The 72,089-nt window shown below is 40.2% G+C and overlaps 1 protein-coding gene and 1 long non-coding RNA gene across 2 annotated transcripts; one reads left to right on the top strand and one right to left on the bottom strand.

The window, feature by feature from the left end:
• The first annotated feature begins 4,669 nt into the window (after positions 1–4,669).
• On the top strand, positions 4,670–5,155 carry LOC142149683 (uncharacterized). Its single transcript, XR_012690869.1, has 3 exons — positions 4,670–4,741; positions 4,829–4,906; positions 5,078–5,155. It is a non-coding gene; the product is annotated as an uncharacterized LOC142149683 (long non-coding RNA).
• Positions 5,156–25,668: 20,513 nt separating this feature from the next.
• Positions 25,669–40,442, bottom strand: LOC142149544 (alpha-2,8-sialyltransferase 8E-like). The gene is made up of 5 exons (XM_075204874.1): positions 40,420–40,442; positions 40,171–40,312; positions 34,447–34,556; positions 30,678–30,764; positions 25,669–26,128 (listed from the first exon to the last, which is right to left on the bottom strand). The coding sequence occupies exons 1-5, from the start codon at positions 40,440–40,442 to the stop codon at positions 25,669–25,671; spliced, it is 822 nt and encodes a 273-aa protein (XP_075060975.1).
• Between the last annotated feature and the right edge of the window lie 31,647 nt (positions 40,443–72,089).

The following is a 72,089-nucleotide window of genomic DNA, read 5'->3' as shown; positions in this document are numbered from 1 at the left end:
ACATAGAATTCCTATAAACATAAAAAATAGATACAATGCATAGCAACATGATACATTTTGAAATGTTAATAAAGAAGACATACATAAAAATCGCAAAACTTATTATTCCTACAATACAACTACATAGACATTAAAAATTTAGACAATCCAAAAAAACCTACATATGTTTGAAACCAACATACAAACATTCCCGACACCAAGTATTCTGGGGAAAAAAAAATATAGACACTTAAATTGCCTACAAATATTAAAACCGACAAACATGTAAAGATGACATAATAGAAATGGTGAAATGTAAAATTACAAAACAGTTAAACCATGTACACTGAAAATGTAAACATCTACACTGATAATGTAATGTATATATTTGTTTTCACTAGCATGTATCCCCATATTGCGCCCCAATTTCTAATATGTCCCCCCCAGTAAAAGTTCTTTATTTAATCCATATCTTTCCAATTCTCATGGTTTCACAGTATACAGATGTGTCACCGAATAATAACATCACGGCCATTTTTTTTAATAGAAAACCCTCATATTTATTAATGATATCAACTGAATTAGATGTAATTATTAGAAAACTCGCTTACAAATTTGAAGGTATAAAAATAAATATTATCAAAAATGTTAATATCCTTAGGGGCGTATTCAATTGTCAGCATTAACGCTGAAAAATGAGCGCTCAAAAAATATTACCGTTTATACGGTAATATTGCCCGCGAAAACCGTTAATACGGTAGTTTACTCTCGGAATTTCAGCGGCGAGCTGAAATTCCGCGAGTAATTGCCGTATTAACGGTAAGATTTTTTGAGCGCTCGTTTTTCAGCGTTAACGCTGACAATTGAATACGCCCCATAAAATGTATAAATACATTATAATTATATATTTTTTCTAGAACACTTTATAGAACTGTTATTGTAATACAGTCAGAAAAAAATTACCAGATAGTTGTGGTCCAAACAAATTTATGACGTAAGTGAATTATGAATATTTTAATACTATTCTATTAGGTAATGAAGAATAGCCTAATATTAATACATTTCGCACCTCATTACAGCTCCTATGAAAATGTTAGGAGCGAATTTGCCCACTGCCATTTCAACGATTTTGCCGGTCTTATGGTGGGTCTGGCTTTGCTGACCCTGTTCCTGGTCCCTGAATTTGACTTCCCCTGGTCCTGAGTCGTTATTTGAATTCTCCTTCAATCGCGACTGCATTATCTGTACATACAACTGATTTTTTCAAAGCAGCAATTGCATTTTTTTTACATTAACTGTTTAATATAAAGTATGTCTAGGGAGTGCAGGCGGTTTGTTTCTCCAAAGGACTCAACTGAGGAAGAGCGACAAGTTCAACATTCCAGTGAGGAAGAAGAGGTTGTCCCCAGGTTTGAAGTCGTTCCAGCCAGGGCCATCTTTTCCATTGGGCACGATGGGCAGGTGCCCTGGGGCCCCACGGGCAAGGGGGCCCCATAGGCAGGGCTCTTAATTAGAATAAATAATCCTGCAAAAGAAAAAACCTGCAAAAAAAACCTTCAAGGGTCACTGAGCAAATACATCTATCTATCTCTATCTCTATATATCTATATCTATATCTCTATATATCTATATATATATATATATATATATATATATATATGTGTAGGGGCCCCGGTGCACTGCTTTGCCCGGGGGCCCATAATGTTGTTAAGATGGCCCTGGTTCCAGCTGCCGCAACAGCCACCAATCCCGAGGAAAAAGAGGAACAGGACCTAGTTGTCCAGGATTTCACCAAAAACGATGCTGACGAGGGAACAAGTGCATCCAATTTTGGGCCTATGTTTAAACTAAAGTGTTGGTTTCACAGGTAATTATTTCAAACTTATTTTACAATCATTCATTAACATTGTTTATAGGAAAACTTAATTTTACTTAAAAATTATCATTTCCAAACCCATACTTGAAGTCACTAATACTAGTGACTTAATAAATTTTTTTATTTAAGGCAAGCAAATTTATTTTATACATTTAATACTTTCGTTCACACATTTTCTATACCAATCATGAAATAATTTTTAGCCCTTTCAACATTCTAATTTTCTTAATCACTAATTTACTTATTTGAATCAGCTTTTTATGTCACGATAGTTAAACATTAAATGTAATTCAGACCTGTCATATACTTGCTTATCTAATGTTTTATTTAAATCTGTTAAAGCAGTGGTTCCCAAACTTTCTCAGTTCGAGGCACCCTTAGGGTCACCATGATCTTTGCAAGGCACCCCTAAGCCAAAATAATTACCGGGTAGTCCCATTTTTTAAGTAGTTGGGTTAAAATGACGTAAGATGTATTTAGGCCCCTTCACCATCACATTGTGCCCCTTCATCTTATCACTGCGCCCCTTCACAGTATTACTCTGCCCCCCTCTTCGCCATCTCACACTCTGGGGGGTATTCAATTGTCCGCGTATTCGCGTAATATATCGCGAATAAGCGGAACCGCGGACATCGCAAAAAATCAACTTCCCGGAAATGACGGTATTCAATTGTAATACCTAACCCAGCCCCTTATCGCGTAATATCCGACTTGTACGAAGTGCTTTTTTTTTTTACCCTTTTCCCGCCGTTCGCGATTTCCCACCCACATTTCTGTAAAAAAAAACAACTTTGTTTTGCAAAGTGCCATTTTGCAGAGATTTCGATGCTGGTGGCTGATTCCTGAGACCCTCTGGTTTTGTGAGCTTCTGGGAAGTGAGGCTGTCTGAGGTCCTGGATCCTGTACTCGTGGAAGGTGTGGAAGGTACTGTGGACACAGAGGAACCTTCAACATATTTATCAGAAGGTATGTATATATGTTTATATCTATGATGAAGTGTAAATTATTTTTTTTTTATTTTTTATTAATTTTTTAAATAATTTTAATTTTAACACTATTAAATTTAATTGTAGAGCCAACTTGTAAGCGGCCATCTAAGAAAAGCTCAAAAGGACGTCCTGACACAGCTGCCAGCCAAGTTGGTAAGTGTTTTTTGTTTGAATATATTTTACCAGTCACACACATGTACACACTCACACACACACACACACACATACAAACACACACACACACACACACACACACACACACACACACACACACACATATCTCATGTCTAAAATATATTCTCAAACAAAAATCATATGTTATCATTGCCCATGGTTATTGTTACTGTACATTTGTGTTGTTTGTATACAAAATTTATTTTACAATGTACACACAGCTGTCAATTGAAATTTGTATACATACAAAGCAATATGTAGATGAACCCCACCTTGACAATAATAACATAGGATTTTGGTATGTGTATACCATGCAGCCCAAACTTTTTTTCAATGTAAATCACATTCTCAATCACCACTGTTTTATGTATACTCATTTCTCTTTATCTAAAATATACCCATTTTAGTTATATTTTTGATATAGATGAATGAATAAACATTAAACAGGTGGTTGTGAATGTGTGCATATGATTATATAAAGATATCTTTATTTTTTAGGTGTGTGTGTACATATATTAAAATATATACACATACATACTATGGTGTAAGAGACAAGAAAACAAACACACACATACACCAAATCATGTGAATGTTTTAGAACATAAAAAAAGTATATTAAAGCTAGACATGTATATATAAGCGTGTTTATTAACATATAAATGGATAAATATAGCCATAGCGGTTAAATTGTAGATATTGATCCATTTTTATCGTAATAAACACTCTTATAGATACACGTCTATCTTTAATATACTGTTCTTATGGTCTAAAACGTGCACTTTTTTTGTGTATGTGTGTGTTTGTTTTCTTGTCTCTTACACCATAGTATGTATGTGTATATATTTTTATATATGTACACACATATGTGTGTTTTTATCGATGTATGTGTTAAGTCAGTTTTGTGTGTGTGTGTATATATATATATATATATATATATATACATATATATATATATATATATATATATATATATGATCCTGTGAAAGAAGGCATATAAAGGAGGAGTTTGGTCTTGAACCCTATATTTTTTTATAATTTAATTCTAATCTATTTAATGACATGGCCCATGATTCATTAAGGATCATAAGTTTAGAAACGTTATTTAAGTATCCTGGACAAAAACATGCAACAATGCAAGGTGTGCAAGTCAGTATTCTGTTTTGCACATAAGTTAAATACTGCCTGTTTTTATCTGTTGCACTAATTTTTGAGAGCTTATTTGTACACAGATGATATTTGTGTGTTACGTGAAAAAACAGTCAGTATTTTATTTTTTTGGAAAACATAATAATATTTTGCAGCTCTTTCATTGTAACATTATTTTGGCCGAGTGACCAAAATTAGCAGTTTATATAGTTAAATGGTTAATGAATCAGGCATTATTTTTTGGGGGGGAAACATTAGTCATGGGGCAATTTTGAAGAGTGTCGGGGGCAATTTTTGTTTTAAAAATATGTGTATGTCATCAATCAATATCTAAAAACCATTTAAATTTTGTTGTTTGTGTAGTTCAAACACACAAAGACATCCTACTCTCTAAGAAAAAAGGATCGCGTGCGACAACAGGTATTTATGAAAATATTTTTTTAATTTTTTTAAAAAAAATATATCTATGTCTTGTAATAATCTAAAACAAAGCAATTTCAAACAGAAATCCCAAGGAAACGAATGAGTGTATCATCAGTTTCTACGGTGACTAACATCACTGAAAAAAGAAGAAGAGGTTGGTTTTAAAAAAAAAAAAAAAAAAATATTAAATTTATTAAAATCGGATTTTTGGCCAAATTTTTAACATTGTTTTATGTTTCAGAGACTGCATTTGAAGAGCAACCATGTAGTTCAAGGACAGAATTGGCGTCATTACAGAACATTTCGGAATCCGTTGCAGGTGAATGATAGTCCAATATACATTCTACATTCAACATTGCAAAGCCTTTTTTTTTTTTGTTTATTTGTTAAATATTTCAAATTGTCATTAGGTTAAAATAATCTGTTGATGAGGAAATAAATCATTTACAATTAGATAATAATAGCAACATGTTTTATTGTTTATCCTTAGAAAACCTGAGAGAGAAGCAACAAGAGGCAAGAGCTGCAGACAGTGATGTAACCCCTATTGAGGATACAGAAACATGTGATTTTGCTAGAAATGGTAAGTAAAAATTTTCTTTGGACAAAAATTTCAACTTAGCTGCTATTTATAAATTTCATCATAGGCCACTGATTAAAGGTATATAGGTTAGTCGTTTACAGGGGCTTCTTTCACATTGGCACAATGGGCAGGTGGCTGGGGGCCCTGCAGGCCAGGTAAGTCTTTCCGAAGCAGTACAAGAAAAATATTTTTAACTTTAGGACAGCTGGCGATCTGGCTCCCTCCCTGTTGTCCTCCTCCGTGTGGCGCTGGCAGTGCATTTTGGGTGACACGTCATAACGCCCACCAGTCAAGCATTGCGGAATGTGAAGGAGGAGGAGAACAGGGAGGTAGCTGCATCGCCAGCTGTCCTAAAGGTAAGTTTGTGGGTTTTTTTCTCTGTTTTTATTATTATTTTTTTTTTTGTCTTGCGCTGCCTCAGACGTATATGGGCCCAGGTGCATGTCTAAACCCGGGGGCCCAAATAGTTGATAAGAGGGCCCTGGTCATTTAGGATATAAATCAAACGTTTTGTGTATCTACCAGTAAATTTCCATCATTAATACAAAGTGCCAAGTTCATACTGACCTTATTATACATACAAATGTAACTAACGTCATAAAAAAATGTAATAATGTTTTATTTTTTCCAGAATAAGAAAACTCCCATCAGTCTGGTTCTTTATCATTTTCACCAGAAATTCCCGTGGTTCAGCGTAAGTGTAGAGTCATTATTATTATTATTATTAATTTTTATTTATAGGGCGCCACTAGGTATCCGTAGCGCCGTACAGGGACAGACAGAAACACGATACAGGGTGAGACAGCACAGTACAGTTAACAGAAATCACAGTAACTCAGAAGCTCAATGAACAGCTAGATTAGAGGTGAGAGCCCCCAGCGGGGTAGAGACAGGGGCCGGAGGACCTCGCGGAGGAGACAAGGAGCTGGAGAGCAGAGTTAAGGTGGTGGAGAACAGAAGGAGAGGAGGCCCTGCTCGGAGGAGCGTACAATCTAAGGGGAGGGTAGGACGGACAGAGACACAATGGTAGGAGGAGGGAATGGGGATGACGGAGGCAGGGACGGAGGGGCGGGGAGAGGAGAATGAAAAGGAGGGAAGTAGGAGGGGGACAGGAGAGGGAGGGGGGTAGGGGGAGACTGGGAGGAGGTCAATGGGTGGGGGACTGAAGGGCTTTAAGGAAGAGGTGGGTTTTTAAGGCCCGTTTGAAGCTGGACAAGTTGGGGGAAGTTCTGATGAAGCGGGGGAGCTGGTTCCAGTGGAGGGGGGCAGCGCGGGAGAAGTCTTGGATGTGAGCATGGGAGGATGTAACCAGGGGGGAAGAGAGGCGGCGGTCATTAGCCGAACGAAGAGGGCGGGATGGAGCGTGAATGGAGATGAGGTTGGAGATGTAGGGAGCAGTGGAGTTGGAGAGGGCCTTAAAAGTAAGAGTGAGGAGCTTGAACACGATTCTGTAGGGGATGGGGAGCCAGTGGAGGGATTGGTATAGGGGGGAGACAGAAGAGGAGCGGCGAGAAAGGAAAATGAGCCGAGCGGCTGCATTGAGTACGGAGCGAAGGGGAGCGAGATGAGAGCGGGGGAGGCCAGTAAGAAGGAGGTTACAGTAGTCCAAGCGGGAGATAATAAGAGAGTGGACAAGGGCTTTGGTGGCATCTTGGGAGAGGAAGGGCCGAATGCGTGCGATGTTGCGCAGCTGGAAGCGGCAGGATTTGGCGAGAGAGAGGATGTGAGGGACAAAGGAGAGAGAGGAGTCCAGGGTGACGCCGAGGCAGCGAAGTTGAGAAACAGGGGAAATAGAGGGGTTGAGAGCGGTGATAGAAAGGTCGGAAGGGCAGGGGGAGTGAGTGGGGGGAAAGACAATAAGTTCGGTTTTTGTGAGATTGAGTTTAAGGAATCTAGAGGACATCCAGGAGGTGATGGCGGAGAGGCAGGCGGACACCCTGGAGAGGAGGGAGGGAGAGAGATCGGGAGAGGAAAGGTAGAGTTGGGTGTCATCCGCATAGAGGTGGTACTTGAGACCAAAGGGGCTGATGAGTTCACCGAGGGAAGAGGTGTAAAGGGAGAACAGTAGGGGTCCGAGAACAGAGCCTTGGGGAACCCCTCCTGGAAGAGAGGAGGGGGGGGGAGATAGATCCGGAGGTGGAGACGGAGAAGGTACGGCCAGCAAGGTAAGAGGTGAACCAGGACAGGATGGAGCCGGAGAGGCCAAAGGATTGAAGGGTGTGGAGCAAGAGCGGGTGGTCAACGGTGTCGAAGGCCGCTGAGAGATCCAAGAGAATGAGAAGGGAGAAGTGGCCCCTAGCTTTGGCGGAGAGGAGATCGTTGGTGACCATGGCCAGGGCAGTTTCAGTGGAGTGGAGGGGGAGGAAGCCAGATTGGAGAGGATCGAGAAGGGAGTGATCAGAGAGGTAGGTGGAGAGGCGGCTGCAGACGAGCCTCTCAAGTATTTTGGAGGCAAAAGGGAGAAGAGAGATGGGGCGATAGTTGGAGAGAGAGGTGGGGTCAAGATGAGGTTTCTTAAGAATGGGGGATACAAGAGCGTGTTAGAAGGAGGAGGGGAAGATGCCGGTGGAGAGGGAGAGGTTGAAGAGGTGGGCGAGGTGGGAGCAGGTGGCGGGGGAAAGGGAGCGAAGGAGGTGGGAGGGGATGGGGTCCAGGGGACAGTAAGACGGAGGAGAGGATGAGATGAGAGAGTGGACTTCTTCTCCCGTAGTGGGACAAGTGTCAAACAATATAGCATGTTTCTAAATAAATAGTTGTGAGTTTCTATATGTATGTATGTGTATATATATTTTTTTTTCTTTCAAAATAGCTACAACAACAACCACAGCTTTTGAGGCCCTCCAGCAAACATTTCAGCGTTTGGAAGACACTTCACAATCTAGAATACAACGTGGGGAAAGTGCACCTTCAACATCTAGTTTTCCTAGACTTACAACACTTGCAAGAGAAATGGAAAACTCCCAGGAAGTGTTTCAAAGAACAATGGAAGACAACATGAGAGGAATCAAAGATGCCATTGTTGGACTTACTGAGGAAATGTTGAAACAGAGGCAATTACAGATAAACACAAATCGAGACATTGCCACTATTCTTTCCGGAATCTTAGCCTCCCAAGAAAGAACCGAAGTGAGTATTGGAAGAATTTCCAATACTCTAGACCAAATTTCGCAGAACCAGCAACAGACTGCAGCAGCCAATATCATCATAGCCACCAACCTTCAAAGTTTAAATGAAGAAATGCGCTCAAGAAGGCTTTTGGAAAACCTTTCGGTTAATTTTCCAGAGTGGAATGTGTCAAGAACCATCCCTCAAACAGGACAACCACAAAGTGCTATAAGCAGCTTAAGGACCCCAGAGATACCGTTGGATTTGACATTGCAGTCTGCAAGGCCAAGCCCAGAAGAATTGCAATCTGCACGAAGAAGACTACTAGTATCTTGATCATCAGAGGATCCAGTGATGCAATCTACCCCCAACGTAAGTCAAATGTCTATCTATTTTTTTTATTATCTAATACTTCAATATTTAGTACGTTCACTAACCCAATCTATGGTCATATTTAATATTAAATAACAACATTTTAGTAACAATATATTTCTCTAATTTTTTTTTTTTTTTTAGAAATAGAAGATATAATTAATCTGTTGATAAATATGGAGCAACAAGTTTTACAAGTTTTCAACGTTTGAAGATTTTTGAATATTTCATTTTGATGATCACAATGAACCTTACATGTAAAAAGGTATGTATTTGCATATTTTTAAAAATTCATAAAGATATACATTTCATATATATATATATACATATATACATAGATACATATATACATACATACATACATACATACATACAGAGAGATAGAGAGATATATATACCCACAACTTCCAATAGAGCGCTTGTGAAGGGCAGATATAAAAACTGACCAATACTTAAATTCTGTAGGCAGCTCCCCAGTCATTCAACACCTGTCTGCAGATGAGGAAGGTACCAGCCGGCGACAATCTAGACGTCTTTTTAAGCATATTGGTCTGGTTCATTTACGGTATCACACCATTGTGGCTTGTATTTTAGTTTGCAGCTTTTCATCTTGCCCTATGTCAGGAGGCGATATCTACTATCCAGGATTACCTTTATTACCAGGTTATTCGTGGTGCCATCAGAAGGAATTCATCATATAAATCATTGGCTTGATTACTTTGAATATCTGGTACGGGAATTATATATCTCTGGATGAATACGACAATGTATCGCTTATAATTGCACTGTGTGGCGCCCCCTGTCTTCTAATTTATTTTTATACATATATATATACACACACATTTGTACATATATATATATATGTGTATATAGATATATAGATATATGTGTATATGAATGCCTATATGTATGTATTTTAAAAAAAATATATATTTTATTTTTAGTTGAAAATACACAGTTGCAATGGAAAAATTCACGTAATCCTTCAATTACTGGAAGAATATTTAACAATGGTAAGTGAAATATTTGTGTTAAAATTAATCTGATTATGTTACATTTTATATTAGGTATTATATATATTTTTTTTTTCTGTTTAAATCCCTTAGACAAAAGATTTTATAATCATCTAATGGTCTATGCTATAAATCATGAAGTTATACCAAAGAAGAAATAACGACAAGAACTTAGTTTTGCCTATAATTAAACACGGTATGTTATTGATATATAGATGCATATTAAATTGTTTTTATATGTTAATGTTTTTAACAATTGTAACATTCATTGTAATAAAAATTAAATGTAAAATGTTATTGATAACAGTGCCCAAAAAAAAAAAGTTCCAGAAATATTATCAGTGTTTTTTTTAAAGATAATACTTAATCCTAACGAAAATTAAAATAGAGGATTGATTGTTAATGATGCTAATGTTGCAATTTTTTTCAACTGTATTATGTTTTTTTTTAAAAAAAAAATATTAAACACTTTTTTAATTAATTCATAGCCAACTGAAGATGATAGAAGAACTACTATGAAAAATAAAAGAAATTGGAGAAAAGCAAAGACCACATAAATTAAATTGTGATATATAAATTTTATTGCACAAAGAAAATATGTAAATTATTAAAAGATGTTATAGTTTTGTTTAAAACATGTGTCTTTCATTATTATAATCTAGAAAGATTGTTGTACAATATAATAGAAAAATAAATACTTGTACTTGGGATACAAACAAACATTTCTCTTATAATTTAGGTTTTTAGTGGTATTTAAATAGTATACATTATATTTAATAAAAAACAAACAATAGAAGTGGGCCAATATTCCATGCAATCCAGAATCCAATTCTATCCAATCCAGTCTGCAATCCACAGTGGAATGGGTGTGACAGGTACATTTTGGAGAAAGGAAAAGAGATAAAAGGTCATTTCAGTGTGAATATGTGTCAGTAGTGATACTTTACATAAGGTTAAATCACACAGAACATAGCATGGTGCAGTTTACATATGATGACACCCACCTGTCCAAGAAGCTGGCTCTTGAAAAGCTTCATGGCCTAGGTCTTTAAAATCCAGTCGCTGGTTCCAACTGCAATCCACAGTGGAATGGGTGTGACAGGTACATTTTGGAGAAAGGAAAAGAGAAAAAAGGTAATTTCAGTGTGAATATGTGTCAGTAGTGATACTTTACATAAGGTTACATCACACAGAACATAGCATGGTGCAGTTTACATGTGATGACACCCACCTGTCCAAGAAGCTGGCTCTTGAAAAGCTTCATGGCCTTGGTCTTTAAAATTCGGTAGCTGGATCCTTTTATCTTAACTAACAGTTATTAACATTATTTTCAACTAAAAACATATATATATATATATATATATATATATATATATATATATATATAAAAATCCTTTAATCGAACGACGAACAACGATTGTTGGAGCTATCTCCCACTAAATAATTTGAAGTCCTGAAAAAAAAAAACCCAAAAATATAAACTATTACTTATTAATTAATTTTTATTTATAAAAAAAAAATTATGACATTAGAAAACTTACACTTACATGAAAGAAAATCCAAAATCAAACGCTGGCGCTCACGAGTTCCTGTTTCCCGACCAAATGCTGTGGCTGAAGAAAGGTCTTGATCCTGTAAAACAGCATGATCTATCTCTACCTCCAAATTATTTGCAAAACAGATATTGTGCAGAATGCTGCAAGCAATAACAATAAGGCAAACTTTTGATGGTGAGTACAGAAGCGCACCGCCGGACCTGTCCAAACAGCGGAACCGGCTCTTAAGTAGCCCAAAGGTACGCTCAATTACACTTCTGGTGGCTATATGTGCCGCCTGGTACCTTTTTTCAGCATCAGAAATTGGATTGGACACTGGAGTGAGCAACCAGGGCTGGCTCTCATATCCTGCATCACCTATTAAAAAAAAATACATTTTTTTTTATTAGTGGTCTTCTCATTTTAGAAATAATTATTAATAGCGATTACCTAGATATAACTTACCCAGGGGCCATCCATGAGGAAAATCTCCCTCCTCAAACCTCTTGAACACTCCTGAATTCTGAAAAATAAAAGAATCATGAGAGGAACCAGGGAAGCCAACACAAACATTTAGGATTTTTTTTCTGGCATCACACACCATCTGCACATTCATGGAATGGAAGTGCTTTCAGTTTCGAAAGCTCTCTTCCATTCTGTGTGGAGGTGTGAGTGCCACATGGGTGCAATCTATTGTACCCAGGACATTTGGCATACGTGCCACACTATAAAAATGGGATTTGACCTCCTGCCATTCTAATTCAGACTGTGGGAATTTAATAAATTCCCTAGTATGTTTTTTCATGGCTTTAAGGACCTGGAACAAACTCCGTGAAAATGTGGGTTGGGAGAAACCCGCAATTACGGACAATGTCGGTTGAAAGGTTCCAGACGCTAAAAAAATGCAATGCCCCAAACAGCTTTGCCAATCCAGGTACAGCATGGTTTGTGGGGACTGTTGGTTCCAGGTCCTCTTTAAGGAGGTCATATAAAGAATAAATTGCAACTGAGGATAGGTGATATAATCTTATCACCTCATCCTCAGGGACCCCATCAAGTAACCGACGTGTGCGGTACAGACGTGGCCGTGGGACCCGACGCCTTGCATCAAGTAATGGAGCCACAGCATTCTCTCCCTCACTTGCAGCCGCATGCACATCTACATTCTCCTCTATTTCCAAAGTATTTCTTTCCTCTCCCCAACAAGCAAACCAGCATGTGCACATTCATCAATACATGCTGCATACATAAACTGCCAAACGTTTGTTGAAAATGGCTCCATTACTAATGCCTTTGTAAATTTCTTATAAAAAAATAAAATAAAAAAATTTAATTATTAATTAAAGTATTAATTAGCTATTATTATTATTATTATTATTATTATTAAATAACTACCTAGCAGTATAAATACTGCTAGATATTAAAATATTAATAGTTTTATAGAAATATAAATCTTTAACTATTAATACTGCTAGATATTAAAATATTAACAGTTTTATAGAAATATAAATCTTTAACTATTAATACTGCTAGATATTAAACTATTAACAGTTTTATAGAAATATAAATCATTAACTATAAATAATGCTAGAGATTAAACTATTAACAATTTTATAGAAATAAAAATCCTTAACTATCTGCTAGATATAAATTTTTAGATAAAAATATAGATATACTAAACCAAACAGTTGTCTCAGTCTCTCTTTAATGTTTTCTCTCAGGTCAGTTGAATGAGAAATGAAACTAATGTTTTAAATTTTAATCCAGTGGACTATACCATTTGCTTTTTTCTAAAGGGGGTGTATTTAAATATCATTTTACAAACTTTTTTATTTTCATGGGATTAAAGTTATTTTTAATACACAATTATCAAGTTAGAGAAGTTTAATGAGTATAATATTATCAAAAAAGACCCATATTAAAATAAGTTTGGACATTAAAGGAATCATTAACGCTTTTAAAAGACCTTCAATGGTGCGATCGAAAAAATGACTAAACGCGATTTTGTTGGACATGCGTTAAAGCGAAAATTTACAATTGAATAGCCTGCCTGCACTTGTTCTATGGGCTTGGTAAGATTTTGCGTAACATGTTTATTTCCGACTTAAACGCGTAAAATAAGGGGAATTGAATTGTGTGCACTCTATGCTAACGCGAAAACGCGTTAAATATTATCATAATCGCAAAATCAAGGCTAATTGAATACCCCCCTCTGTGTCTCCTTCTTCGCCATCTCACACTCTGTGTCCCCTTCTTCGCCATCTCTCTCTGTTCCCCTTCAGCGTGTCTCTCTGTCCCCTTTCAGTGTCTCTCTCTGTCCCCCTCCTTCAGCATGACTCACTGTCCCCCTCCTTCAGCGTCTCTCTCTCTGTCTCCCTACAGCGTCTCTCTCTGTCCCCTTCAGCGTCTCTCTCTGCCCTCCTTCAGCGTCTCTCTGTGCCCCCTTCAGCGTGTCTCTCTCTGTCCCCCTTCAGTGTGTCTCTCTTTGTCCCCCTTCAGCGTGTCTCTGTGTCCCCCTTCAGCGTGTCTCTCTGTGCCCCCTTCAGCGTGTCTCTCTGTGCCCCCCTTCACTCTCCTTTACTTACCTTCTTTCCTGACGTCCTCTCTGCTGCTGATCCTCACTGAGGCTGTAGACGTGATGACGTCACGCCCAGCAGTCAGTGAGGAGGAGGATCCGGCGCTGGATGATTGGTAAGTTTTTTTTGTTTGTTTTTTTTTCTTCTTCTTTTTATTGCTAGGGCGATCGCGGCACCCCTGTGACAGCGCCGCGGCACCCCAGGGAGCCGCGGCGCACACTTTGGGAACCGCTGTGTTAAACCATTGTTTTAGTCAAATACACGTTGTTAAAGGTGGCACACATTTATTTAGTCTATCAATTATAATTTCAAGCTGTGCTGCCTTTTACTTTTATAGCTATTAGCCTTTGTTTATAATAGCCCTATTTGCCATCTGTAATCTTTTTACACATTTTAGTGTCTACATTCCCCATGTAAATTTAAACTTTCTTTTATCATTAGTAAATTCCCACCTGATCTTCTTATCTTTTGCTAGCTTAAAAAGAACAATTGTTTGATAAAGTCCCATTAACAATGTGCAAATTATACTAAAAGTATTTTAAAAATGTATAGTCCTACATTTATTATTGTTTTTATAATATTATCAATTATTGTTTATAGGTTTTGTGAGTCAAGGACAAGATCCTTGGCAAAGAGGGCATGAAGACCTGCTGCCACGTGAGGATGAAGATCTGGAGTTTCATCGCCAAAGTGTTTTCTGTGGTCCATGGCACCCCTCAGAGCGAAGAAACATGTAAGAAGCATTTTCGTGATAGCAGAAAGCTGTCACGAAAACAGCTGGTCAGAGCACCAAGTCGAAGATTGTGTAGACAGTCCGAATGTCCATCGGTAAGAAGATACCCAGGGTCCACTTTAACCATTGACAGGAGAAGTTGTATGATGACCTCAACACATTGATGGAGATCTTGCGCCAGTGAAAACCCCAAAAGGAAAACCCAAGTCTCATGGAAAGCTTTTAAATAATGAAACTACAAATGCATTTAAAAATATGCCGCACAATTTCTCAAACACACCCTTTTTTGTTTTCAAATAATTATTTTTATTCAGCATTTTAATAGCTAAGTGTACTTAAATTAAAATGAAAATGGGATGGGTAGGGGGTGGTACATAGAGGTGGGGATACAGTGGAAGTGTGTCTAAAAACTTTATTATCACATAGCACAAAAACACTTGGTAGCTGTATTTTAATACTCCTATTTCTAGTTGATCTCAGACATTCCTTAACACAGTGCCATGGCCCCACCATAACTTAAAATGACTCATTGTTACAAAAATAACAGGATAGGGTGTTTATAAAACAGATTATATATGGAGTCACGGTCATCTAACTGATAGCAAGTCATCTAATCTTTAAATATGTTCATTGTCCAAAGTACACACATTGCTTGTGAGCAATTGACATGTGTCTGTGCATTACAGTCTGCACGTATTCACAAACCGACAACTTGTCGCCGACTGTGTCTCCGTTTCAATTGCAAAGTAATTTACTTATAAGTGTCAATTAGACACAGGAAGACATTCCCAACTTTGTTCTATCTCTCAGACATTCTGTCATAGAGTAAATAAGTACGTAACATAGATAAATAATAGCACCTCACTTCAGTCCCCAGAAAAAGTGTTTGCGACCTTAGTCCAATTGCCATTTAATGCTACTGAATTATCTTTCCTTGTGACAATTCTTGTGATAAATGTTGAGAATATAAAATGTATGTGGATAACTAGAATTTTGGATTAAACTATATTTTCAAATTCAATTATAAGCAAAATATGAGGTTATGTTCTTATATTCATATTGTCAGCTGATGATATTTTTTCCATAAGATTGGATATTATAAATGGAATAAAAGCCGTGTATGGCAAGTTTTAACAATTTTAAGCACACATTTTACTTATATTTCGTTGTCTTTTAACAAATAAAAGTATATTTTAACTGTTATTAATTACAAGTTAAGTTTTATATCCAATTCGGTGCATATACATAATATTATTACTATTTTTTGGGGGATCATTATAATGCCTTTCTATTAGAGCTGGATTCTCTTTCTTGGATTTCCAAGTTCTATTCTTGTCTGAGAATCAGACGTAATATACTATCAAACTCATCAGTTCTGTGCACCAATACTACATATACCCTTTTTCCTTTCTTTTGTTTATGTAATACTATAGGTGTATTTTGGTAGCACCTCCTTACATATTATACAATACTTTGATTACTTGGAGCAGCCAATGATTACGGTATCCCAATTTTTTGTCTAGTGCGACAGTTTTCTCTGTTTATGTATCACATGTTTTCAAATGAGTTTACTGCTGATTTTTTTTTAAGCCAGCTGGGGAGATATGTGACCTTCTCCGCCCATCCCTTGAGTACTTAGTTTAATTCTGTATTGTAGGGCTTATTGTCTGGTGATCACACAATAACTGCTCAGGGGTCACATCGTTAGAAAAATGAGACTCCCCTCTTTCAAATAAGGGTGCCTATAAGACTCTAAGCTCCAGGGTGGACGAGACAGGGAACTTTAAGTGCCCTTCCCCCATCCCCTGTATTACAGTTTGTTTCTGTTCTGCAGTGCTGAGCACCGGCACACTGAGTGGCACCATCGCAATGGCACGATTATGTCATTATGCAGCACCTTTCCCAAGTGAAAACACCAGTGAGAGACTGGTAAACAGAATTTTCAATCATTTGTCCTTGGCACTTTTGAGAGATAAGTGCAGGAAGAGTCCCACTCATTCTTAGCACTGAAGAGGCTGAAGATCATAGAGTAACCCAGTGAGCCCTACCGAAATACCCTTCCATAAAGTATTTTGGCCCTATGCGTTTTAATGTGTGCAATACATGTGTTATTCTTGATATGAATAAGCCTAGAATGGTCCCAAAAATGTAAATTGTGATAGATGTAAGTGCTGTTTGCACGCTGCTTAGTCCGGAATCATATATCACTGTATGATACCATGCTGTTTATACATAGAAGTTAATGTTGTAATTTACTGTATCTCTTACACTAATAATGTAACACAAATCCGACGTTTATATCCATATAAAGTCTTTCAGCAATGGGATGGACATTATCGGGTGTCCAAAATCTAGGCTGTATAAAACTACATGATGATGGCTCAGTAAGCAAAATAATTATTTATCCTATTCATCATACGGTTTGAAATGTTCACTTTGTATCTTAAAACTTTCAATTTCTATTTCACCTTGTCATTGATTCTGCTGTGAAAATTGACTGTGGAATCCAAAATTGCTTTTATAATATTTGTTACTGTGGTGACGTGGCATCATTTTATGTCATTAATAAGGTAATGAATACTTCTGGCTTTTCTTCTGCATCATATAAACACTAATGAGATTTACAGCACCAAGTGCATACAGGTATATTGCAAATTGAATATTGGAGTAAGAAGGATTAAAGTACTTATACCAGTGGCCAAAACAGTGGCCGCAGTAAATAACAGTCAAATAAACATAAGAATACCCAGCGCTAATAAAACAATTCACAAGGGAGGAAATGGGCATGGCACCTGTCACTTTCCAGAAGAGGCGGGGTTTGTCATCTTAACACCGGACAACATGTTCAAATTGTTTCTATAAATGTCCCCCAAATTCAGTATAAGACACAACAGAAAAAGTTCCCACTCATACAGTATATGAAATGTGAAGTACCTCTTCTAAAATGAACCATGTTTTTTATTGGTCTTATATAGAAATAATACTGTTGTATTTACGCATTTGGGGTAAATTAGGCTGGACAAATGTGGTTCATTTTGCAAAACATTTCATACAGCAAATAATGGAACAACTAAATTAATAATTATTTAATGTACCTTACAGTATGGACTTCAGATATTATACTTATAAAGACCACACTTGCCAACTATCCCTGAATATCAGGGAGACTCCCTGAAATAGGGGTGATCTCCCTCACTCCCTGATGCTGAGCCAGTACAAGACGTGGTTGGCTTCGCCATCTGTGGCATGATGACACAGTTCAGAAATTGTGTCCTATGTCCATGTATTGATGCCTATGGAGGTGGCCATTTTCATGGAGACCAAGATTTAATCAAAGACTGACAAGTAAGACAATATGGCTTCAGTAATGGAGACAGGAATGTAAAAGACACTTCAGTCTGTAGAGATTCATTAGCTGCTTTTCTTTAACGCATAGTTGCCTACTCTCCCGGAATGCCTAAGAGACTCCCACATTTCTGGGAGACCTCCCAGGAGAGCAGGGAAACCTCCCGGTTCTCTCACCCACAATAGATAAGTGGCGGGTGTGGGGCTTAATGATGCAAATATCACCTCATCTTAGCCAAATGATGAGATTTGTCAAGCCCCACCCCCGCACACCCACCTCCCCCTGGGATCTCCCTGAAGCCAACAAGGAAAAGTTGGCAAGCATGATAAAGACTCAATGGACCTGACAGAAAAATACAGGTTAGATTACTACATATTGATACTGACATTAAATAATCATCATATATGTTTCAGGTAGACATCACAATTTCAATAAAAGTACATGCTGGAAGATGAATATAATTTCACTTGTTTAGGGACAGAAAGAGTGAATATGGTATTTCTTAATTGTGATTTTAGTCTGAAATTAGGCCTTGACATTTAAACGTGCTGAAGTATGCGATTTCTACGTTTTAAAATGTGTTACGTTTTCTCTTCTAAGTTAGATATTATAGTTTCCTTGTGGCCTTGACTATATGAAATGGACTTTGTTCTATGATTTTGTTATTGTATCTGATATCAGCTTTGCTTTCTTTTAAAATTGCAAGCTCCCGTGCACATGTGAAATAAAACTCTGACTTTGAAAAGACTTTGGGGTATATTTACTAAACTGCGTGTTTGAAAAAGTGGAGGTGTTGCCTATAGCAACCAATCAGATTCTAATCAGATTCTAACTATCATTTATTTAGTACATTCTACAAAATGACAGCTATAATTTGATTGGCTCCCTGTGTCCTCCAGAATTACTCACCTTTACCTACAAAGCCCTCAACAACACTACCTTTGCATACTTCTCAAATCTCATATCAAAATACTCTCCCTCCTGCCCTCTTAGATCTACCTCTGACCTGCGCCTTGCCTCGTCTCTGGTAATCACCTCTCACTCTAGCCTACAAGACTTCTCCCGTGCTGCTCCCCACTTATGGAATTCCTTACCATGTCAATCAGACTTTCCACAGCCTTCAATTCTTTAGAAGCTCTTTGAAAACCCATCTCTTCTTTAGAGTTTACCTTATCTCCGATACCACTATTCACACTAATGCACCCTCACCAATGTTCCAATCTCCACTTTGAACCACATTTGCTCCTCTTGTTTCAGCTATGCCCTCCTCTATTTAGAATGTAAGCTCTCTAATGAGCAGGGTCCTTCATGCCCTTTGTTTTAATGTCTGTATTTATTTTGTCTACAATGTATGTCCCTGTTTTATGTATGTACTGTTCTCCCTACTGTATGATGCTGCGGAGCACTGTTACAAATCTGTTACAGATGTTACAAATCTATTACAGATGTTACAAATCTGCAATAATAAATAATTATACCAAAAAGCATTCTTCCCAACACTATTTTTTTAACTACAGTTTTCTTTAAAGAAATATTTTATTTCCAGATATATTTTATGGTATCATTTTATTTATCTAATTTTTTTGTCACATATAAACATTATATTGAAAAATATCTGATTTTATATATAGTATTCTGTATGTAGTTCTCTTGTCAGGTCATGTATTGAAGTCTTCTGAATGCATTAATGTACATTTTAATTATTCTCTGTATCAATATATTAAGTAGTGAATAACAGAGAATGGAACTTAGTCTAGATTTTATACCAAGCAAATTATTGTTCATTAAATCAGAAATCAATTAACCTACCAATATGTCTTTAGATGGAGAAATTCAGAGCAAACGAGCAGCCTGGGTAGAACATGCAAATTCTACACAGATAATAATCATCACCATTTATTTATATAGCACCACTGATTCTGCAGCGCTGTACAGAGAACTCACTCACATCAGTCCCTGCCCCATTGGGACTTATAGTCTAAATTCCCTAATATACATACACACAGACTAGCAGCCAAATAACCTACCAGTATGTTTTTGGAGTGTGGGAGGAAACCGGAGCACCCGGAGGAAACCCACGCAAACACGGGGATAACATACAAACTCCACACAGATAAGGCCATGGTCGGGAATTGAACTCATGACCGCAGTGCTGTAAGGCAGAATTGCTAACCACTGAGCCACTGTGCTTCCCCATAGTGCCTTGGTCGAGAAGAATTCATGACCTCTGTGCCGTGCCACCCAATGTAATGAGTATATTATTGTACCAAGTCAGCCTAAACACCTAGAAACAAGATGTAAGCAGTACTTCTAGCTCTGAGAATGTGAGTGATATATTTATTCATATGGAAGCAGAGATAAACTTACCATGATGTTAAGGTCTTTAGTCCTACATCTAATCCACCACCGACTCCTGAATTCCTGATTCCTTGTGCACTAAAATAACAGAGCTACAGTACGACCTAGAGGTCGACAGTTTTTATAATTTCAGAAGTCTCATCACAGCTATCTAGCAGGAGGGAATAAGAGGCACAACCCTCAGATGACAACAGCACACAAGGAATTGAATTAAATGTATGCCAAGTCTAATTAATACTCCAATGAATATTATGAAACATGCTGCTGAAATTCCATCAAAAAAAATCCTAAGACATCCAACACAGTTCTTACCAATTATAGCAATGGTAATAGTAAAGACATATAAATATATATACATATATTACCGATATCAAAAATATTATATTGTTTGATTATTAGAAATATGTCACTCCAGTTTATCATTCCCTTGAGTTATTGCATTATTTAAATAACACAAACATATTACACAGCACTGTAGACAAACACATTACTTTCAACGTCATGACAGATAAGATAAAGCCCTGATCCCATGAGAATACAGTATAAGAAGTGCGTGGCACTCTTGGTTTATAAGGTAGGGCAATAACAATTGTAGTTGCTAGGGTGTAACGTGTGTGTTAAGCTGGGTACACACTACAGAATTTTCCACCAACTTTTTATGCCCATCGATTTTACATGCGATCGATGTTCCGATCGCTCGGTCCATGGACTGCATACACACTAGCCTTGTTTAGGACGATAATGGGAAGAGCAGACGTCCCTTTAGCGACTTTTTACAGCCATGTTGTCGTGAGCAATGACTGTAATTTCGTACTCACTGTTGTGGATCGGTCGGAAGTTTATACACACTACACAACGGAAACAAGATTGGAACGAAAATATTAAACGGTATGACCAACCAAATGAGGCGATAAATGTCCACTTGGGCAGACTTTCGACCATTGTGTCACTGCACACACTGACCCGACTTTTGAACGAGCAGTCGTATGTCGGCTGATTTAGCCGATTATTAGACGAAAACCGTGTAGTGTGTACCCAGCTTAAGGCAGCAGTGTTATCAGCCTCCAGAATCAAATCAAAAGAGATTAGAAGAAAAGAAAAATAATTATGTTGTATATAATGTTTTTTTTTCTGTGTCGAATACAACACACATTTTATACCAATATAGAAGCAAGTGTAAATCTTCCCAATATTTTAATTATTCCCCTGTTTGGTGTCAGTGCAATGTATTCCCAGCTAGAAGGCAGACAATAAGCCGATATATATGTCATTATACAGTATACAATATACAGTATATGTCATTATACAGTATACAATATACAGTATATGTCATTATACAGTATACAATATACAGTATAAGTCATTAAAGAGAATAACAAAAGCAGTGAATAGCAATCATTTTCAGTATGTAATGTCTAAAGGTCAATCTTAGTTAATAAGGCAGAATAAACGATTGGATTAGAAAATAATTTAATGAAGAAACAAATACAATCATTCCAGCCACCAATCTACATGTAACAATAAATCAAAATAAAAACCAGCTCTCCGGCTCACTGATAGTAAATGCGAACAGAACAGTTCTCAATAGTGTATATCAAGGGAGCAAAGCTTCCCGTAGTTTACTCTGTATTCAGAGAAGTAAAGATAGGCGTGATTCTGAATTGCATGTATCAAACATATCATATGCTATGTAAAGTCAAAAAAAGTGGGTAGGCTGGTACTGGCAAAATGGGTCAACCAGTACCAGTACCAGCACTAGACTGTGGCAGCCAGGGCTTGTGGCACTATAGTAGGGAAACCAGCAGTGTGGGGTTAATATAGTAAAAAATAGAAGTAATTAAGCTTGTCCATGGTGAACTACAGATCCCCGAATGCCCAGGTCGCCGTTAAGTAGTTTGTAATGTAATACTTCAGGCTGGCAACACTGGCATCTTGAAGTATATACCCACGCCTAGGTAAACTAGAAAAACATAAATTACGCCACATTAATAGGTCTGCTAAGAGCTCCCACCGCTAATGAGTTCTTAGCGGTTATGTAGTAATATTTATAATCCGGGGACTCCCATGTTCGGAGTTCAGACAATTTGCTGCAAAATTTGAGAACTGGAGAGTCATTTTTGTCCCCAATTATTGCATATTGTGAAACGTTTGGGAAAACAATTTTAAAGTTGACCTACAAAATATTATGAAGTATCTAACTTTCCTTAAAAATTCCAACAATCATCAAATAATGAAAACACTTTTTACATACAATATTGATTTTAAAAAAGGGTCTGGATATTGCTATACAATTGTTCATCCATTTTTAAATATTTTTTTTTTATTATTGTAGATGAAAATAAGATTATTAAAAAATTTGCAGTATCGGCCCAAAGGTCCTGCTTTGGGAAATTAGATTCACAAATCCTGTATTATTGATTTAAACAAAATAATCTGTTTTAAGTTAGTACAATGTTGTTTATAATAAGTTTGGACCAGTTGTCTGGTGTTCTGTTTATATAATAAAAGGATGGGTTGGTTTCAGGGGCAGGCCGGGCTGGGGGTTAGGGGGGCATCTGCCCCCCTGGTCCTGTCCCATAGTGGGCTACCATAGGTTGGATCACTGGGCCACCTGCATTATTGCTCCCCTTTAAATACATCATAATAATCTGCTGATTCGTGTCTACCCATCGGGCTACATTTTTCCAGCCCTCATCTGATTGGTTTACCGTATATACTCGAGTATAAGTCGACCCGAATATAAGCCGAGGCACCTAATTATACCACAAAAAACTGGGAAAACTTATTGACTCGAGTATAAGCCTAGGGTAGAGAGAGAGTTTAATGAACAGTGAAGTAAAACATGAAGCTGTGGTCAGAGGGAAGGAAATCTCCCAGACATGGCATGAAGTCCCATTAATCCAAGAGGATGTTTTCCTTTCAGTTAACCATAGGAAAGAGGGCATTATCAGACCTACTCAGAGAACCTGAGGTTGGAGAAATATATGGAGTTTTGTTCTTTTTGCTTTCTCAAGTTTGCTGTCTCCAATTGAAACTCCCCACAAAACAGTTATCTGAGTGAGTGCTCTCACTGTATTGCGTTTTCAGTAGATCATATGAAGTGGAACAAGTGCGTTAATCCCCTCAGTGTGAGGAGAGGCAAAAACATGGAAAGTTCAGCTCAACATAAAGAGCGCACACAGCCCCCCCCCCCACATGCCACATTTACTGCTTACCCGGCAGCCATAGGATGTTCTTAGTACACTTGTTTTTTTTATCATGTCCAACTTCAACCCGAGGGGGGAGGGGGAGGGGGAGGGGGAGAGGGAGAGAGAGTTCATCCTTTTACTTACCTCCGCAGAGACTAGATCAGTCAGGGTTCGTGTGCGCGGAGACTAGGTCAGTCAGGGTTCCACCTCCGCAGTGGAACGCATGTGCGTTCCAAATGCCGAACTTCCTGTCCACGGACAGGAAGTTCGGCATTTGGAACGCACATGCGTTCCACTGCGGAACTTACGGCAACAAGCACCAAACTCTTGTAAGTTGATTTTTTCTTTCTCTTTCTCTTCAGCCCTTAAGCGGAACTTAAGGGCTGAAGCTATGGAGGCAGGCACCACCCTCGTTATGGCCGTGCATTATGGTCCTGGAGTATCACTCGAGTATAAGCCGAGGGGGAGCTTTTCCAGCACAAAAAATGTGCTGAAAAACTCGGCTTATACTCGAGTATATACGGTATATTTAAGACAAATTTTTATAAGTGTTGTTTTACATATTCTTCTCCTACTTGAACACTTCTGAGGTCTTACATTATTATGACACCACAAAAGCAATGCTGCGTCCATAAAGAAACCACATTATATAGAATGTTATGTATATTTGCTCTATATTACTTGTTTTGAATAATAGATTATTAAATTAACAACACAACTGTTGTCAGTTTCAGCTACAGCATAGAAAGACCCACTTCTGGACCCAGCATATACCTCCACTTTTATGTCTTTCGTCTTGAGTCCTCACTACAAAAAGCTAGAGGAGCTTTTACTACATGGGAAATCGTTGTTGATATTTTTTCAGAAATAGTGAAGACAAAGATATGAAAATGCTTTTGTCACACTACGTGGTAGTTGACCCGCCTGTGTACTGATGATCCATCACCAATAGAGTTAGGGTTGGGTGAGTGAGTGAGTGAGTCATGGTCTTCGGATTGGGCTTTCAGAAGTTTTGTTGATAGCAATTCAAATAAAGTACGAGAAACACCCTAGTTTTCTTATCAATGCACTGATTTGTATACATCATTCTGTTTGCACGGCTATGAGGCGTTTATAGGCTATACGTTGTAAAGATTAATACTAACTGAACTTTTAACTGGTAGCTTAATGTGATTTATTATATAGGTGATATTACCTATTGTAAAATGTATTATTACATGCTTCAATAAAAACAATCGGAGCAACATGTATCATCACAGAGACTTCATCAGAGAGTTCGCCTGTTGCTACATCCACTGGGCCTGATTCGGAGTGGGACACAAGCGTAAACGTAACTTGCGACTGAAAAAGTTGCCTGCATGAGTATGCCTATGTACACCATATTCAGAGTTGGAGATGTGCCCAAGTCTAAATGAGTAACAGATGAGTCCGCTTGACAGCAGACACACCTCTGAAACACTTACGTCCAACTTGCGAACTTTTAGTTTTAGTTGTTACAAATGCAATTGATGGGAAACATCATTTAAACTTGAATAGCCTAGCTAATACAGCAGAAATAACGTCCAAAAATAAATATAAAAATATAAAAAAAAAATTATATATCTTTGCTACAACACACTTTGCAGATCCTAATCTATGGTTGATTGACTGCAAATGTCTCAATAAGCTTCTGCAAATCATTTGCAAAGCTCTAATAACAAGTGGTTTTCTAGTTGGGTTATCATTCTCCTCCTCTTCATCATCTTAATTATCATCATCTGCTACTTACAGATGTCCCTGACCAGCAATGCCATAATAAAATGCGGGGGTCCAGTACAAATGTCACAGAAAGGGCCCCCATGCTTCCTTCTCTTTCGTTTCCAAATATTTGGTGATCTTATTTTTCTCACTGTAAATCAAAGGTGTCCAGACTCAGCCTTTCCGATCTGCTTCCAATCAGGACATGGGGCTAAAAATGTTGGTGAGACTTCAGCCGTCTGGAATGGAATGTATGTGGGTGGGGGGAGGTAATTATTTTATTTTTAGCATAGCTCAATTGGAAAGCCAGACAAACAGTGATATGTAATTTACATTCATGGTTCATAGCTGAACAATACAGTTTTTGGGTTTCCTTTAAATTAAATTATCTTTGTACAACAAAAGAATCATTAAAATAAACTTTTTTCCAGCAACGTCTTTGAGAATGTGACCTTCTAAGTTCATATACCCTTCTATTTTATGTGCTTGTGTGCAATAAACTGTCTCAAGGGATGAGCCATTATTATAGCATTCATTAACATGCTCCCAGGTTCAGCTGTAGAGCTCCTTGGCTGTGCATTTGTAAATAGCGGTAGAACTCATCAGACATAGAGTGGAAGCCGGGTCTAGGGAGCCTATTGTCATAGTAGTGGTGAGGGATCAGGGTTCCATTTAGGTCTTCAGAAAATGGCCAGAAACCATAGAGCGTCACTTTTTCGCAAAACTCAAGGGCGGCGCTCACCATCATAAGCCCAGAAGACATACGTTTGAACTTCAGCCGCTTGTTTTTCCAGTAAAGACTCAAGTTGCTCATATATTGTGGATTGAAGAATACCACTCTGCTGCTCATATCAAAGTCTTCTAAAGTGTAGAGTGTCCTTAATGAGACATCAGTGTTCATCGAGAATGAGAAAGCTGGCAAGAGAACAAGGGCAGAGCCATAAAGCCGCATAGTGTTGATAAACGACTTCCGTCTCTCTCTCAGACTGCCAAACCTAAAAGGAGACAGTATACTTTGTTTTAGTATACATAACATACTAAAATCCATTACAGTTAAAACATGTTGTTCAATCATCAAAGGAAGACTATTAGGTGCAAGAGGTCCTGGTTCAATAAATACGAGATCCCAAGGCCTAAATGTACAGAAGTGTTTCATGAAATTGAATTATGTAGCAAGCATTCAGATAGGTTGCACAAGTAGTAAGTTTAATGATTGGTTGTGGGCATTAGTTCTGTGTTAAACAATATTTAGCCCATTCTAGCTATTGAAGGCTAGCTAGTTAGCATAGCCCATTGCTAATTTGTATTCTATTGTTGAAGTCGAATAATTGGATGAAGTCAACTAAATTGATTAATATTGGTTTACCATTCGGTTGTGATTAATACGCTATGTCTAATGGAGCAATCGAACGGGTAAACAACACACACATTTGCACTTACACTTGTAAATAGTACACAATTTCTAAAGTTCCAATCCACACTGGATTATTTAATAAATTAATTAAAGATTATTTTTATATAGATAATATTACAGAAAAGGCATTTATGGTTCAGGTCCTATAAAATATATGGTGTTTGGTCTCATATTAATCCATATTTTACCAGCAGAAACCCGGGTTCAACAGAGTAGTGATCGCACCTAGCGGTTACTAGTTATGAACAATATGAGATTAATACTCAATAGCACTCTGTTTATGGGTTAGTTTAAACAGTTTTTTTGTTTGGAAGACACATAGGCAACAGTTGGAGTGAGTTGCCCCCTCCTTTGGAAGAAGATCAAATGAACTGACCTATGACCAGCAGTCTACTGGAACATCAAAAACCCTGGACCAATGAAGAACTCTCTTAGTGTTATCTGTGTATATTTGTGACATCATCAGTGTTTTTTTTAAACCTTACAGCAGATATGCAGCCTCTGATTCAGGAATGGTCTCTCTTTGCCAACAGACATCGGCTTTGATGGACTGTTCCTGGATCCAGGGCTGTGCAGCGTATGTATCAGTTGTACTCTGTATTATTATTATTGTGTTCTGCTACATTTTGCTATTAAATCTCTTTTGTGCTTTGGAACCTTATTAATCGCATCAGACAATATTTATTGGTGACGATAGATACGGACATAACACAATGTAAATAAATATAAGTCTTCAAAGTCTTGTTAGGTGTTCTTCTGAAAAAAAGGTAAAAGAGATAATGGGGTAAATGTATCAATCTGCGCATTCTGCAAGTTGCCAATATTCCGTAACTTTGCAGGGCAGATATAAAACGGCAATGTCTTTGCAGGCAAGTTTTGCCTGTAAAGACATTGGCGTTGTAAATTTGCCCAGCAAAGTCGCTGAATATCGGCGACTGGCAGAATGCGCAGTTTGTTACATTTACCCCAATGTGGCATAGGTCAGTTAGAACATAGAGACCAGTCTACAGAATTTCTCTGCATAAGTAGGTTCTTTTGAGTTCAATTTGAAGTAGAGCACCACCCATGTGAGCTAGTGTATTAAAGACTACATTTCACTGGATAAAGACTGTGGTAATTATGTTGCTATTTTTCTGTGTCCAGGCCTCATATATACCTGTTCTGCCTCACCCTCACTGACATATTTAAACCGAGAGTAATGGTTGGTCATTAGCTTTTCCTGAGAAGTAGTCGCTATTTTATGCACTTTGGGTCACAGTGTTTCCACTTAAATTGCAGTAACTTTCGGGGTTTGCAAGAGCCGTGAGCTGAGCAGTGTCTAGTATCCATCTTGGACTCTACAGCCCACAGGTATTCCAGGGCTAAATATTAATAGGTAAAGACTTATTGACATTTAGAACAAAGTTGCTGAAACATAATAATGTATTAATTTAGTTTACTCTTTAGAAATGATAATTTTGTTGTAATTAAAAAGCATATGAAAACACAGATGTGAAAGGATGAGCCACCTGATCATTTAGAAACTTTGTGAAGTTTTTATAGATGTTACTGACCACTCCGGCTGTCACCACTTGACCAAAGCAAAAACTCAACGTCTGCAAATGTCAACTGTGCACCAAAATTGAAGCAGGGTATAGCTGCTACCACCGGCACAAAACACTGCTTACACCTCTGAATAATTGCTGCTGATGCATTGTGACTTTCCTGGTTCTTCTGACCTCTTACTTTGGATCTGTGCTAGATGGGTTAAAGCAGCTCCTAGCCTCCATAAATGATACAGTTTGATCCCCTTTTCAGTGCACAAGGATCCACCCGGATCATTAACATTTGATAAAATCTTCAGACAGGTTTGTGTTTCCCCCCTGTCCATGAACAGCCAGAACCAGGAGGACTCAGTCCCTTTCTGTCCTGGTACCACTAGGTATGGACAAGGGGATTTTATCTTTAAATCTCCCATTCAGATTTACTCCCAAGACTTTTTCCCAAGGTCTAGGGTTACCTCCACGCTGAATTTGACTCCAGGGGGTAAAGGTACCAAGCTGCGGGTTTGAAAAAGTGGAGATGTTGATTGCAATACAAGACTTCACGAATCTAGCTATATTATTATTAGGGAATAGCTACACTGTTGTATCTAAACCTCTTTCATACTATTCTCAGGGGCATATTCATTTATGGCTATATATGAGGCAGCTAATGGAACATTGATTCAATATATTAATTTGCATGCTGACCACTTAATTTATAGCCTAAAATTAACTTGTATACTGCAATATAGGAGAAAGCAATACGTTCACCCAGTCAATTTAATTGCACATTATTTGTTTTTATTAGCTTGATATCATTTTATACTTCACTGGTTACTTTTAGACTAACTAATAAAAGTTATATTTTAGTGGATGGTACATGTGACTACAATAATAACTTAGGGATATTCTGTGCACCTTGTTAAACTAACTCCTGTTTCTTTCCCTGCATTATGTAAAGCAACATCATCAGGCCCCCCAGCTTTGAGTATCTAGTCACCAGTCTAAGTCTATGTTTGGTACTGTTAAGGCCCACGACCACAAAGATGAGCTTTTCAAACGGGTAGAGTAGAGTTCTTCACCTTTAGCAGCCGCCTTTCCCGTAGAGCTTTATATGCTCACAGGTACTCAGATGCCCCTAGGTCTTAGGCTCAGAGTAGTAAAAGCTCATCCAATATGGCCATAGCGCAGATGGAATTGGGGCGCTAGCCCAGACTGGATCGGGTAGTCAGTAGCAGGTCGAGGTCAGGGGTCCGAAGCAAACAGGCAAATCGATATCCAAGCAGAGGTCAGTGTCACAAGCAAAACAGCAAAGTCCAGAAAACAAGCCAAAAGGTCAGGGCAACAGGCAAGCAGGCAAGATCCAAGGTACAGGCAAGGGCCACAACAATAGATAAGTCAATCAGGAATTCAACAGCAGGTCAGCACAGCACAGGACTGTTAATGTTATAACCGGCAGAAAGGCTAAGCCCTCCCTGCCTTAAATACAGAAGGTAGCCAATCAGGGTCCTGCCCTATAACTAGCCCCAGGTGCTGCCTAATAAATTAATACAAATTAATTATCCCGCAGGCTGATCTTTAATCTGCACGCTCGCCCGGCTGTCAGCGTTGCCGGGACTTGGCACTATTTTAGAAAGCGTTGTGACCGTTGCCATGGAGACGGTCGGGATGAGGGGAACCGGAAATGACGTTCTGGCTGTTGCCATGAAAGTCGGGACGCTGAAGGAGGAAGTGAGCCACGGATCACCGCAGCTCGAGACAGGTACGCAGTTTTCTGTTTAACTCTAAATCATGCCCTAAGTCCACTAGGAACTGCTGTTTAAATGCATTAGAGATGGGCCAAATTGTTTCAAAAGTTTTTGCGAATCGAGTTTTGTGGCGGAGTAAAGTCCCGATGATACAATCCTAAAGTTCTGCTTTGGCTTTGCCATTCTGCTCCCTTCCACTCAATACTATTCCACACTATACTTGCAAATTTGCATGTTGCCTAATTTATATGGATAGAGCTAAAGCAAAGGCAGTCAACTAATTATATTGTGTGGTGTGGTTTGTTTAAGAATAGTAACACGAAAGGCCAAATTCTTCAGGAGAAATGTCTGAAATGTTGCGTCTGAATGTGGAATAGAGCAAATATTTTGCAGAACTGTTTGAAAATGACGGTCGTCTCTAACATTCCATGCAGTGCATAGTGATGGATATAGGTAATTAATACATCATTTAAAAATACTAAAGGCCAGTTATAGATATATAGATAAGTTATTGGCTGACCAGGTGTTAACCCTCCCAGTCAATTAAAAAAATGATGATAAATGACTTTGTGTTGGACTCTATATCAAGCAGTTATCATCTTCTAATAGGGTGTTTTAATTGTTACTCAACTTGCACAATAATAATGATGAAGATTCCCTTTGAACTACTTCAGAAAACAAGTCCCAGAGCAGCTGAGGTGATACTGGTTGCCTGCCAGTATATGATTCTCATGCATATTTAAATGCACACACAACATTCAAAGACAACTATATTCGATGAGAACTAATCACTAAATACACTTACCACTTAATACAAGTTTGTACTTTATATTTGTAAGAAGAAAAGTAGCACACTTACTTGTCAATAAGGATACTTGGATTGGCAGAGACAAGATCAGTCTTTGCCCCTACGTCATCGCTCACATTCAGTGGCGGAAGATTCAGCCTGGAAAAAAATGAATGAGGTGATACTATTAAGTAGGCAAGTTGTGATCTCTTGACCTGTGAATGTGGAGCGCACAGTGGTGAACCAGAGATTAGACTATTCGACCGTTCAGCGTTTTTTGGCAGATGTGTGGAGATGTATTTGTGAATCTGTACCAGGTGCTTGCAACCTTACCCCTCTGATCTGTCTGTTTGGTGTCTAAGAAGAGGACACCCTGAATAAAAAGTTTTAGAGATATATTTTTATTCTCCTGACACTAGCAAAAGTCATTATAGCCCACACATGGCTTGCTGCTGATTCTCCTGAGTTCCAAAAAGGGCAAGCTCTCGTAAAGTATGTTATGAACCATGATCACTACATGTACATGGTGTAACGGATTAGCTGGATTCTGTACTATTCTTGATTAGCGCTTGCTTACCTGAGGTGCGGAGTCTAAGGAACAGCCCGGTGTTCACCAAGAACTGCTGGGAGACGCAGGCCGCGGTCCTCAGGCTTGCATCAAGAAGTAGTGTAGCGGCTGGAGTAGCAAGGGACTGCAGCATGAAGGGAATCTGGTTCGATACACGGTTGGCAGCAGCAATACAAATGGAGGCAAAGAGACGTCAGACAATCCGGGTCAGGGGCACAGGCGATCAGAGTGGTCAGCAAGCCGGATCGGTACACAGGTATGGCAGAGATAGCGGAATAGAGAGAGGAATGTCAACAATCCGGATTGGGGGCACAGGCAAACAGTGTGGTCAGCAAGACGGGATGGTACACAGGTATAGGAGATCCAGAAAGGTCAGCAAGCAGGGACTGGTGTACAGGAGGTCAATTCACAAGGAGCAGTTACAAGGAGGAACAGGGGAACAGGAGCCAGGAACAGGTAAGTTCCTGCCACTTGGTAAGTGTCAGAGCAAGTCTTATATAGACAGCCCTATTTAAATTCCCCGCCCTGGTGTTAGCGGTCATGTGACCGTCGAACCCGGAAGTGCGGCTTCCGGATCCGACGGAGCGGCGGGGGAGCGAGGAAAGGTAAGTTTTGTTACACATGGTTAGAAATGCTAGTCATAAATATTATCTGATAAGGTTTCGCTAGTACACCTCCAAGTATAGAATACATTCTGGAGACGGGGAAGTTTGTGTGAGTCCAGACAAGTATATCCACAGCCTTCTCTTTGTAGGTTCCTGGTTAGCTTTGGCCTGCGCATTCACCTATTTATGTGTTGTCCTGAACTACGTCATTTTATGTATAGGAATTCCATTGTATATGCTTTGTTAATTTGTCTGCAGCTCAGATATATATGTTTCCAATCTCTGTACGGGAACAACTGCTATTATGTCGGACCTTTCATCAATGATTGGTCATATCCTATAGGTAACCATTTACCTAAATTATTACTCTGATTTTCCTTGTGAACCCAGATAACTAATATGTCAATTCATTAATTAGATTAGCAAATGCTCGTTAGCATAACATATGTCAGGTTTTTTTTTATTTCAGTTTTATATTTTTTATTTTTATTTTAATTTTTGTTTGTGGAATAAAAATCTTCAAATAAAAAAAAACATGATTAAGAAAAATTAAAACAAAAACGCATGAATTCCATCTGTGGACCCCCCTAAACTATTAATACATTTTTTATTTGTCAACCGTCCTAGGTAACTCACCAATGACGGAAACCCTCTGAGTTCTATTTATTGAGCCCGAAATATCAATTCAGAGTAAATATAACAATATGGACCCACTCTGTGCCCTGATTTTCACGCCAAAACACAAATGTTTGTGGAGAAGTAAATATTTGCACCCATGAAGGGGTGGATTCTGGAGAAGTTAAGGGATTCCTACTGATGTAGGGAGTAGGTACACTGGTGTCTCTAATTATGTGGAGCGGTGCAGAAATGATAATTGTAACATATTGTTATTTCAGACCGGTTCCTTTTTTATGCTCAGCCATTCCACCTCCACGAATTGTCTTGAATTATGCTCCAAGATCTCGGTGTATACTTTGAATGAGACAAAAAAAAGTCTCATACATAATGCTAGACAGCCTGTGCTGTTTTCTACTATACACAGAGAATGTGAATTTTGGGGTCATCGCAGGACGGGTGCCGCTATATTTATTTATATATCATTTATACCCTCGTACAACTCAATGACCCATCCGCACACTACAAATGACAGCTGCTAAATTCCCATGCTGGCCACTTATGGATGGCTGGTGGTGAAGAGAAGTCCCTTTGGCCATGTTGCCTAGTGTGTTGGTGGATCTTTTTATGAGCTTTTATGGAACGTTTTTGTTTTATGTTTGTTTTTAGACTATGATGGGTTAATTGAAAAGTTTGTTTTGTGTATAATTAGTAACATCTGTTGCCCTCTTTGTGCCTTCTGTAATGGGAAAAAACAGGTAGGTATATCCCTGAGCAGTCCCTTGGGTCCAGAAGATACCTGCTTTTGGCTGTGGGGGGAAAACAACATTTCCCAGCCAATAGGGTTGATGGAAGAGATATGTGGATCGGACATGTTGCCCTATTACCCTGGGTCATCATTTGAGAAGAACTCCATGAGCGGACAGCACTAGTCCAGCCACAGCTGGCAAAACATTATTAGAATGACCAACATCCAGAGCTCTTCTGCTTTGGGAATTGGATAAGAGTATGGACCAGAGGCCCGTGCCAACAGCTCACTGTTAATATACAACAAATTAGATGTAACCAAGTGACAGTCCATTCTCTCTACTATCCAAGCATAACACGAGAAAAGAGAACTAATTGAAAGACTTGAATTTTGTTGATGACTGTTGTGCCTAAAGATCTCTAAGTGATTAGTAATGGGCTGATCTGGGCTACCAATCTGAAAAAAATCCCCTTAAAATAAATAAAAACAAAATTTGCACCCATAAGTTAATTATAAATTAATTTTGCCCCATAATCAATAAATAATGATTGCCCCAATAATTTAAATGTCAATGGTGCTTCCTCTTATGTTCTGAATGACATAATGGCTCAAACAACAGCAATCTTGTCACTCACAAGCACATATTTTATTTTGGCCGCTTGGATGGAGGTTTTGCAAACCCCAGCTTAGTAAATCCGGTGGGCTGTATGTTCATCATTGGTAAAATCAGGATAGCAATTTGTAAAGTGGTGGTTTTGTAAAATGTCTATTCTGCATGTTTTAAGGGCGGTTTAAGTTTTAGTAACTCCGGCAGACTTACAACCGCTGGAAAAATTACTGAAAACTGACAGTTTCACCAAACTGCCCTGTAGTAATTCTAGCCCGTAGTCTTAGTTATCCCTATATGTAATATTGAGTTTATAAGACCAGGGGGTAAATGTATCATACCCCGGTTTTATCAAGCGGCGCTGCCTTTTAAAGGGAAACTTGCCATTACAAGGCAGCGCCGCTTTAAATTTAAGCTGCGGAGAAGCCGAACTCCCGCAAGTTGATAAAACCGAGGTATGATACATTTACCCCCAGGACAGAGTTTTAGCTGACATTATTTTTGACACTGTTATGTGAACTTGTCATCTTGTTTTTATTGCATATGGCAAAAACAGTCAAATCTCTGAAATCTTCCTCTTTTCTTCTAAATTGCTATTTTCTTGAAGGCCAAAAAATATTTATAACATCTACATATTCCCTTTTATGAAGTCAGGATTTGTTTAAAAACAAATTTACTATGGATCTTTCCACTCTTACCTAAACACGAAATCTGCCTGGTCAATTTCAGCACCACAGAAGCTGTTTTGTAGAATTCCTCCATTACCGACCACTGCACAGCTTCTGATTGGCTTCAAGAATGGGGAGTTCTGTAATGAGAGAAGATGATAAAGGAAGACGATAGAGAGAGGATGACATACACAAATAGTGAAAGAGAGAATGGACAGAGAGGGAAAGAGAGACATGAATTGTGAGAGATAGAAAGGGGAAGCGTGAGAGAGAGGTAGAGAGAGAGAGAGAGAGAAGGATAGAGAGAGAGAGACAGAGAGGAAAGGAGACAGGGATAGGGAAACTATAGAAAGGAAAAGAGAGAGTGATGGAGGGATAGAGAAAAAGGAGAGGGGCATAGGGATAGAGAGAGATAAAGAGAGAGAGTAAAAGAGGGAAAGACAGAAGGAGATAGAGACATAAGGATTATTGAGAGAGAGGCAAGGAGAAAGAGAGAGAGAGAGAAGGAGATGGTTAGGGATAGAGAAAAAATATAGAGAAGAAGAGAGAGAGTGATGGAGGGATAGAGATAAAGGAGAGGGGCATAGGGATAGAGAGAGATAAAGAGAGAGAGAGTAAAAGAGGTGAATGGAAGAAGGAGATAGAGACATAAGGATTATAGAGAGAGAGAGAGAGAGAGAGAGAGAGAGATGGAGGGATAGAGATAAAGAAGAGGGGCATAGGGATAGAGAGAGATAAAGAGAGAGAGAGTAAAAATGGGAATGGAAGAAGGAGATAGAGACATAAGGATTAGAGAGAGAGAGAGAGAGAGATGGAGTACAGAGAAAAAGAGGAGAGGGGAGTAGAGAGAGAGAGGGTGAAAGAGAGAGATAGAGAAGGGAAAAAAGAGTGAGAAAAATAAATTTGGGATACAGAAGAGTGAGGGAAAAAATTATGTGAGAGAGAAATTTGAAGAGATAGAAAATGTCTTTAAGCTTTTGTAGTCATTTTACAGCAAAGGCAAACATTAGAAAAAAAAACATTAAACAGAGAGGAATATTGGAAAGAATTAAAATAATTCTTAGTCCATTAATAGTAATCAGGGTAGACATATAATATGAACACTTTCTAAAATATATGAAAATAACCCGTATGCAAGATTATTATGATAACTCACACTGATGATGTTTTTGCACCTGAGATCCTTTGGTTTATCAGCTCTGGGTTTGCATTGCTGGTGCCTTTAGGAAAAGACACCTTCAGAAGATGCGGCTAGAACAGTCCCTAACTTTAGGCAATTAAAGACCTAGGGCCTGATTCATTAAGGATCGTAACTTGAGAAACTTCTTATTTCAGTCTCCTGGACAAAACCATGTTACATTGCAAGGGGTGCAAATTAGTTTTTTGTTTTGCACATACGTTAAATACTGGCTGTTTTTTCATGTAGCACACAAATATCAACTTTAAATTTCAGTGTACAAATAAGCTATCAAGTATTTGTGTGCTACATGAAAAAACAGTCAGTATTTAACGTATGTGCAAAACAGAAAACTAATTTGCACCCCTTGCAATGTAACATGGTTTTGTCCAGGAGACTGAAATAAGAATTCTCTTCATTTAAGATCCTTAATGAATCAGGCCCCTGGTTATGAGGAAGATGCAATTCTACAGCCTAAACTTAAGCATAAAATTGTAGCTTTATGTGTGTACTTTGTGTTGCATGTAACCTAAGATCCATACAACTCATAGTACATTGTAAATAGGCAGCCCATCATTTGATGTTCTTCCATTATTTTGCTAAAAGTATGCATTTTCACTTCAAAAATGCCTTTGGCATATAGATTTATGTGTATTGTTGACTTGTGTGCCCTTATGTCTGGAGAGGTGGGTAGTGGCAGGCAAGCATAGGCTGAGGGCAGTAACAGAGTATTTAAGTGGTTGCAATATAATTAGACATTAATGCATCTACATATAATCCTTTCAGGAGGTGTATCTTGATGATGACTATCAGCAGACCCATGTAGCTGTTTCCGATAGGCAGATCACGTATTATTATTGTGGCTAAATTATGTGGCGCCTCAGCCTTCTGTTTGCATTTCTTAGCTGATATATTGATATGGACAAGTGCAGTACCGAAGATTCTTATTTAATTTTCAAAGAGGAAAAAATGGATGTTTAGGCATTTATATTTAATTATATTTTATATGGAATATGTGACTTTTACATTTATTACTAACACTGTCAAGACACTATTCTCTCATTACATTAGTATACTGTATACTAGCTGAAGTACCTGGTGTTGCCCAGGTTTAAATCTTGAAGTTATTGTGTTATCAATGAGTTAGATGTAACTGTCAACATTTTAATAATTAGCAGCTTAGCAGCTCTTCCAACACACCCATGAGGTGGCTGCCCAGTGTCTTTTTTTTATATTAAATGTCATTCTAATCCATCCAGTGGTAGGCCCAGAACAGGCTCCCCGGGTCAAAGTTCTGCCCAGTGTATACCAACAGCACATCCGACTTGAACCTCAACCCCCTAGTATGTATTCCAGGATCCAATGATACCAGTCTGTGAAAGTTTCGTTCAAACCCATCCAGTGGAAGGTTTAGAACAGTCTCCCAGGGTTAAAAATTCTGCCCAGTGTACACCAACATGAGGTCTGACTGGGACCAAAATCCACTTAAAGCCTGGTAAGGATACAACTGGACCACCTTGCGCTGGTTTCATCGCAATGAGTGCAGGTGGGTCCAAATGCATAACCGGACAGACAAGCAAACCAAATCTATCCAGTGTAAGGCTCAGAATAGGCTCCCTGAGTCAAAGTTCTGGGCAACGTAAACCAACGAGAAGTCCGACTGGGACCCTAACCCTTCCTAAATCTTGCCCAAGATCCATCTGGACTAACTCACGTAGGTTTCATCCCAATCAGTGCAGTGGTGTCAACTATGTTCACCAACAAACAAATAAACAAACAAATTTATTTTATATATATATATATATAGATGTTAACCAAATCCATCCAGTGAAAGGCTCAGAACATGCTCCCCAGGTCAAAGTTCATCCCAGCGGACACCAATGGGAGTTACGACCGGGACCCCAAACCTCCTAAAACCTGGCCAGGATGCAACTGAACCACCTTGTGTTGTTTTCATCCCAATCGGTGCAGGAAGGGGGGGGGTCTGAATGCATAACCAGACAAAGAAACAAATCAAATCTGTCCAGTAGAAAGCCTAGAACAGGCTCCCCGGAGTCAATGATCTGGCCAGCATACACCACCGGGACCTCAACCCCCTAATTTGTCTTCTGGGATTCTATGTTACCAATCTGTAAAAATTTTGCCCAAATCTATCCAGTGGAAGGCTCAGAGCAGGCTTCCCGGGTCAAAGTTCTGGCTAGTGTACACCAACAGGGGTCCGACCGGGTCCCTAATCTCTTTTAAATATGGCCAGGATCCAACTGAACCACCTTGCGTTGGTTTCATCCAAATCAGTGCAGTGGAGTCTGAATGCATATCCGAGCAGACAAACAAATCAAATCCATCATCATCATCATCATTTATTTATATAGCACCATCATATTCCATAGCGCTTTACAATTGGGGACAAACATAATAAACTAATAAACAAACTGGGTAAAACAGACAAAGAGGTGAGAAGGCCCTGCTCGCAAGCTTACAATCTTTGGGACAATGGGAGATTGACACATGAGGTTATGTCTACATTTTGCATTGTGGCCCAGCCAGACTGCTAAGGTAAAAATGACTCATAAGCTAAATGAGCCTGTCACACAACAATGTTGGTCAGGGGGTAGTTGTCTTGTGTGAAATTCTGTAACAGGCGGTAACAGGCTAAAGGCGGTGAGGTTAAGAGGGTGGTTGAGGAATATTTTAAGCTTGTCTGAATAGGTAGTTTTTCAGAGAACGCTTGAAAGTTTGTAGACCAGAGGAGAGTCTTATTGTGCGAGGGAGAGAATTCCATAGAGTGGGTGCAGCCCGAAAAAAGTCCTGTAACCGGGAATGGGAGGATGTAATGAGGGTGGATGAGAGACGCACATCTTGTGTAGAACGGAGTTGCCGAGTTGGGAGATATTTTGAGACAAGAGAGTAGTTGTATGTTGGTGCAGCTTTGTTGATGGCCTTGTAGGTTAGTAAAAGTATTTTATATTGGATTGGGTAGAAGACAGGCAGCCAGTGTAGAGACATACAGAATGATTCAACAGAGGAATAACGATTTGCAAGGAAAATCAGTCTTGCAGCAGCGTGCAAAATAGATTTTAGGGGTTTGAGTCTGTTTTTGGGAAGACCAGTAAGGAGGGAATTGCAATAGTCATTGCGAGAGATGATAAGTGCATTAATTAAGGTTTTTGCAGTGTCTTGCGTGAGATATGTGCGAATTCTGGAAATGTTCTTTAGATGTATGTAGCATGATTTAGATATAGAGTCAATGTGGGAAACAAAGGATAGGTGTGAGTCAAGGTTTACACCTAGGCAGCAAGCTTGTGGGGTGGGATTTATGGTCATGTTATCAACAGAGATAGAAATGTCAGGTATGCTCTTGTTGGTGGGTGGGGATATTATTAACTCTGTTTTAGAAAGATTAAGTTTGAGTTGGCAAGAGGACATCCAAGATGATATGGCAGAAAGAAAGTCAGTTACACGTGACAACACAGATGTCGAGAGATCAGGAGAGGATAGATAGATTTGGGTATCATCCGCATAGAGATGATACTGAAAGCCAAAGGAACTTATTACATTTCCAAGAGAAGCGGTATAGATAGAGAACAGCAGAGGACCTAGCACTGAGCCTTATGGTACTCCAACTGATAGGGGAAGCGGAGCAGAGGTGGCTCCAGAGAAATTAACAGTGAAAGAGCGATTAGAGAGGTAGGATGAGAACCAGGATAGAACAGTGTCTTGAAGACCTAGGGTTTGCAGCGTTTGTATGAGAAGAGAGTGGTCAACGGTGTCAAATGCAGCCGAGAGATCCAGGAGAATTAGGAGAGAGTAATGGCGTTCAGAACAGGCTCCGCTGGTCAAATTTCTGGTCATTGTACACCAACAGAAGGTCCGATAGGGTCCCTAAACCCCTTAATATCTGGACCACCTCGCATTGGTTTCATCCAAATCGGTGCAGGGGTGTGGAAGATATTCACCTTACAAACAAACAAACAAACAAACAAACAGATAAACAAACAAGCTGCTTCATATATATATATATATATATATATATATATATATATGATATATAGATAAATAGGATAATACCACTCAAGGATTTGCTAGCAACACTGTCAAGCAACATTTCTACACTAGCTCTACACTATCGTGGCGCATAATTATATGCACGTGTTAATACTAACGTATATCTAATGCAAATGCTACTGTTTTTGAGCTGCAAGACCTTGAGATACATCCAACTCAACATATACAAGCAAGAACGCTTTTATGTGTGCATCTTTTCCTGGATACTTTCTCTGTAAAATTGTGTTTCACTCTACAGTCTTCCCTCATTAGTTTGAATGGACCCTTATATCACTCTCTGCTCTTTCCACTACCTGAGACCCGTCTGTGCACTCACCCCCCTGAAATATCCTGTGCTGTTTTAAGCATTTCAAAGGTCTGATTGGCAGAATGTGCTCCTATGGTTACCCACTAATAAACAGACAAGCAGAACATGAAGATTGATAACAACAGGGTACTTTGATCTTAGTCAAACACACCTTGAAATACAGAATAAAGTAATAAATGTAGTATTTCCGTATATACATACATACCTTTGGGAACAGATTATAAAGACTCTCAGTGACATTTTGTACTGCTTTTTGCCCATCAAAATGAATTCTATGTCCCACTGGACTATTCTCCTGAGTCACAATCATTGCATAGGATGCATTGCAACATTTTTTCAGCTTTGACCTGGAGAGTAAAATAGACATAACTTAACAGCTGGTACATGCAGGATGTAAAACACTCCATTTCAGGGTTATAATCAATGTCAGAGGTAGGTGATCAGTGCTCCATACCCCTCCATCTCAGCTTCTTCCATCTTTCATCCCACACAGATAATCATCATCTGCTATTTATATAGCTCCACTAATTCTGCAGCGCTGTACAGAGAACTCACTCGCATCAGTCCCTGCCCCATTGGAGCTTACAGTCTAAATTCCCCAACATATATATACACACAGACTGAGAGAGGCTAAGGTAAATAGCAGCCACTAATATGTATTTGGAGTGTGGGATGAAACCGGAGCTCCCGGAGGAAACCCAACCAAACACGGGGAGAACATACAAACTCCCCACAAATAAGGCCATGATCGGGAATCAAACTCCTGACTCCAGTGCTGTGAGGCATGATCACAGATAATGTCACAGGAGTCTACCTGCTACTAGTTTACTCCAATTTCCTGAGATAACAACTTACAATTAGGAAGCTAGTTATAAGGACCATTCAGTATACAGAGCCAGGCGTAGATTTACCTTCTTGTACCACTCTGTGCTAGAGATGGGTGAAAGAATTCTAATGTTTCCGAAATTGGCTTCCGATTCACAAAAAATCCGACCAATCACAGTGCATGGGATATAGGAGCCAATCCTGCAGTAAACAATATTCTTACACTGGAGCTCTCATCACTTATATATGTTTATATCAGCAGAAAAAAGGTAATAAGAGACTCTAACCTCCTAGATAAGTTCATATAAAGTACATCTAGTCCGCAAACAGAAGTACTGGTGGGAGCTATTCATCTTTGATTTTACATTGTGTTTCAATTGTTCACAACATTTCAGCAGGTTTTAACATAATAATACACTCCTTACATCCAACTTCAGAATCTAGGTCAGTGGTACAAAAATTAACATAAATATCATCCCCAACTATATCAAATCTGGAATCCATATTTGATATCCTGGAAGCACCTATGTTTCATGACAGAAGCCAAAGTGTTCTCCAAGTCTCACTCTCAGCAACCACTTCAGTATTGAATGTTTCCATCTCTAAGAAAACTGAAGCCTGATTGGTCAGCAGGCCCCCATAGAAACAAATGGAGCTTTGTCCTCAACAAGGATAAAAATTTGATATATTCCAAGAAACAAACAACCTCTTTTATCAAGATAAGGAATTATTTGAAGTCAATCAGGTGCAGATATATTATTCACTAAAGAATTATATAAACTCCCTCCACAAATGCCAACAGGTAAGTAATCACCAGCAGGCTTTTCTGGTCACCCAATGACTATGCAAGTCATGGGAGGGCTGGCATTTTTTAGCCTGGGGGGCAAGGTTCAACTCAACAGCCTATTTGAAACATTTTAAAGTAAATAAACTGCAGGTTGCCTATTGACCCAGCATAAGGGGGCTGGTCCAGGGGGCAGATGCCCCCCTGCCCTCAACCCAACCAGCCCCCCATGCAATCTCCCGCTTGGACTACTGCAACCTTCTCCTTATCGGCCTCCCCCTCTCTCATCTTGCTCCCCTTAGATCTGTACTTAACGCCGCTGCTAGGCTTATTTTCCTCTCTCGCCGTTCCACCTCTGTCTCCCCACTCTACCAAGCCCTTCACTGGCTCCCCTTCCCCTACAGAATCCTTTTCAAGCTCCTCACTCTGACTTACAAGGCCCTCACCAACTCCACTGCTCCCTACATCTCTAACCTTATCTCTATTCACACTCCCTCTCGCCCACTGCGATCATCCAACGATCATCGCCTCTCTTCCCCTCTGATTACCTGTTCTCACGCACGTATCCAAGACTTCTCCCGCGCCGCTCCCCTTCATTGGAACAAGCTCCCCCGCTCCATCAGAACATTTCTCCTAATCTGTCCTCTTTCAAACGAACATTAAAAACCCACCTTTTCCTTAAAGCCTTCCAGTCTCATGCCTAAACTCCCACCGGTCGGCTACCTCTCTTTCTCATACCTTCTTCCCTTCTCCCCCTTCCTCGACTCCATCTCCGTTTCTCCAGTCTCTCCGTCTCATCCATGTGTCTGTCTGTCTTCCCCTCCCTTTAGATTGTTCGATCCTTTGAGCAGGGTTCTCCTACCTCCTGTTTCCATCACTTTTAACTGCGCTCTCCAGCTACTCAGCTCACCTCCTCTCGGTCCCTCTGCCCTCTGTCTCCTCTCGCTTCTCTCCGCTCCCCTCAGTGACTCTCAACCTGTCATCCGTGCCCACCCTCTTGGGCCATAGTTACCTGCCTATACTCACTTTTCCCCTCCCTCCCTCTCTTTCATGCTGTGCCTGAGCTCCCAGAGTTATAGTGCTTACTGTTACTTGTACTGTGCTGTTTCACCTTGTACTGTGCCATTGTTTGTCCTTGTACGGCGCTATGAATACTTTGTGGCGCCCTATAAATAAAAATTAATAATAATAATAATAATAATAATGCAAGTACAGACACCTTATATTATTTCAGAAGTAAAAACACATTTCCAGGAAGATAATATGGACATAAGTATAGCAGATTAGGTAAAAATAACCAGATGGGCAGATTAATTAATATACACCTTTATGGTAAAATGATTTTTCCTTGTCATATTTAGTTAGCATTGATCTATACTTGATACAGTTTATATGTGGATTGTTTGGGAAAAATGAACACAGAGATAAAGCATTTGCTAATATGTTTGAAAAAATAGGTCCTATAAAAATGTTAGCAAAAGCATCCCGGACATTGCCCGTAGCGTATCAGTTGGTGGTCAGGGGATATTTGGCGTCATATGACTAATTTAGATTGTGGCACTTAACGAATCATAAAAATATGTTGTTTTTTTTTAATAAACCTTAAATCACCATAAAATGATTAGGTATTATATAATTCCTTTTTTTTTCTACTGGGTTTTTAAAAACCACATATTTAACTAGTAGAAATGGAAGAAGAGGGGCAAATAGAAAAGCATGAGGATGGAATGAGTACAATTTCTGTTTTCGGCATTTTCACTCACAATGCCCTGTGCGGCATCAACTCCAAACAATCCGGTAGCTTCACAGATTAAATTTATGTTGTGCTGTGATATAAAAGTGATTTAGACACATCATAAACTCTGATAACTCAATTAAACATAATAAAACATATTACGGAAGCTTGCAAATGATTTCAGTGATCTTAACTTATCCCTCTCTCCTTTCATAACCTCCCTGTTTTTCCTGTTCTCCTTCCTTCTTGCATCAATGTTTAATGTATCCATGAGTCATTACCTGTTTATTACTTATATATTGCCCTAAATCTCATCCTCCCTTATTCACCTATGTCTTGTATGCTTACAGCCTCTCATTTCCTCCCCTTCTTGTATTTTCCTAGTTCAAGACTCCCATTCTCCCCACCACTCCCTTTCTTCCTCTTTCCAATTGGTCACCCAGTTTCCTGACAAATCCCCCCTGTGATACATCTGGTTCCTTTTAACCTAGGTACTTTCTCTTCATTTGTTTCATCCACTTTAATTATTCTCCTAATTGGACAATAATGTCTTCACTTGCTACCCCATTGTTAGTCATATCCTACCATCTCTGTTTTACCTAAACTCAAATCTATTTTTATTTCTCCTATGAATTGCAGGTCTAACTGTATTACTGTATGCTTAAATCTAGTGCCTATTTGTCTGTAGATAAATATATTGTTATTGGACTTGTGTAATGCAGGTCCACCTTATGCATGAGCTCACCCAATGGGATTCACTTGGATGAATAAAGGATTTCATTTACACAGTACAGGTACATTTTATTATCTTGGGTGTTTCAGCAGATCAATTATTTACCCATGTGTTTGTTGACGTAGCAAGGAATGGCATGATGTTTTATGATTACTTTCAGTAGTAATAAAAACAATAAATGTTTATAATGACAATATACATAGTTCGGTATTGACGTGTCAAACAAAGCATCCTCTGTAATATTACTATATAGCTGATACCTGAACGCAGCTTGATTGGTCCATCTCAACCCAAATCTACCCAATATACTGTATGTTTTGAGCATTTCATTCAATGGTCCACGTGTGGTAGCTATGCTCTGCCATTATCGCATTCTCATCTAAAATACATAGATTGAGTCATATAGTAACAAAAAGTTGTGACAAATTCCCTTTGTTGAAGCTCCTTTTGAATCTTGAACAGATCTAAACCTGTCAAAAAGTATATGTGCTGTGTTTGTTCATCTGCTACTGTAGCTTGCAGGGACCAGTTATGATGACATTGAACGATATGGTGGTCTGTCTGTGGTGGTTATGGGACAGTTATGCTGCTGTAGGTCTATGGAAAGTGGGCAATAGTGTGCACATGGGACTGTACTGTAAACGGGCTATGGACAAACAATGGCTCTATTTCAATTTGCCCCTCTTAAGTATATGTAATAGATTAGATTCTACTATGGCTTGGAGAAATTTTTCTGCCATGTTGCATGATTCCATAAAACAATTCCAACTGGATTGGGAGAACTGGTCTAAGGGGTAAATTTATCAAACAGCGAGTTTCCGTCGTGTTTGAAAAGTGGAGATGTTGCCTATAGCAACCAATCAGATTCTCGTTATCATTTATTTAGTACATTCCACAAAATTATAGCTAGAATGTGATTGGTTGCAATAGACAACACCTCAACTTTTCAAACCCGCCCGAAACGGGCCACTTGATAAATTTACCCCAAACAGTAAGGGAGATCAATATTTCTCAGGTGAAATAGTCTTCACATACCAAAATGTGGTGTCGTCACCTATATGGTAAAATGTTTTTTCCCTGTTGTGATTAGGTAACATTGAACTATACTTGATAATGTTTATATGCGGATTGTTTATGAGACATGAACACACAGAGTAAAACATTTGCTTATATGTAGCTTACATATAAATGTTAGCAAAAGCATCCCAGACATTGCCCGTAGCGTATCAGTTGGTGGTCAGGGGATATTTGGCGTCATATGGCTAATTTAGATTGTGGCACTTAACGAACCATAAAAATATGTTTTTTTTTAATAAACCTTAAATCACCATAAAATGATTAGGTATTATATAATTTCTTTTTTTTTCTACTGGGTTTTTAACAACCACATATTTAACTAGTAGAAATGGAAGAAGAGGGGTGAATAGAAAAGCATGTGGATGGAATGAGTACAATTTCTGTTTTCGGCATTTTCACTCACAATGCCCTGTGCGGCATCAACTCCAAACAATCCGGTAGCTTCACAGATTAAATTTATGTTGTGCTGTGATATAAAAGTGATTTAGACTCATCATAAACTCTGATAACTCAATTAAACATAATAAAACATATTACGGAAGCTTGCAAATGATTTCAGTGATCTTAACTTATCCCTCTCTCCTTTCATAACCTCCCTGTTTTTCCTATTCTCCTTCCTTCTTGCATCAATGTTTAATGTATCCATGAGTCATTACCTGTTTATTACTTATATATTGCCCTAAATCTCATCCTCCCTTATTCACCTATGTCTTGTATGCTTACAGCCTCTCATTTCCTCCCCTTCTTGTATTTTCTTAGTTCAAGATCTCCCACTCTCCCCACCACTCCCCTTCTTCCTCTTCCCAGCTGGTCACCCAGTTCTTCTGACAAATCTCCCCTGTGATACATCTGGTTCCTTTTAACCTAGGTACTTTCTCTTCATTTGTTTCATCCACTTTAATTCTTCTCCTAATTGGACAATAATGCCTTCACTTTACAGGAAATTTCAACCATGTATGTTTTATTTGGTATATATTTAAATCACTTGCTACCCCATTGTTAGTCATATCCTACCAACTGTGTTTTACCTAATCTCAAATCCATTTTTATTTCTCCTATGAATTGCAGGTCTAACTGTATTACTGTATGCTTAAATCTAGTGCCTATTTGTCTGTAGATAAATGTATTGTTATTTGACTTGTGTAATGCAGGTCGACCTTATACATGAGCTACGCCCAATGGGATTCACTTGGATGAATAAAGGATTTCATTTATACAGAACATGTACATTTTAATATCTTGGACGTTTCAGCAGATCAATTATTTACCCATATGTTTGTTGATGCAGCAAGGAACAGCATGATGTTTTATGATTACTTTCAGTGGTAATAAAAACAATAAATGTTTATAATGACAATATACATAGGATTTAATGACGTATCAATACAAGAGTCCTCTGTGTTATTACTATATAGCTAGATTATTGCACTTTCCCAACCATAAAAAAGTTAATATTTTAATAAACGTTTATACACCATAAAATGATTCAATTTTAAGCCATTTTTCTTTACTATTTTCTATTGGGTTTTTAACAACCACATAATTAACTATCTGAAATGGAACAGAAGGGGTAAATAGAAGGTCATGAGCATGACTTAATTAATGTTGTGATGTAGTATATTAGTGATTTAGACATATCATAAACTCTGATGACTTAAAGAAACATAGTAATATATATTATAGACACTTTCAATGATCCTAGCTCATTCCACCCTCCTTTCATAACTTCCCATTATTTCCTGTCCTCCCTCCTTCTTGCATCAAAGTGTAACGTGACTGTGAGGCATTACCTCTTTATTACTTGTTTATTACTGTAAATCTTACCCTCCCTTGTTTATATTTTCCATGTATTCTTACAGCCTCTTATTCCTCCCCTCCTAGTATATGTCTTTCCAACTGGTTGCCCAGCTCTCCTGACAAATCTCCCCCATGATACACCTGGGACCTTTTAATCTATCTCTTATATCTATACATCTCTTCATTCTTAGCATACATTGAAATATTGTCCACATTGGACAATAATGCTGTTACTTTAACTGAATTTTAAAACTTGTGTGTTGTGTTTGGTACATATGCTAATGATTCGCTACCCCGCTACCCCATTGTATGTTTATCCTACTGATTGTGTTAGTCCTATGTTTTAACAATACAGTGCCTATAGAAATCCATTATACCCTTTGAGAATCAATAGATTTTGTCACACTACACTATGAAAATTCAAATATATGAAATTAAACTTTTTCTCGCTGCTCCGAGGACAGTGGCAGGTGGGGAGTTTGACTGGGGTGGTACACCTGTCAAACTGTAACGCAGGTGTCCTAAGGCAAGCTCAGGGAGGACAGAAACCTCCTGTGGAGCAGAAGGGGAAAAAGCTTAAATGAATAATGGCCCTTATTCATTCAGGGACATTAGTCCCATCATGTGCCATATTTTCAATAAAATTGCTCTTTGCCCTGCTCAGAAACAGACTAGGTGCCAGTGAACTCAATTCTTCTTCGAATTCAAATGACACTTCCGACAGACTATGATTTAAAGGGCGGAACAGAATGGGGAAGGGACGTGTGCACATAGGCAGCGTACAGTGAGTGTGTGCCAAGGTCGAGCTCATGCACATTCATCTGATTCAAACTTTTGGTGTCTCTCAGGCACGTGATTTTTAGTTGTATCATTTGAACCAGTCGCAGGACAGATGTAAGTACTGATTGATAGAGATGACAGTCGTGTATGCGTGACAGAACATGTCTTCTCAATTAAGAACAACTGTAAAAATGCATTTTATATACACTAGGCATTAATATCATCCTGATAAATGTATTTCCTAGTAAAAAAAAAAGTGAGTAAAAAAAAGTTTTTTGCCCCAATTTTTTTTTTTAAATGATTATATTATTAACAGGTATTAATGTATTTAATATTTTCTTTTTTCTCAATGTGTTCTGATTGTACTTGATTATGGAAATGTCCATTGTATGTTTCCTGCAGTGTGTTGTATAGGCTGTCAAATATATTTTATTTTGGTTGATGACAATTTATTAATATAAAAATATTTACATTGTTTTATCTTATTTTAGTATATCATTAATATTTGATGTGGTATTATTATGTCAAATGGATCCTTGCGTGTGAGCTGATGAGAGGAATATGAACAGGAATGAAGGAGTTAATTAAAAAAACAGATGTTTCTAATCAGAGATGGTGAACAAAGAGTTGCAAGAATTTCTCCAAAGTCTCCATTGCATCCAGGAGAGCCAAAAGGATCAAGATATGCCTATATACCTTCTCAGCCAATTGTAATATAACATTTGTAAATTGTAGTACATCCTACTTTTGCTGGTACTAAAAGTAATTGCTGGAATGTGAACGGACAGAGTTTTCAGAGACTGAAAATGAGAGCGATATTATCACAGCGCAAGCTTTTCTTTTGTAAATAAACAATGATATAATTTTATTCTTAAAGTTTCTTTTGCTGAAGAAATTAAATGATTACTTTAACAAGGCAGAGCGTACTTATACCCATATTCCAATCAAAATGTTTCTTCAGATCCTCTTGCACTTGATTATGGGCGTACATGTGTGTAATTTCCGTCTAATTATAAAAAGAAAAACATAAATTGTGTTCACTTTCAATCCCTGGATGAAGCAGGACTCATAACCCTCAAGAAAAAAGTGAAAATAACATCTTCAAAAATTATTTTATGATTAATACAATTTATTTATTAAAATAGCTGGTTTGTATAAGTGATCATAACATTAGAGTAACCATTAAATGATGCTCAGGTACAACCAATGACCTGTTATCAAAATACAAAAAAGAAAAAAAATGTGCTAAATTCTTTATCACTACATTAAAAAGAATATAATTATTCCCTACTAATACGGATAGCGAAATATTTAAAACTTATAAGTGATGATTAAAGTGCAAATGTGAGTTAAAATAGCAAAAATTGCTATGCCTCGCTATTATATATAAAATGAATATTCCTCGAAATTGTATCACATGGTATTTTCTACTTATATATATATATTTTTTTATTTTTTTTACTTATATATATTTTTTAAATAAATCTCTCCACTGCAAACTGACTTCTTTGATGTAATAAAAGTAGATTTTTGTCCAGCTTTGTTGCTAGTATGGTTTTCTTAATAATGACTGATCTTCTTGTTGTGAGAATCAAGACAGGTTATCAGTGTTCCTTGTTAGAATGGCTTCCTTCTTGGTAGTTCTATATCACTACTTATTAATATACCCTAATTAGGATGCCTCATATAGTTGAGAATTTTTTATGGTAACTTTTTTGACAACCAATGAACTTCCAGATCACAGGTTCAGGCAGATCAGGCTAATTGACCACCAGCTGACATCAATTTGAGTGGTTTTGATTTTTTTTCAGAAAAAAACAGATGATTCTTGAGGATTCCACTCCTAGTAGTGTATGGTAAGGTGAAGAATTATCCATGGTTGGAGAGGTGCTTTCAAAAGCACTATGGGATAAAGTTGCGGAAAGGTACAAATTTGGAGAAAGGTGTCGAAGTCGTATAATTGGATGAACGAAAGCATATTGGCTAATATTGTTTTACTGTGCGATTGCGATCAGTATGCCACGTAACACGTGGCACGGAGCGATCACACGGTAAAATACGCACGCATACACTTGCACTCTCACATTTAGTTATTTATATATTTCAGATTTATAATGGTTCCATTCCACAGTGATTTATGAGCAGATGGTATTTAGTTTATAGATATACATATTTATATAAGGTTATATGTACACTTTAGTGTTACTTAAGGTTCAGGTTACAGGAAAACATGTCATGTTTAGTATCATTTTAATCCCCTATTCATCAGCAGTTGTCCGGTTCATTCACCAAAGGGATTGCACATTGCATACTCTAGTTAGCGATGCTAAGGAATAAATGTTTAAAATGTTACTGACTGTGTATTGTGAATAGACTAGCTTAAACTGGTTTCTGGGTGGGAGTATCATCTGGAATGTTGACCCTCACCCTTGGAAGGGGTTGTTTGAACTGGCCTATGACCTGTTTACACTGGACCCTCCTGAAGTCTGGACCTATAGAAGCAAGTCACGTCATCTGTATTGTTTTCTCTGTAACAATGAGTGTATATATACAAGCTCCCTGGGACCAGCTAGGCCAGTCATTCTCTGACCACAGTATTCTGGAGTAAAGTATTGTTCTAGATGGATCCAGCAGAGTGCGCAGCGATCCCAGCGGTATGTATGTATTGTTGGTATAGGATGTACTGTATTATAATTAAGTATTGAACTGCTAAATTTTGCATCTGCTAAAAAAATTGTTTGTACTTTGGAAACACAAGAAATCGCTTAGATGATGCTTATTGGAAAACGATAAAATTACTTTAATAATGGTCCAAAAAGTTTTCAAAGGCCTTTCTCTCCCTCAGAGCACCATTCAAAGCATTATTAAGAAGTGGAAAGCTTATGGCAAAACAAGCACCTTGCCTAGATTGGGCCGCACCTCCAAACTGGATGACAGAGCCAGGGTGGTATTGATCAGGGGAGCTACCAAGGGGCCAATGGCAACTTTGAAGGACTTACAGGAATTTATGCCTGAGATTGGTCACTCTGTGCATATGACCACTATCTCACAAGCTTTACACAAAGCTGCCCTGTTTGGCAGATTGGCAAGAAAGAAGCCTCTTCTGATAAAGTGTCACACTCAGTCTTGTTAGCGCTGTGCAAATATACACTTAGAAGATTCTGATGCCAAGTGACAAAAGGTCAGATGTAACCAAAATAGAACTTTTTGGACTGATCTCCAACTGCATTTTTTGGCGCAAACCAAACACAGCACACCATCCAAAACACACCATAATTATTGTGACGCATGATGGTTACACGATTATGCTGTAGGGGTGTTTCTCTTCAGTAGGGACTAGGCGATTGGCCAGTATTGACAGGAAGATGGATGTTGACAAGTACACTCAAATTCTTAAGGAAAACCTGTGGCCCTCTCTTAGACAGATGAAGATGGACAGGTGGTTTATCTTCTAGCATTATTACTATTATTATTATTATTATTTATTTATTTATAAGGTGCCACAGATTCTGTAGCACAGGATATAGAAGCAAGTAACAAATGGATGAGGTAATACATGTCAGTAGCTCAGATGAGTGTGAGTAGTGCTATGAGGACTCACACAGAGTGCAACAAAAGACATGACAGGACGTACGAGGGACAGGAGACAGATGTGGGACAATAGATAGAGAGGACCCTCCCCACAAGTGCTTACATTCTAAAGAGAGGGGTGGTGAGAGACAGTAGGACCAGCTGAGAGAAAAATTTAGATGGCAGACGGGTAAGAGGTGGTGATCGATAGAATGGTTAGGACGTGGTAGGCTAGGCGAGCTTGAAAAGGTGAGTTTTGAGTGAGCGGTTGAAGGACTGAAAGTTGGGGGAGAGTTGGGTGAGAAGGGGTAGCGAGTTCCAAACACTAGAACACTAGGGGCAGCACGGCAGAAGTCTTGGAGGTGAGCATGGGAGGTAATGAGAGGTAAATTGAGGAGGAGGTCAGAGGTGGAGCGGAGTGGACGGGTCAGAGATGTAAGAAGGAGAAGTGTTGGTAACGGTTTTATAAGTAAGGATAAGGAGCTTGAACTGAATTCTGGAATGTACAGGGAGTCAATGAAGGGATTTACGCAGAGGAGAAGCAGAAGAAGTGCGGTGGGAGAGGAAGATGAGCCTAGCCGCAGCATTCTGTATGGATTGAAGGTCAGAAGTGTGAGAGTGAGGGAGACCAGTGAGAAGGAGGCTGCAATAATGGAGATGAGAAATGATGAGTGAATGGACCAATATTTTGGTTGCTCCTGAGAGAGGAAGCGATGGATTTTCGCAATGTTATGGAGGCAGAAGTGGCAGCATGATAACAGCCCTAAACATACCGCCAAGTAAACAATGCAGAAACTTAAGGATAGGAAGGCAAATTTTCTTGACTTGTCAAGTCAGAGCACTGACCTAAATCCAATAGAAATTTGCAGAAGACCTTGAAGAGAGCAGTCCGCTGCTCACAATAAAATTTTGCTAAACTTGAATTAATTCTGCAATTAACAATGGGCAAATATTTCCCATTCTAGGTGCACAAAGCTGGGAGAGACATATCCAAACAGACTGATGGCTGTAAGTACAACAAAAGGTGGCTCTACAAAGTTTTTAATCACTTTTCCAACTCTGTTATTGTATTTTTTCATTATTTGTTGATTTTCAGAAATGTTTCCTTTTTTCATTAGTTGAATGTTGTGGGGCAAAATTTGTAAATAAATCTGGAAAATGTTTTACTTCATTTATTTCAATTTCCATTGTTTAATGTGTCAAAAGGTAATGATTTTGGTAGTCTGACGATTTTCTATAGACACTGTTTAATTCTCCTGTGATACATGGGGTTGGGTTCAGTACAGCGACTACCACAACGCCGACAACATTTTAGCCGACTTCAAAAGTGCGAAGCTGTCAATCACGAAACACTGCTAAGCCCAAAGGTTTGAAATCACCACCAGCTACAATCAAGAGGAATGAAGATGCCGGCAGCAGAAAGTCACGGGACTTTCCAATGGTAGTCGTGTTAATTATTACCACTGGATAAATATATTATTACTTGACTTGTGTAACACAACTTGTAAATGAGCTCACTCAATGGAATTTACCTGCTCTATTAAATAATTGCACTGATGGATAAACATATATTTTATTTGTTATGACAGAGCATGTACAGTTTACTAACTTGGACATTTCAGCAGATCAGTTATTTGCACATGTTGGTGTTGACATAGTAACGAACAGCATGTTTGAGCATTTGATTAATAAAAATGCTCTGCCATTACCGCATTTTGATCTAAAATATGTAGATTGAGTTACATAGTAACAAAAAGTTGTGACAAAATTCCTTTTATCAAAGAATTTGAAGCTTCCATAAATAAATCTATCAATCCTGTTAAGAGATAAGAGTTAAGTTTAAGGACCAGGCTTTTTAATCTCCTACTTTAGTTTGCATGAAGCAATTTATGGTGGCATGAGTTATATGGTGGGCACAGGACCGTATGCAGTAGTTATGTGTGTGTAAAGTGGGCAATGGCAAAGATATTCTGGAATAAGATATATAGGGCATACTGTAATTGGGCAATGGCCAAACAGTGGCTTTAATGGAACTTGCCCCTCTTAATGTTATGTAATAGATTAGATTTGTCACTGAAATAGGTTTCTGGCATCTGTCTCAGGACCCTTAGGACTACCTGTAGCAGAGGTATAGTGGAAACTAGGAGGCCGGATAAAGATAAAGAAGGTGTACTCTATTTGTGACTACCAGATGACAGGAGGAGGAATACTAGACTGGACTCTGTAGTGGAATAACCAACTGGAATCTGGACCTGGTGTACTAGAACCTGGAAGCAGGAACAGAGAGATGGAACCCATGGCCAGAGACTCAGTAACCCCAGTCCAGAAACTCAGAAGATTGTACCAAGATTGGAACTGGAAGGCTCATAACTCATGTAGAGAAATGCCAGGGATGGCTACTTTCTGGACAGAATAAACATGGAACTGGCCCTGGGCAATGCAGGACTCAGGACCTGCGTTTAGAAATTAGGGACTTGGGATGAGCAACCATAAAGGGATCAAAACCCACAACCTGTTCAAGCCTGGAACTGGAAACCCGTACCAGAGACACAGAGATGACTCCAGAAGCTGGAAGATTCAGAGCAGTTACCTTCTACCCTGAATGGTCAGAGATGAGACAGAGGAATAGTGAGGAGAAAGCTGGATCCTCATGAGGGGTAAATAGCTGAACTTTGAACAGGAACAGATGGTAACACTGAAATAATAGAAGGAAGCTGAATTTACACAAATAGTTAATGGCTGGAGTCTGTATAGCAGCAGATAAATGACAACAGTGGTAAGATTGAACCAGGAACTAGGAAAGTGTTGCACTGGCAATTTGTTGAGAGTAGGTGGTGACCTTTATAGTCAGTAGAGGGAGCAAATTGGTGGACAAAGTCAGGGGCTCAAAATAGGCAGAATGTAGCAGAATCTATCACCCAAGATGGCAGCCTCCAGTGCAGCAGACAGAAGTCACGCTTTGTCCTATGATTTTTAAAGCTACATTCTGACAGTAATGTGGTGCACAATGATATGATACTGCCGGGTGGAGTAAACAGGGCTAAGACCCCGATTCATGACAAGATTCTATTATGGCTTGAAGAAATTAGCTTCATTTTGTATGATTCTGTAAATCAAGGCCAACTGGTCTGGGACAACTAGGCTAACAGTTAAGTAAACCAATATTTCTCATGTGAATTAGTCTTTAGATACTAAAATGTGGTAGCTTCACCTGTATAATAAAATGCTTTTTTTTTTTTTTTTGCAATTAGGTCCCATTGACCTGTGCTTGATAATTTAAAAAAAACAGGCTAAATCATTTGCGGATATTTTTGAAAATCTAAAATAAAAATATATACCGTATAAATGCTAGGAAAAGCAACGCAGAAGTTGTCCGTAATGTACCAGTTGGAGGTCACTGATTATGTGGTGTCATATATACATGTAATGGTGTTGCATTTTTCCAGCCATACAACATGTGGTGTTCTGCAGCTTCAATAGAGGCAGACAGTAGAGAATGGAAAAGAATGTTTTCTACTGAAGTAGTTCAGCTGGAAAAATACTGCATGCAGTCTTCATAGGTGAAGCCCTCTGAACTATCTCTCATTCCACAGGTAAATCATTGTAGGAGCTTCATCTGGATGGAGAAGTAAACACAGCAGCCTAGATAGTGAATGTACAGGTGAAAGGGGTAGTGTGATACCAGAAGTTATATTTGTCTAATGCTAGTGATGAATCGGTGATCTAAGGGGTTAGGATATGGTCATTGGACAGCCATGGCAGGGAAAAGCTTTCATTGGTTATGGACAGACATGCTCTGTAGTGTGTTAGATAGTACTAAAATGAGTATGATGTGATTTAATGGGTCAAAGAAAAGAACGGGATAGGTTCTTCCAAATGTATATAGCAGCCAGGTGAGAGCCTGAAATTGAATGGGGGGAGATCCCTAAACTCCCAACCAGAGACTGGATGTATGTATGTATGTATGTATGTATGTATGTATGTATGTATGTATGATCGCTGCATCCCACACTCTTTTACATTGTTACATTTCTTTATGTGTATTCATTGTGTGCCCTGTGTGCACTATTGTATTTTGCACAATTTGCATTATCTGTGCACGATAATTTGTTCCGGCCGGAACACATTGTTTACCAAGGTCTAATCTATACTAAACTATTTTAATTCATATCAATAAGCGCCCAGAACCTGTATATATATACATACATACATCCAGTCTCTGATGTGATTTAATGGACCATATTAGGGTTAGGGTCCTCTGCCTGCCTCAGTGTAACCCCAAAATCCAACCCTAGTCTTTCAGCCCATAGACAGTAACCATTGCCCTTCTATTATTTATATAGGCTCCTGCACAGCTGTCCATAGACTAACAACCCCCACTCTTCTACCTCATGGTCTCTACTGTATACAGGACATATGTGGGCTCTATGGCCCTGGTAATACATTTACCCAGCTCCAGACTTATCTTATCTGCATTCACGGGGGGGATGGTTACCAGTAGAGTACTCCAAGGCTCTGTACTTGGATGAGTGTTTATTAATATCTTTATTGGAGACATTGCAAATGGTATTGTAGGGAAAGTATACATTTTTTCAGATGGCACAAAGTTATGCAACAGAGGTCTACAAGGAGAGGTAAAACCAATGATTGATGATCTATGTAGACCAGTGGAATGGTCAAGAGAGTGGTAATTACGGTTGAATGCCAAAACATTCAAAATCATGCACCTGGGTCTCAAAACCCCAAAGGTTTTAATATAGTATTAAAGGCACTATAATGAAAACTACTGAGGAAAAAAGGGACAACTATTTCAGGTGACATAAAGGCAGGTAAGCAATGCAACAAAGCAATGAGAAAGGCAAGTCAGATGCTTGTTGCATAGGGAGAGGAATCAGTAGTAGAAACAAATAAGTAATAAGGCAACTGTATAGATAAAGGGGGAACATGATGGAAAATTTTGAATATATCAAGGGTTTTAACAAGGTACAGGAGGGAAACATTGTTCAAAGGAAGAGAAGTATTAGAACATGAGGACATGCACTGACACTGGGGGGAAGTAGGTTCAGAGGAAATTTAAGGAAAATTGTTTCACAGAAAGGGTAGTGGATAAGTGGAATGGCCTCCCATCAGAGGTGATAAAGGTTAATAGAGTAGAGCAATTTAAACATGCTTGGGATAGACATAAGGATATCCTTACAGAGAATAAAGAATCGAATAGGGTGTGAGTATTCCATCGATTAATATACAATGGGCAGACTAGATGGGTCAATCGGTTCTTTTCTGTCATCAAATTCTATGTTTCTGATATTATTATTATTATTATTATTATTATTATTATTCTTTATTTATAAAGTGCCAACATATTACACATCACAGCACATTGAGAGATTCTGGATTCAAATAAATAACAAACAATAACACTAAACTGAACATAAATATGGTTCTTCCTGAATTGAGTTTACAATCTGAGAGCTGTAGAGAACAATTGATACATAAGGAAGTGGACTAACAATTATAGCTTTTAGTGGGGGAGGTCTGTGAAGCTGCTGTTAAACAGTAGAAGTTGAAGATATGAAAGGTGAATCAGTAACTATAGAAATGGAAAAACAGTCAGTTGCTTTCAACCATGACTGTCCATCACTATTTTTCTCAACTGAACATTCTTGCTGTTCTGGTGCTGGAAAATACTTTTGGTCTTGTACTGCATGGGAGCTCCTGTGCTCATCCACCAGCCGAAGTAGCTGTGTATGTGCTTGACATCTTTCTTTTGGCATGCTCTCTTCTAGACACAGATCCAAGACAACACAGATGGTAGTCAAGACAATTGTTCTCCATGTTTGCAGAAATAGTGGCAGTAGTGGATGTCACCAGGAGGCAGTGGGGATTACCAACAGAGGAACAGAAACTGGGAAACTGGTAATCATATTCATAAACAATCATTTGGCTGTCTTGCCCTGGCCCTACCACATCTGTAATAGCTAATGAACTATTGTTAGCGTAATTATGGTTATTTCTCCTACGCTGCCAACTCTTCTCACTGGATCATGGTCTTTTACCATGCTGCCTCCAGTATCAAGCACTCAGACAGTCTACCTGCAATAGTTAGGGCTCACTACTTGCTATATCTACATTACCTACTCTGTCCACGGCAGCAGCAAAATATTCCCTGAAATAAACTAAAGAAGACTATTCACTGCAGGGAATGTAAGGACAGCACATTTGGTAATGAGTTCAACAATACTGTAGCAGTTAATGTGCAACTGTATTCTTGTTGTGTGATGGCATTTACTTAATGTGGCTCAGTAAATGATAGAGCCAGAACTACTGAGAAGAGTTTGGGATGGACAATGATAATTATATATGGTTGGGACATCAACTGCAATAGATGTAGTGGGTCAGGAAAAGCAGACCAAGCAACAGTTATAATATGAGCACTTGCAGCCAGTCAGAATGGACTTAATAATCCAAGAATTTGATGTTTAAGTTACCTGGGAAACCAGAGTGGAGCATAGATCATTCAAAAAGAGGATTGGAGGAGTATGTGAACTGAAGTACGTGGACTTGTACAGTGGAAACTGGGAGCACAGGAACTAGCAGAGAGGGAACTAAGAGAGTGGAGACTGGGAGAGTGGGAACTGCAAGAACCAAATTGGGGACTGTGACATTGGTCTATTTGATAGCAGCCAATTAACCTGCCAGTATGTTTTTGGAGTGTGGGAGGAAACTGGAGCACCCAGAGGAAACTGACGCAAACATGGGGAGAACATACAAACTTCTCACAGATAAGACCAAGGTCAGAAATTGAACTCATGACCCCAGTGCTGTGAGGCAGAAGTGCTAACCACTTAGCCAAATGTGCAGGCTTTTCAATATATTGCGGTGTATCGCACTAAGATCTTTTCCCGGCTTTACCAACTGAACTATATATCATTGTTTCAGAGGCTATTGAAAGATCTTGGAGGAAACACTTGTACATATCATGATTTGGGATACTTAATGCCCTCAAAATGAATGTTCTCCAGTGCTTCCTATATCTCTTTTAGACACTCCATGTATAAGTTCCCTTTTCTACTATGAAGGGCTTCCAAGCAGCCTGCAACAGCTTTATGTGGGGTGGTAAAAAAGCCTCACATTTGCAGGTCTATTCTTGCTAAGGCACCTGTTGCAAAAGGTCTCGTTGTGTGGCAATTTGTTAATTACTACTATACAGTTCACCTGAACCAGGTTATGTCCTGGCATATTAACTCGGGTCTCAGGAACTGGGTAGATGTTGAAAATTCATTGGTCCTGGATATGTAAGTGAACTATTTCCCATGAATTCCCAGGTTCTGCAGGCCCACCTCAGGCTATATTTGTCCAATAATCACTTTCACCCTCTCTATATGGGATGTGGTGATTACAGAATATAATATAGCCCCTTATCCTTCCCCCCTGACACTGATATTTTAACATCCTCTTTTTCCCAGGCCAATTGGACAGTGTAGCCACAATATGGAAATCTCATAATTTTGACAGGTTTATCCATATCATTGGTGATGTTGACGTTCACCGACACTCAGGAAAACGCCATCTTCCTCTGTCACTACACTTTCAATATTTTCAGATTTGCGGGTTTATTCAATCTCAGACTCACGCTAAAAAACTCTCCTTTTGAGAAGAACTGTATATATTCAGTTGACAATGGGGATATGATTTCTTTGATCTACCATTCTTTCTTTAATATACTAATACTTGAATCGGAAGATCCTGAAATGGAGCCCCATGAAGAGACCTGGGAGAGAGATTTGTGAATTCCCTTGGGCATGGAGGGATGGTTTGAAATCAGAGAATGAGTGGCTACGTCATCCATTAACATATGTGTTAAAGAGAACTCATATAAGATTTATACATGCTGGTATATGGTCCCTGAAAAACTGGGATGCATTTATCCCCTTACCTTTACAGACTGTTGGAGAGCATGTGGTGGTACAGTATGGTGGTATGGTTTTTCCACATCTGGTGGGATTACCAAATCATCCAGCTATTTTGGCCTTTCACCATCGACTTAATTGAGCAAATCAAGGAGCAATGAATATTTAGGGATCCACTGGTGCTGTTGCTTCATGGTCTTCTCCCATCTCTGAACAAGTATTGGGAGAGATTGGTACAGCATGTGTCAGGCTTCCAAGCTATTGATTGCCGGACACTGGTGTGAGGACACCGGGGTTATTACCAAAGCTCTCTAGATACCCGGTCCTCTAGGTTCACAGGTCACACAGGTAAGGAGACAGGAAAGAAATAATAATCCCTTTTATTAAACAAAGTGCACACACTTAGTAAAATACAACAGTGCTCCCCAAGGAGAAACTTGTTCCCCCCGCCAAATATATCAAGTGTCAGAAAATCACCAGTGCAAGTAAAACTCCCCAACAAAATCCCCAGCAGGTTACCTCCAAGCACAGAGTCCTAGCAGGCCCAAACTCCTGGTAATAAAATCCACAGCTGACAATCCAAGTGGGCCAGGGTTTCTGATCCTTAAGGTGGGTCTGTGTATCTTGCTGATCCCAGCCGCTCGGCCAACTCTCCACCAGCTTGGTGGGACCCTGGGTATCAGTCTCCCTACGGATGTAGGCTCACCAATTCCCCAGAATCTGCGAGTGTCTCCCGATGGAGTGGTAACAGAATCAGTCCTAGAGGTACACTGTCCGATCTCTGTCAAGAAGCTCCTGCCTCAAGCATTCCTTTAAGGCCCTGCGAGAATACGGTTACTCTCTAACAGGTCCTTGCTGTCTCCAGATTCTCCAACAACAACCCCCATCCCCCAGACAGCTCCTTTTTGGTCCCTTCTCACCACCCCCCCCCACTCACTGTCCTCTTGTGATTGGTGGTGTGAAGAGTTTGGGTGGTAACCGGGGTGGAAATAGTGCATGACATCAGTGGTCACCCCTTGCTGTGATGGTGCCATTCAGACTGTGTTGCAGACTTGCTAGAACAATAGTTAGCAAACAGGGAGAGACCCCCTACTGATTTTAGATAAGGTCCTGACCCTCCTTTTTTTAACCCGTTCCACTACTTTTTGATGTCACAGGGTCCACAGCTGATTCACACTTCCTGTGAGCTGCCTCTCCCCTCCCTCTCTGGACACCACAGTAATAACAGATCTGGCCACCGGGCGGCATTTAATAACAGAGTGGGCCATGGTTGTTCAATTGGCCCACTGAGGACAGACCGGGTTGGCACGATATTCTCAATATAAGGCCCGGGTCTGTCACATACCTCCCCCTTATTAAATCAAGGGGACAGTTGGAGTCTGGTGGTCGGGCTCCAGATGTTCTCCTTGGCACGGTGGGTTCCTTAATGAAGGGTTCTCCTCCTCTCTTCTGGAGAGTCCGTCCGCATTTGAGTGGTCTTTTCCCTTTTTGTGCGAGATAGTAAAGTTATAACCTTGTAATGCTAAACTCCACCGTAATAACCTCCCATTTTCCCCAGCAGATCTTTGTAACCAGTAAAGGGGGTTGTGGTCTGTAATTACTGTGAACTCTTGCCCATAAATGTAGGGTTGTAATTTCTTTAGGGCCCACACTATGGCCAGGCATTCTTTTTCAATGGTGGCATAGGCTACCTCTCTATCCACCAGCTTTCGGGATAAATAAACTACTGGGTGCTCATGCCCATCCTCCCCCACTTGGCTGAGCACAGCACCGAGTCCACACCCTGAAGCATCTGTCTGTACCAGAAATCGTTTCTTGAAGTCTGGGGCTGCTAACACTGGGGACTGGGTCAATGCTGCCTTCAGAGCGTCAAAGGCTCCCTCGCACTCTGGGGTCCATTCTATACGTCTAGAGTATTTTTTCTTTGTCAAGTCAGTCAGGGGCCTGGCAACAGTGCTATACTGCGGCACAAATTTTCTGTAGTACCCTGCGATCCCGAGGAACGCTCGTACTTGCTTTTGGTTGGTGGGTCGGGGCCACTGAACAATGGCTTCTACTTTTGCCGGTTCAGGTCGTATGATTCCCCCACCAACACGGTGCCCCAAGTATTGCACTTCTGCCATGCCCATGAAGCATTTGTCTGGGCGAATGGTCAACCCTGCCTGCCTGATTCTCCTCAGGACCTCTGACACCTGCACTAAGTGATCCTCCCACGTCTGGCTGAAGATGGCAATGTCATCTAAGTAAGCCTGGGCAAATTCCTGACACCCCCCCAACAGGTCATCAACCATCCGTTGGAATGTGGCTGGAGCATTTTTCATCCCAAACGGCATTGTCGTACATTCAAACAATCCCAGTGGGGTTATAAAGGCTGACCGCTCCTGAGCCTCGGGGGTGAGGGGAATTTGCCAATAGCCCTTACTCAGATCCAAAGTTGACACAAACTTGGCTGCCCCTAGCCTGTCTAGTAGCTCATCTATTCGGGCCATGGGATAAGCATCAGTGGTGGTGACCTCATTTAGTTTACGGTAGTCCACGCAGAAGCGGGTGGTCCCATCCTTCTTCGGGACCAATACCACCCCTGCAGCCCATGGACTATTTGACTTCTTAATTACTCCTAAGGCCAGCATTTCCTCTATCTCCTTCCGTACTTGGGCCAGTACAGCGGGGGTCATGCGGTATGCTACCTGCCTTATGGGCTTCTCCTCCCCCGTGTCTACATGGTGGGTGGCTAGGTGGGTACGACCGGGCTTACAGGTAAATTGGGCCTGCTCCTTCTCCAGTACCTCCCTCATTTCCTGCCTCTGTCCCTCTCCTAGCTGCGTCCCCACTGTCACTGTCTCCACCCCCTTTTCCTCTCTCACCTCCCCTATCATCTCCAGTAGGGGGTCTACCTCTGTGGGACCCATGGGAGGACAACACACCACCATTGCTGCCACTTGCCGTTCCACATAACCTTTTAGTCGATTGATGTGGAAGGTTTTCAGCCAGGTTTCCTCATCATCCAGCGCTACTACATAGTTAACCGGCCCTACCTGCCTCACCACTTTGTATGGGCCATCCCAGGTGGCTTGAAGTTTATTCCGTCTCATTGGGATTAGCACCATCACCTTCTGTCCTGCGTTCAGCTTCCTATCCTGAGCGTGGGCATCGTACCACTCTTTTTGTCTTGCCTGGGCTCCTTTTAAATGGCCTTGCGCCAGCTGCGCTACTCTCTTCATCCTCTCCCTCATCTTCTCTACATATTTAAGGATAGGCTGCTCATTGGCCTGGAATGTTCCTTCCCAGCTCTCTCTAACCAGGTCTAGGGGGCCTCGTACCCTCCGGCCATACAGAAGTTCGAAAGGAGAGTATCCGGTGGACTCCTGGGGTACTTCCCTGTATGCAAACAGGAGCTGCTGCAGGGCCCTGTCCCAGTCTCTCCCTTCAGACTGTACATATGCCTTCAGGAGGTGTTTCAGCGTTCCATTGAAACGCTCACATAACCCATTGGTCTGGGGATGGTACGGGGTGGTTCGTAGGGGCTTAATGCCCCACTTTTCCCATAGGGTCTGGACTAGGTCCCCTTGGAATTGGGTCCCCTGGTCAGTAACCACTTCCCTGGGATATCCTACCCGGCTGAAAATGTCCACCAGAGCCTGGGCCACATGCTCTGCGTCTATGGACGACAGGGCTACTGCCTCTGGGTATCTGGTGGCAAAGTCCACCAGGGTGAGGATGAATCTTTTTCCGGTGTAACTGGGGATGGCTAATGGACCTACGATATCTATAGCCACCCGGGCAAAGGGCTCCTCAATTATAGGCAGGGATTGTAGTGGAACTTTCTTAGGGGCTCTCCCTATTCTCTGACAGGTGTCACAGGAGGCTTTGTAACGTTTCACATCCTGGGTGACTTGAGGCCAGAAAAAAGTCCGCAACAACCGGGCCAACGTTTTTCTGGTCCCAAAGTGCCCCGCTGCTGGAATGTCATGGGCCAGCGCTAATAAATGGGTCCGGTAAGCCCATGGTACTACCAACTGCTTCACTTCTGTCCCTGGGTCTTGATCTAGGGTGGGGGTGACTACCCTATATAACAGTCCTTTGTCCCACACTACTTTACTGCCTGCCACTTCCCCTCCCCCAGCGTCTGCTGCACTCCTCAGTTTGGCTAGGGATGGGTCAGTCTGTTGGGCCTTCCTAAATTCCCTTCTGTCCTCCTCCCCCAAATCAATTTCTGGTACAACATCAGATATTTCTGGGTTACTCACCAACGGTGCTGCCTCTGGCTCCTTGGTTCTGGTTGCCGGGGTTAATCTTGGTGGTCTCCTTGGCGTTGCGGCTTCTTGTGCTGCTGTGGCTTGTGCTCGGCTCTGGCTGCGGGTCACAGCTTGCACAAAGTGAGTGACCAATCCCTGGCCCAAATCATTCCCCAAAATCACTTTTGCTGGTAGTCCATCCAGAATGCCTACCTCCACCATTCCAAATCCCGCCCCCCAATCCAAATGTACCCGGGCCACCTGAATATCTGCAAGATGGCCCCCCACCGTGGAAATCCGGACCTGCTGTCCCTCCATAACTTGGGATCTTTTAATTATATCAGGCTCCACCAGGGTCAGGGATGCTCCTGAGTCTCTCAACCCCTGGACCTTGCAGTCCCCCACCCACACGTCCTGTAGATGACCCTGCATATTCCTAGGGCTCTGCCTCCCCTTCCCCAAAATCAGGTTCACCACATACACCCCGTCCCTTGCCTCTGGCACATCAGGACAGGGTGGCTCGGCCTCAATGCCGATTTCAAAATCTCCTGGGCCATACTGTACAGCGGCCACTGGTGCAGCTCTGGCTCCTGGGATCGGACTTCTGGTACGGGGGCAATCTCTCTGGAAGTGCCCCACCTGGTTGCACCGAAAGCACCTCTTTGGATTCAGGTCCCAGGGTCTGGATCGGGCTGGTTCATCTCTTGGATTCCGGGCAGAGTTCTCTCTAATAAAGGGGGCTCCCGGTGTCACTAGACCTGCTGGAATTGTTCGGCTCCCCCTCCCTGCAGCTGCTTGACTAGGCATACTAGGGGCTCTCCATCTTGGTCGACTCACCACATACTCATCAGCTAGCCCTGCTGCCTCCTCCAGGGTCTCAGGTTTTCTGTCCGCCAGCCATTCCCGGATCTCTGGGGCCATTTTTAGAGTCAGCTGCTCCAGCATAATGAGCTCTTTAATTTGCTTAGCGGAGCGGGCCCCTTTCCCTTCCATCCATTTCTCGCAGGCCCTCTGTAGCTGGCTGGCAAATTCCTGGTGCGACTGTGACCCTCCTTTATTCAAAGTCCTGAACTTGTATCTGTAGGTCTCTGCATTTAACTGGAATTTTACCATCAGTGCCTTTTTCACTGTACCATAATCCCCACATTCGTGAGGGCTTAGAGCCTGGTAAGCTTCCAGCGCTCTCCCAGTCAGGCTGGGTCCCAGATATTTGGACCACTCTTCCTCCTCAATCCCATGGACTCCCATCAAGTTTTCAAAAACCTGGAGATGGGTATCAATGTCTGTGTCTGCCTCTTTAAAAATTGGGACTCCACTATATCCCAGCTGAGGTCTCAACCGGGCCTCTCCCCGACCTTCTACTCTCTGAATCTGGGGTACCTCATATGCTACCCCCAACATTGCTTGGAGTACGGCTGCCCTTTCATGCAGGGTTGCCCTTTCCCCCAGTGCTGTCAGCCAATCTTGCAGCACTGCTGGAGTGCCGGACGGTGGTCTGGGTTGTGTCCCACTAGGGGGTCTCTGTGGCTGGTCTTTGGCCTCCTCCTCTTCCACCTCTGACTCTTCCATCTCCTCAGGGTGGGCCTTTTCCCATTCCATTAGTTTGGCCACCAGAACTTCACGCACGTCTGTGTCATCAAAGTCCACCCCTTTGGTTCTGCAGAACCCCTGCAAGTGTTGTTTCCTTGCTTTTATATAGAATCTCTCTGTGGCTTTTAAGCTGATCTGCTCTGCTTCTGTGGCCATTCCTGCTGACTTCCTAGCTAGGGTTTTTTTTTTTTTTTTTTACTAACCCTGGTGCTGACAGACTGTTGCCTTGTGTCCTTACAGAGCCTGACCGTATCTGGATACGAGTCCCTGCGCTCTACCCAAACGTTGGGACTGTGTGATCCCACTGCTGCCACCAAAATTGTGAGGACACCGGGGTTATTACCAAAGCTCTCTAGATACCCGGTCCTCTAGGTTCACAGGTCACACAGGTAAGGAGACAGGAAAGAAATAATAATCCCTTTTATTAAACAAAGTGCACACACTTAGTAAAATACAACAGTGCTCCCCAAGGAGAAACTTGTTCCCCCCGCCAAATATATCAAGTGTCAGAAAATCACCAGTGCAAGTAAAACTCCCCAACAAAATCCCCAGCAGGTTACCTCCAAGCACAGAGTCCTAGCAGGCCCAAACTCCTGGTAATAAAATCCACAGCTGACAATTCAAGTGGGCCAGGGTTTCTGATCCTTAAGGTGGGTCTGTGTATCTTGCTGATCCCAGCCGCTCGGCCAACTCTCCACCAGCTTGGTGGGACCCTGGGTATCAGTCTCCCTACGGATGTAGGCTCACCAATTCCCCAGAATCTGCGAGTGTCTCCCGATGGAGTGGTAACAGAATCAGTCCTAGAGGTACACTGTCCGATCTCTGTCAAGAAGCTCCTGCCTCAAGCATTCCTTTAAGGCCCTGCGAGAATACGGTTACTCTCTAACAGGTCCTTGCTGTCTCCAGATTCTCCAACAACAACCCCCATCCCCCAGACAGCTCCTTTTTGGTCCCTTCTCACCACCCCCCCCCCACTCACTGTCCTCTTGTGATTGGTGGTGTGAAGAGTTTGGGTGGTAACCGGGGTGGAAATAGTGCATGACATCAGTGGTCACCCCTTGCTGTGATGGTGCCATTCAGACTGTGTTGCAGACTTGCTAGAACAATAGTTAGCAAACAGGGAGAGACCCCCTACTGATTTTAGATAAGGTCCTGACCCTCCTTTTTTTAACCCGTTCCACTACTTTTTGATGTCACAGGGTCCACAGCTGATTCACACTTCCTGTGAGCTGCCTCTCCCCTCCCTCTCTGGACACCACAGTAATAACAGATCTGGCCACCGGGCGGCATTTAATAACAGAGTGGGCCATGGTTGTTCAATTGGCCCACTGAGGACAGACCGGGTTGGCACGATATTCTCAATATAAGGCCCGGGTCTGTCACAACTGGAAACAGGTTATCTCTCCTCAATGTTCATAGTTGCTAAATAGGATAAATCATGTAGCTACTATGGAGTATATCTCTGCTCTCCTGAACAATGCAGTGGCTAAGGTCCACAAGGTCTGGGGCTCATGGTATGATTTTATAAAGTCTACAACACCTGGTACAGAATACTAGTATGCTAGACAAGAAGGGGGATTATTCCTTGGTACTTTTGCTTTTTTACTACCCTTCCTCTCTCTCTCTTCTTTATTCTTTTCCTTCTTTTTTCTCTATACCATTTGTTTTTACCCCGGTAAATGTGAAAAATCTTTGACTGCATGTCACTCACCAGTCCGTGAGTGTCTCTTCTCCTGTTATTAGGAACCGTGGCCATCCGCCATCCTGATGGTCTGCGCATGCGCAGCCTCTATGAACCCTTCAGACCTGTTGCTTTTAGTTAATTGGCTGATCAGGCAACACTCCCTATTTAAAGCACCTGTGGTCATTACCTCGTTGCCTGTTCTTGGAGTCTCATTCCCTGTGAGTCTCTGAAGGTGTTCCTGTGTTTCTCCTCGTGTCTTCAATTCCAGCTGATTCCTCTCTATTGCATTGCCGGTTTCCAGACCGCTTCAACTCTCCTGTGTTTCATCGTGTCTTCAGTTCCAGCTGGTTCCTGACTATTGCATTGCCGGTTTCCAGACCGCTTCAACTCTCCTGTGTTTCATCGTGTCTTCAGTCCCAGCTGATTCCTGACTATTGCATTGTCGGTTTCCAGACCGCTTCAACTCTCCTGTGTTTCATTGTGTCTTCAGTCCCAGCTGATTCTTGACTATTGCATTGCCGGTTTTCAGACCGCTTCAACTCTCCTGTGTTTCATTGTGTCTTCAGTCCCACCTGATTCCTGACTATTGCATTGCCGGTTTCCAGACCACTTCAACTCTCCTGTGTTTCATCGTGTCTTCAGTACCTGCTGAATTCTGCATGAATCATCATTGCTCCACTCGTGTCAAGTTCTCTGCCTGTGTGCTACACAGACACGGATTACCGCTACCACTCTCCTGTGGTCTCTACTCGTATCGGCGTTCAGCCGCTCAGCTATCCCTGTGTTTCTCTCGTGACAGCCTGCTCAACTGAATCGCGGTATGCTTACTTTCTATTGACTTTACTAATTTATTGCATATCCGCTTGGACTGTGTTCTGCTCATCTACGGAGTCCTCTATCTTAAGAAGATATAGATGCTATTGACTTTGTCTCATTTGACCTGGATCTCAGTAGTGACTTTGTATCTCTTAAGCAGCGCTTGTCATTTGCTATTGTATTGTATATACCATTTGGGATCAAGTTCCTTGTGCTCTCCGTGTTACCTTCTATGTTCCACTCATCTACCCTAGTGCCTATCCTCACCTATAGCAGTGGTACAACTTGCTGTACGCAGACCACTGACTTCCCCGTTACCTACTTGCACCTGGAACCAGTCCCATCACTACAAGCAGTGGTACAACTTGCTGTACGCAGACCACTGACTTCACTACCTCCTATCTATTCCTGGACAACTCCTCTCACTATAGCAGTGGTACAACTTGCTGTACGCAGACCACTGACTTTCCTCACGTCTTCACGTCCATCAAGATCCTCGTGTTCATATTGTCTAATCCATAACCAGTTGCTGCTAGTCATAGACTTTCCTTTAGCATCCTCTCACCATCTGCTGATTCTCCTGTTCTGCTAGTCACCCTGCTATCAGAAGACCACTGTGTGTATACACTACTCTGGTAAGACTACATCTGGTGATATCCTGGGCAAAGACTCCTAGTGCCCGTGACACTGCATCATGGTAGCATGGTTCTCCTTATATGGTACCACATAGTTTATGTTCAAATTTCTTGTAGGTCTTGTTTTAATAGGATCTCACAGTCATGGTTTGCTTGTTCAATTACCATGTATTAATGTATATTCTGTGATATTATGCAACGTGGGACCCTGTTTCTGGAGAGTAAAGCTTGTCCTACTGTGTCAGTTTGTATTTTTGTGATTTTTGAAGCATTCTAAAATAAAATAAATATTTCCCAAAAAATTCGAATGTTTAAAATACATTTGGTTGAATTTCCAAATACTGGCAACATATAGCGTCTGATTCATTAAAGCACGCCAAACGCATATTATTCAGGCATATATGCACGTCCGTCGTCAACTGCAAGCGGATCTGAAGAAGCATCTTTCTGAATGTGGGTCTAGGTACAGGCAAACATACTGCAAGATACGTAGAATACATATGTAGAATGTAAAGTCCTAGCAGAACGCACAGAGATAAAAAAAAAGTATTCATTCATTATCACCTGTTAGTAATATGCGGCCTGAGTAATTAAGGAAAGTAAGGCATAAAAGGAGTAAATATTCTCCGGGACAAACCATGTTACAATGCAAGGGGTGCAAATTAGTTTATTATTTTGCACAAAAGTTAAATACTGGCTGTTTTTCTATGTAGCACACAAATACTTCCTAGCTTTATTTTTACACTGAAATTTAAACTTGATCTAGGACATGCCCTATTTCAACTATAAATCTGCCCCCCTATTTAAAATTTACCACCTCCTCCAATGTAACATGGTTTTGCCCAGGAGCAAAGTTACTCCTTTTTTACTCTCCTTTACTCTCCTTAACTCCCATAATGATAAAGGAAAAAACACAAAAAGTGCAGTTTGTTTTTTTTACCAGGAAATACATTTATCAGGTTGTATTTAATGTGTACTGTACAGAACTGTAAAACACACAACCTTTGATACAAGTTCTGATAACATCACTTAAGGAATGTCTGATAGTTAACTGGGATAGAATTTTGACGTATTTCATAATGTGTGATATCGATGGTGCATAGGCACTACACACAATTGAAGTGCACACCTATAGAAACAAGACAAAATAGATAGAAATCTAAGGAATTAGGACCAGAAACATCCCAGAACTGCATAGTATTTAGGAAATCAAGCAGCGCCCAACTTGATAGGAAGCCCAGTGAGATAGAGGTTCCAATAGTCGAGTCGAGAAATGATGAGTGAATGGACCAGGATTTTGGTTGCTTCCTGAGTGAGGAAGGGATGGATTTTTGTGATGTTACGGAGGAGGAAGTGGCAGGATTTGGTGAAGTACTTTATATGAGGGTTAAAGCTGAGGGCTGAGCCAAGGGTAACTCCAAGGCAGCGGGCTTGGGTGACAGGAGAGTGACATCTATTGTACGAATTATATGTATTAATTAGGGATGAGCGGGCTCGGATAGCTGAAATCCGAGCCCACCCGAACCTTGCCGATCCGAGCCGGATCCGAGACAGATCCGGGTATTCCCGCCAATTGCAAAACTGAAAGCGAGGCTCCGAGTCATCATCCTGTTGTCGGATCTCGCGATACTCGGATTCTATAAATTCCCCGCTGGCCGCCGCCATCTTCACTCAGGCATTGATCAGGGTAGAGGGAGGTTGTGTTAGGTGGTCCTCTGCCCTGCTATATCCTGTGCTGTGCTGTGCTGTGCTGTGCTGTGCTCAGTCCAGTGGTGCTGTGTCCTGTGCTCTGTCCTTCTGAGTTCAGTGGTGCTGCTGGGTCCTGTGCTGTGTCCTGTTCAGTCCAGTGGTGCTGTGTCCTGTGCTCTGTCCTTCTAAGGGCATTGTTATTTCCCCATTATTCCAAAGTTATAAAAAATGTAAAAAAAAGTTATAAAAAAAAAAAAAATAATTATAAAAAAAAGATATTAAAAAAAAATATCCAAAAACAATCCTGCAGTATAAGTCCATTGGTACTGCAATATTACAACGTTCACTGATTCTGCAGTATAAGTCCAGTGGTACTGCAATATTACAAAGTTCACTGATTCTGCAGTATAAGTCCAGTGGTACTGCAATATTACAAAGTTTACTGATTCAGCAGTATAAGTCCAGTGGTACTCTCCTGTGCCGCATATAATTTTTAAAGGCTTTGCCGAGTGTGTGTGGCTTAGGGGTACGCTCTCTTGTGCTACATATAATGGAAAACAAAAATTTGGAGGTTAAAGCTGCGAGGAAAAAGCTCAGTTTTCCTAAAAGACCCGCTGGCGGGGATGCTGATAACATCTGGTCCGGACTGAAGGACCTGCCAACCATTGCAGACATGTCTACTGTTGCTGCATTGGATGCTGTCACAATAGAAAAAATGGTGGAGGATTATTTTGCGGACACCATCCAAATAGACATGTCAGACAGTCCATATTGTTACTGGCAGGAAAAAAAGGCAGTTTGGAAGCCCCTGTACAAACTGTCTCTATTTTACCTGAGTTGTCCCCCCTCCAGTGTGTACTCGGAAAGAGTTTTTAGTGCAGCGGGGAACCTGGTCAGTGAGCGGCGAAGGAGGTTGCTTCCTCAGAACGTTTAAAAAATGATGTTCATAAAAATGAATTATCAATTCCTCAATTAAGTACAGCACTGGCCTCCAGATAGTACAGAGGGACCTGTGGTTGTGGAGTCCAGCGGGGACAAATTGATAATGTGTGAGGAGGAGGAAGTACACACTGTAGGGGGAGAGGAATCAGAGGTTGAGGATGAGGACGACATCTTGCCTCAGTAGAGCCTGTTTTGGACTAAAAACAATATTGTGTGTGAGGTGTTCAGAATAGACTGGGAATTAGTGGAAATGATTGTTATTGAATGTTATTGAGGTTAATTATAGCGTAGGAGTGAAAATAAATCAAAAAACTTGATTTTAACACTTTTTATGTTTTTTTCAAAATAAATCCGAATCCAAAACCTTTAAATCCGAACCAAAACCTTTCGTCAGGTGTTTTGCGAAACAAATCCCAACCCAAAACCTCAAGGAAATCCGAATCCAAAACACAAAACACGAGACACCAAAAGTGGCCGGTGCACATCCCTAGTATTAATATTAATTATGGAGATTGTGATGAACATGTTATATTCATAGAGCAGAAATAACAGCCACCTGTAGTTCTCCTGCTGTTGTAGAACTACAGCTCCCAGTCAAAGGCTTATCTTTTTCTTGAGAAGGTGACTTTTCATGAATAATTTACAATCTGCTATAACCCTGCAGTAGATATAGGCAGACTTTGGCTCTCTCTAGATGCTGTGTGATTAGAAGAATTCTGTTTGTTGCAGGTTGTGACGCAGAGGTTGGGGGGGGGGGGGGGTTGTGCAGTGACAAAGGTGAGTGAAGATCAGATCTAAATAATTCTTCAGCTACAGTCTCTGATGTGCAGTTCATTAATTGACTTGATCTATCCTGATATGGTTTCAATGTGGAGAGCTCTGTGTTCAGTGATTTTCCTTTTCTGAATACATTCATTTATTTTTCCTGTATTCTATGTGTAGAAAGCCTCTAACACAGCATAGTTATCTATAGGGGTAGTGATATTATAAAGTAATCATAGATGGTTTAGTCTCTTGTCAATCCAAACAACTAATCCTTGTTCATTCCAGATGTCTCTGGCTATACCAGGGCTAATTCAGCACCCTGTTCTGGTGTATTACATCCAGATTCAGATGTGCGCTAGATTGGATCTAGGGTGGAGGTATAAGGGGGGCTGTTGCAATTATATGTATAAATTAAATACAAAATCTATAATTCAACTGTATATCAACAAATACAACAAGTACATATACAGCATAAGGTATAGGAGAAAAGGCACTGTGTCATTATCAATATACATTATACAAAGTAAGAAAATCTAAGTAACTATAAGAAATTATAG

The sequence above is a fragment of the Mixophyes fleayi genome, chromosome 4, assembly GCF_038048845.1.
Source record: "Mixophyes fleayi isolate aMixFle1 chromosome 4, aMixFle1.hap1, whole genome shotgun sequence".
NCBI lineage: Eukaryota > Metazoa > Chordata > Amphibia > Anura > Limnodynastidae > Mixophyes > Mixophyes fleayi.
This window is presented reverse-complemented; position numbering and strand designations above follow the sequence as displayed.

What these genes read in the sequence shown, in the direction of transcription:
- LOC142149544 (XM_075204874.1), bottom strand. Translation starts at nt 40,442, where the DNA reads ATGGAAGAAGCTGAGATGGAGGG. An exon ending in GAAGAAGCTGAGATGGAGGG is followed by an intron (nt 40,313 to 40,419) that starts GTATGGAGCACT and finishes TTTACTCTCCAG; the next exon opens with GTCAAAGCTGAAAAAATGTT. An exon ending in CCAAGTATCCTTATTGACAA is followed by an intron (nt 26,129 to 30,677) that starts GTAAGTGTGCTA and finishes GTCTCCTTTTAG; the next exon opens with GTTTGGCAGTCTGAGAGAGA.